Source organism: Vipera ursinii, assembly GCF_947247035.1.
Source record: "Vipera ursinii genome assembly, chromosome: 1".
NCBI lineage: Eukaryota > Metazoa > Chordata > Lepidosauria > Squamata > Viperidae > Vipera > Vipera ursinii.
The window spans coordinates 207243996-207316084 of record NC_139512.1 but is presented as its reverse complement, the minus strand read 5'-3'; the positions used below and the strand labels follow the sequence as shown (position 1 = coordinate 207316084).

At 39.8% G+C, this 72089-nt stretch overlaps 3 protein-coding genes across 3 annotated transcripts in view; 2 read left to right on the top strand and 1 right to left on the bottom strand.

The window, feature by feature from the left end:
* THSD1 (thrombospondin type 1 domain containing 1) overlaps positions 1-4030 on the top strand; it is a 13764-nt gene extending 9734 nt beyond the window's left edge. The window contains exon 5 of the mRNA XM_083358486.1: positions 802-4030. Within this exon, the coding sequence (XP_083214612.1) occupies positions 802-2165 (1364 nt within the window). The 3' untranslated portion in view covers positions 2166-4030. The remainder of the gene's footprint in view (positions 1-801) is intronic.
* Positions 4031-4051: 21 nt separating this feature from the next.
* Positions 4052-27213, bottom strand: LOC310637891 (fibrinogen-like protein 1). The gene is made up of 8 exons (XM_083358500.1): positions 27120-27213; positions 16597-16686; positions 15836-16046; positions 12695-12854; positions 10484-10581; positions 7543-7631; positions 6366-6556; positions 4052-4243 (listed from the first exon to the last, which is right to left on the bottom strand). Exons 1-8 carry the CDS (start codon positions 27141-27143, stop codon positions 4063-4065), a joined length of 1044 nt encoding a protein of 347 aa, XP_083214626.1. The 5' UTR covers positions 27144-27213; the 3' UTR covers positions 4052-4062.
* An 8831-nt stretch (positions 27214-36044) lies between these two features.
* On the top strand, positions 36045-71802 carry LOC310636909 (phosphatidylinositol 3,4,5-trisphosphate 3-phosphatase TPTE2-like; the record flags this gene model as incomplete). Its single annotated transcript, XM_083357062.1, has 18 exons — positions 36045-36082; positions 43663-43743; positions 45848-45895; positions 46796-46957; positions 48303-48422; positions 49373-49472; positions 50692-50755; positions 55058-55122; positions 57660-57720; positions 59293-59374; positions 61720-61808; positions 62573-62634; positions 63363-63443; positions 64404-64509; positions 65984-66081; positions 67773-67868; positions 70592-70662; positions 71700-71802. The coding sequence occupies 18 exons, from the start codon at positions 36045-36047 to the stop codon at positions 71800-71802; spliced, it is 1527 nt and encodes a 508-aa protein (XP_083213188.1).
* Positions 71803-72089: the final 287 nt, after the last annotated feature.

Below are 72089 nucleotides of genomic sequence, written 5' to 3'. Positions count from 1 at the left end.
ATTGATGTCATATGATTTTTTTTGACTGACAGCTATGCAAATACTGAGACTCACTGCATTTAACAGTTTTTAACCTTGCCTCCAGGATTACAAAGTTCCTAAGAAACTCAGGATAAGCCCTATTTGGAATTGCTGTCCACAACATGTCAAACTAAAAGATTTAGGTTGGTACAGAGCTTGCCGTGTTTTAACTAGGTTGACTGCGTGTCCTACTTTAGAGAGAATATTTCTGTGTTTGGTGTTGTCCGTTTCCTGGTCAACAGAGCATTCTGTGGGCCCAAATACCTGACTTGGTTGAGATGGCAAGCTTATTCCTTTTACACAGTCTTAATTTACATAAAAATATTTCACAAAATCATGAACACGAAGAGCACCTCCAAAATGTCCCAGTAAAGTAGATTTTTACAATAAGTGCCTTGTTTCCTGGCTAGCCAGAATAGCCATCAAGTTGTTCAAATGAGGCTGTCATTATTGCACTTTGTACTATGTTTTAATAGTGTAATACATTTTAGTTGTGACAGAGAGAAAAATGGCTCCAAAGTTATTTTGGAACAGCTGCAACACCACATCTGAATAAAAAAAACAGTGATTACAAAGCTACATACATCCAAGCATCGGAAATCAGTCTTAAAACGGTTGCATTTCAACCTGTGAAGTTCTGGCATACAGTGATATCAGAAAGCCAATGCTGAAATAGTTAAAAAGTGCTTTAAGGCCATAGAGTGAGAATCGGTAAGTAATTTGTTGGGTTGATTGGCAGTTATAAATTGTGTTTTCTGATGTCTTTTCTCTTTGTTTCAGTCACTACAACTGGCCTCCTCACACCATTATCTCCTGAAAGAGCTGTCAATAATTTGATAACTATCACTGGGATATCGTTATGCTTATCTATAATCTTTGCAACCATCCTTATCACCTTATGGAGGAAGCTTTGCAGAACCCAGAAGTGCAGCAGTCCAGTTAACTGTGACTCCACTCATTCACCTGGCTTTCGAAAAAATTCCGACGAAGAAGATATTTGCCCAGACAGACCTCAACAAGAAAGCTTTTCTGAGGGAGAAACCTCTTGTTTTTCCCCAGGAGAAGCTTCTGACATAACCTTGAATTTCAGGAGAAGCCTTCATTTGGTCCCCGAAGATGGAGGAGGATTAGCTCATGAGAATTCGCAGTCCAGTGCCCATAAAATCATCCCTCCCATTTATAGCTATCGCCTCGCCCAGCAGCAGTTGAAAGAAATGAAGAAAAAGGGACTTACAGAAACAACCAAAGTTTATCATGTGGCTCAGAACCCTCTCATGGACACGATGAAAACAGAAAACCAAGAGGTAGCTGCTGCAAGTAAGTTTAGAATAAAATCTCCATTTCCAGAACAGCCACCTGATTATCTAAGGTTATCAGGGGATAGACCCTGTTCTAGGATGGATTGCACATTTTCGCAGGCCAATTCTGTGTTGAGCCCCAATCATTCCTTAATGAGAAGAAGCCACCACAGGTATTACGATAACAAAGGAGAGTCAACAGAAAGAGGATACCAAAAAAGTTCACAGTTCAGAAGAACAGCAAGTTTCCATGAAACTAGAAAAGCAAAACCATTTCGGAAAAGAAGCATGTCTACCCTTACACAAAGTCAGACTTCATTCAACCACTGCAGGGCCAAACTCTGGAATCATGTTATGGAAAAACAACATTGTGTTAAATCTAAAAATACAGCACAGAACACTATGGAACTTGAATTGTATCACAGCATTCCTTTAGCCACAGAGTCATTGAGTTGGGGGGGACCTATTCCTCACAAACAGAAACTTCCAGAGAAGAAACCAGATCTGGTTCACCATCATCCTCTGGGTTCTTTTGTATCTTGTGCTGATAAATCAGAACATAAGAGAACCAGAAGTGGACCTTTTTTATATCCTGCAGGTGCTTGGAGGAAGGAGTCTACTTTCCTAACTCTTAAGGATGGTCACCAGAAATTGGAGACTCTGAGTCCCTCACAGTATAGAAAGAGCAAATGTCAAAGCTTTCCATCTGATACTGGGTGCCACTTCTATGACAACACTTCCTTTGGTTTGATTGACTCAGAACAACAAATGTTTGACCTGCCTGGATATCTTGAGTTAAATGAAGGTGAAACAAGTACTTTAACTGCTGAAAATTTGGTGATCTGAAATTCTTGTAGGCAAATGGGAAGCTGCGGCATTAGCAACTGCAAAAGCTCTTAAACTTTCAAAATGTACTTTAACAGTAAACTCCTTAAGAAGGGAAGGAGGCCTAATTATCATTCCATCGAAGCAGGCCAAATACTTGGAAAAAGTAAATGATACCCTAAGACAAAAATAATGACTAAATATGTACTTGTGCAGAATCTCTCTAAACTGTCCCAGAAATAAGATGCTTTTAAGGCCAAAGTTAGCCTGTATGCTTACATATTCAGTTTATAGTATTGGACGTTGGTATTGGAGCATATAATACATTTTAAATTGGTTAGCCTTACTATCCTCAGAATTCCTTGTCAGTGGCTGCTAAGTGACTGTGAAAATGTCTGTGACATTCTACACCGTGGCATTCACTGGCCTATAAAATCAGACTTGGAGGTCTGCATTTGGTAATAGTTAAAGAGGTTAGTGTGGTTGCAGGCACAGCTGGAATATAGCCGGTCTATTCATTTCTATTGGACAAGCACTGGATGCTTCTTTAACCACTGTTTGCATCACAGTAACTCCAATTACAAAGTTGCCTGTTAGACGTCCCCTCATGCTTCTCTTGTTTAGTTGCAAAGCAAAATTCTGCTTCAGAAGAATCCACCTTAACATTTTTTATTCTCCTTACAAGGAAACATATCCTTGTCAACATCCTTTGCAAACTTCAATAAATTTCAGTTGAAGAAACTTTAAAATTAAGCAGTTTGGTTTTGGTTTTTCCCCACTGGCACATAGTTATCGAAAGTGTTTCTTTCAGAAAATGCATGTAAAAAAAATAAAACGTGAAACAAATGTTATTAGTGTTTTGTAACAGACAAATTCTAGACATTGATAAACAACGAGCTAATGTTTATTTTTATGCTGTTTGAAAGATGACGATATAATTGTGATTACATATTTTTGCAATTGCTGCTACTTTAATTGCATTAAATATGGCTGATGTAAATGGACTTAATAATGTCTCACACATTAGGAATTAATATAATTGTTCACATTTTACCAGAAGACTGAGAGAACATCCATCCCAAAGCTAGGCTTAGCCCATCACGGAGTCGTAAGATTTGAAACATTATAAATTGAAAAGTTACAGCTTTAAACACATGGTGCTTATTCAGAATAATTTTTTTTAAAAAAAACACCTTTTGTGAAAAATGCACGTCTAGCTTTATACATGATTAGGCAGCTGTCAAGATTCACCTTTCTTTCCTTTTTTTTCAATTTAAGAAAGTCACCAGTTTTGAAAATACGAATTTAAAAAGGACAAGGGGATGCCAAGTAAACCTGCCTTTCCGATCTAACATTCTTTATGGCTCTGTGGCAGCAGCCAGAAATCCTTTCCTTAGAACGTCTCTGATGGGATTCACACAGATTGGTCTCATGCTCTCTTTATGGACCTTAAAACCCTTTCTTCCCAGTGACTCACAGACATTTTTCTGCATTTCCCCGAAAGGTGGTCAATTTTTGAAAGACAGGGAACAAAATGAATTCCCAAAACAAATTTAAAAATATGCAATGCTGTATTCAACAAGTGACTATTTTTTTGTAAAGGAAAGGTAAATAATAAGCAGAATTGTCCTTTGTGTGCCCTCAACAAAGTAGAGAGGTTCCCCCCCCCCCAAGTCTATTTTTGAGGGCATGTTCTGTTTGTACGAAAAGCCATTTTTAAAAAAATTGTTAGCTGGTGCAATGATACAGGAATAATGCAATGATCGGTAACCCAAAGCAAAATCTGATTTTCCTCCTTACCGTGGCATGCTCCTTACGGTAAGATTTTTTTTCAGTGTGCTAAGTCTCAAGCCAAGGACCACATATACAATAATTTTGGCATGCCTGCTTCTCTTTCTCAAATGTGCCTGAAAAGATCTCAGTTGATTTCACCATTTCCACTCTCTCCATCCAGAAAGGACTGGAACCTGATTTTCATAGCTGTATATTTCAGGGAATACCACAGGCCTCGCCACGTTGACCAAACCACTCCGTTATCCAATGGCCCAGAGTAGGTCCCCTTCTTGTAATATAGTCCATTAAGATTTGCTGCATGGCACCTTGTGGAAATGTCAGAGGGGAAAAAAAACATGTTAATGAAAGGTCAGGGAATGGTCCAAGTGCATAGTAATAGTTAAAATGACATAAATCTTAATTGGCGATATTACATTATGACCCATTGGTGTTAGAACTCTCCTTCAACCAGGTGACTTCCAGCTGCATTGGAATAGAATGGGGGATTCTGGGAGTTGTGTTCCAACCCAACAAGGGCACCAGATCAAGAAAGTAGCATACATTTTTTGTTTAATACAGAAAATTACAGTTTAACTAGTTGCTGTTAGATAAAATTGATCATTTTCTATAATAGAACCACGAGAGCTGCTTTTTACCGCCACTTAGCCTGTTGCCTGATACTGTATTTTCATGAATTTATGCTATTTCCATTTGAGGGCCCTTCAATAAATGGTAAGCCTTTAACTTAAATGGAAGATATATAGGAAGAAAAGATGGATGAAGAATTGCAGGATTGGAAAAGTAACCTATACAATGGTGCTTAAAAGTTGTAAACATTTTTGAATTTTCAGTATTTCTGCGTAGATATGACTAAAAATTTGATCTGTTCTCCTCACAATACTGAAAACTAGATAGAGAGAACCCAAATTACCTAAATGAGTCAAAAACATTGTATCGGACATCCTGCCGCATTTAAAAAATAGAATTCTGGGTATTCACTATCAAAGTCTGATCATCACAACATGTGGAGGTATGTGGAAGGGTGTCAAACAAAGGAGCTTTCTGAGGATGTTTGAAAGACAGCTGTTGATACCCAACTGGAAAAGTTTACAAAACTTATTTCCAAAAGGTTGGGACTCTTACCTGTCAATTGCCAGGCAGATTGTGTAGAAATAGAGGCAATTTAACACCACTGTTACCCTTCCCCAGAGTGGTTGACCAACCAAGATCATACCAAGAGAACACTACATAAAGTCTCAAAGATCCCAAGGGTAATGTCTAAGGAAATTAAGGTGCTCCATCACTGAAGGCTTTCATAAAGTTTGAAAGGGGATAGGGTCTCCTGCCTGAGTAGCGGGTTGGACTGGAAGACCTCCAAGGTCCCTTCCAACTCTGTTAGTCTGTGTTCTAACAATTTTCAGAAACATTTAGTTGCTGGCAAAAATACTTACTGTAATGTAGTGGGTCCAACGCAAGGAAGAGACGCCAGCTGGAGTACGTGTTCAGCTCTTTATTGGGGGGGTAGCATACTGGAGAATGAGGGTTACCTGGCCTCCTTAAATACCTAGCCAGGTAGGCGGACAGCCAATGGGGTTGGCCCTAGGTTTCCCACCGAAACTAGGTTTCCCGCCAAAACCGTTCAGGCCAACGCCCCCTGGTGGCTGTTGCTATGCAGGTGCCTGCATACATAACAGTTATTGCTGCCACATGAAGATACATCAGTTACTGAAAGCAAAAACTGACATACTGTACTTTTGCCATGCAGAAATACTTAGCCTTCGGTCATGTTTCTCAACAAATCAGTGAACAAGTATAATGCCTTTAATTGGGTTCTCTTTATCTAGTTTTAGGACATGTGGAGAACCGATCAAAGTTTAGGTCATATTTGGCAAAAGCACTACATAGTTTGGCCCATGAAGAGACACAATGTACTTTTGTTCTGTTCGTTGCAATTCTCCTTGTCCACCTTTTGTCATGTGTAATTGTGTTAATTATGGTAATCTTTTTTTTTCTAAATCTGCTTGCATTTGAGTATATCAGCAGTGGAAAGGAATGGAGGTCCTTGAGGTCCCTTCCTGAAAACATGGAGGTAATGCTGGTGCTTGCAAACTAATTTGTGTTCATCGCTTTTCATAGTCCACCTTCTCTTTAGGGAAAGTGAAGATGCCTCTCTTTTCATCCTGTCCCGAATCTTGAGGGATAAATTAGGCTAACTGAAGGTCTCAAATAACACTGTGAGCTTCCTAGCTGTGCAGAAGTAGGAAACCTGGACTTCCTTGCTTATCTCTGTACCACATTTGTCTTTTTCTAGAACTGGCAATAGGTACATCTGACTGTGACACACAAAATAACAAACAGCCTCCACAGATTCAGACATCCAGGAGGGAGATCTGTCTCAATTGCCCACTCTTCATGTGACTTCATTAGGGTTGTTGCCAATGAACTCACCTGTTAAACCACCAGCCGCATTTGTTCTCTTCTGCACAGTTGCCTGCTAGGAACCTGTCATGGTCCCGGTCAGGAGCAGAGAAAGGCATGCCGTTGAGTGATGCAGACCATTGGCTCTCAAAGTTGCTCCCCCCAGACAAAGCATTCCCAGCAGTCCCGGAATAAAGGCCAAACCATAGCATGTAATCGTTCTGAAGGAAAGCCACAGCACCTCAGGTTACTAAGATTCAAGATTAAGGAGCGAGTCATATGTCAGAGACTGCTACCACCACAGAATATTTACAAAACCTCAGAGCCCAATTACATGGAAGCCAGCTTTTCTTAGGCTTGATTGGCCCCCAGTTCAAGCTTTGCATGGATTAGGCAGAAATTGGAGCATTCCACAATCACCACCCAATGGCACTGATTAAATACTGAGCCCCTATACAAACAGGGTTTAATGGCCCACAGATGAAAAGAGCAAGCAGACATTCCCTGCCTAACCTTCGACCACCTCTCCCAAGCACCACCAATGTCCTTCTGACCTTCTTAGCCTTTGGAAACAGCTTTCTAAATGCCAACCCCTTATTTGACATTTCTGCATTTGAACGGAAGAAGCGATGGCAAGTGGTAATTATGGAGAGAAGAGGAGCCATTTCCGGTGATGAAGCAGAATGCAACACAAAGGTCATAACCTCCCTGCCTTCTTGACTGATTCCCTGGGATTGTGGGATATTAGATCATTAGGCAGTAGCACAACCACTTTAGTCCTAATATTAATTTAGATAAGACTACAGTCTTTCATATTACTGAAATGCCAATCCCAGAGAGATTAGAAAAATGTTCTGGTCCCATAAGAGTTTCCAAATGTATAGTTCATAGTAAACTGTATTTCACCTCTTCCGGTGATCCTAGTGGGTTCTTTAAAATAATAGTTACAATTTTCTAGACTTACATTCTAGATGAAGCTCTTTCATTTAGCAATAAGACATTTTCTTTCTGATTTTCAGCTCAAATGCACTGGAGATCGCTTCAGTTTTTTGTTCAGGAGGACCTAAATATAGGGTTTTGGTTATATATTTCATTTACTGTATTAGCTCATGAGGATACTGATGAGATAGTGTTATATTGTCTGCCAGCCTCTCATAGGACATATCATTAAGACCAATTATTCATTCTCATAGGTCAGGCTACTCACTGTCTCATTCCTGATCTGGAAATCATCATAAATTGCGTATCGTCTCTCTCCATGCCAGTCCATTAGATCAATTTTCAGTGAAATTCCTCCTAAAATATTTTTTAAAAAAAACACCTTTGGTTAATAAGGAGCATCGTGATCCCTTCACTGCAACTATTGCAGGAGTGAGCAATCTTTCACTTGAGCGACCACATTTTTAAAATATTATTTTTGGTGGGTTAGAACTACAGGGCAGGGATGACATTAAGGTGTCATGTAAACTGACAAGACTAATTTTTTTATTGAGCTGATGATGATAAATACTTAAGGTGTGCAAAGCATGATTAAAGGCTTTGTTCTATCTTTTTTCCTCTTGAACTTGATAGAAAACTGTACAAATAGTGATTTGTTGCCAATCTTTAGTGGGAAAAAATCCTGTTGGGATCACTGTCCTGGCCAGCAAGGCAACTGCTGTTGTTCCAATATTTTTGTAATGATGTTACATGCAGAAAGAAAAGCAAATACTACACCAAGAACTGAAAAGCAGCACAAGGACAATCCACTCTCTTCAATTGTTCTGCGTAAACATTTTAATTTTTATTCTGCCTTTCATTCTGGTGAATACTTGGGCACTGAACAAAATTTAGAAAAGAAACCTACTATGAAAGTTAAAAACAGAAATTACAATTTGTGTTAAAATTAATACTGCTATCATTTAGTAATGAAAAAACATTAGCAAAATGGTTGCATTTTAGAGATTTTTATAAATGCAGAAAGACTGAAGACTAGATGCAACTCCTAAAACAATAGCTGGAAAGTCACGCAGGAGAAGGGCCTCCCAGAAGGGCCTGCCTTTGAGAGTGGAGAAAATCCAAAAGGGCTGCTCCTGAGTATCTTCACAAAAGGGCTGATAATCCCTAAGAAGCTTAGGCTCTAAATTACAGGATCAAAAATTAGTTATGACCACCATAACATTGGGCCTAGGAAACTTTGGAAGCAGTATGTACCTTGATTAACCACACAAAAAAAGCAGAGTCCAACTTGATCATAACAGACTGCCAGGACATCCTAGAATTTTAGATTAGGACGAGAGCTTGAGAAAACACCATGGAAGAAGCAATGTCTAGCTGTTTGCATCTTGTTGCTAAGAAAACCACATGCACGTTCAATGATGACCCTAGGAATCAAGCTTGACATGAAAGAAACTTTCAGTCAAACCCAATGGAAATGGCTCCAGATAAACAGTATTATTCAGATGTGGATGGAACTGCAAATCTACATGTTGATAATCCTAGATTATATGAATCGGAAGGAATCTTAACGAGAATCTAGTCCAGACATGTCAAACACAAGGCCCGGGGGCCAGATCCAGCCCGCGAAGTGGTTTCATGTGGCCCGTGAAGCCATCCTGGAAACGGTGAGGGAACGGCCCCCACTGCCTTGGCCCTGGTCCAGAGACCCTCCTTCTGCCAGAGACCCTCAGATCTGTCCCACTCCTGCCCGGCCCCTATAGGCACCCTTGATGCGAACAATGTAGAGCTGGCCATGCCCACCCTGTAGGCCATACGCACTCTAGCCACCCCCACCCAGTAGGCCACGCCCACCCTGGCCATACCCACCTGGCCCCTTGAGGGCAACCGCAATGCTGATGCCTTGGTGGAGCCTTGGTGGAGCAGTGGGCTAATGCCTCCTTAAGTAACACCAGCTGCCTGCAATTAGTGCAGGTTCGCATCCCACCAGGCTCAAGGTTGACTCAGCCTTCCATCCTTCCGAGGTAGGTAAAATGAGGACCCAGATTGTTGGGGGCAATTAAGCTGACTTTGTAATAATGCCGCTTGGGGTGTGTGTGAAAGCCCTAATAAGCAGGCATATACATAGAATGAAGGCTACTGCTAAGCTTGTAAGCCGCTCTGAATCTTCGGAGAAGGGCGGGATATAAATGGATTTAAAATAAAAATAAATAAAATAAAAATGCGGCCCTCAATGAAATTGAGTTTGACACCCCTGATCTAGTCCAACCTGCTGCTTAATGCAGGAAGTGGCCATCTAGGTGCCAAAAGAAAAACGCCCAACAAAGGGCAAGTGGACAACCACAACAGGTCTAAATAAACTCTAGATGCTCAACAGTTTCTGCCATTGGGAAATTCTTTCTAATATTCCACCTGATTTCATTGGAATTTATTAGTCTTGGTCTGTCCTTGGTTTCAACACAGAACAGGTATATCCTACCTTGCATGTAACATTATTTTTAATGTTTGTAGTATACACTGCTCTTATATCCACCCATAATCTATTTTGCACATGCCCTTTTTTAAAAAAACTAAACATTTAACTATTCCTTGTAATGCTTGGTTTCTAGACCCACTGACATCCTGGTAACTTTCACATGTTAATGCAATCTGAGATCCCACTGGCATTTTTAACTGCTGCATCCCACTGTTTTTCTTAGGCAGGGAAGAATACATTGCACCCCTAAGGAGATATTAATAGTCTTCTAACGGAACTAAGTCCTGCTCTGGCAACTTTAATCATAAATAAGATTATCTTGAGTCACAAAGAACAAGCATGGGCAATCTGACCCATGGAAGTCTCCACTGGATGTTGAATAAGGCTCTGAGTTCAGGTAATAAACACCCCACCTCTGACCCCATGTACACCCCATACCAAGTCAAGTCTTGGTAATATACTATACTCCTCTTCCCAACACCTCAACACCTAAATATACCTAGATTCTTACATTGCCTGTCCTTGATGTTTACCAATACTATGCTCCTTGCCATTTTGTGGGGAGGTAAGAAGAAACTTGTCAGACATATTCCTACCACTACACATAGTTTATCCTTAATAGACTCTTCCAGAATTTATCATAAGAGAAATGAAGATCTAAAGGCCTGCATTCACTAAGGGGCTGATAGAAAGCATTACTTTATCTGTGTTTAAATTTATTAGTAGGTATCCTTACCATTGAAAAGAAGATCATAAATCTTATCATTACCAAGCCAATACTCATCATCCTTGCCCTGCAATTGTCCAAATCCTTCTTTGTAATCAAGCCATTCTCTGCAGCAAAGAGGTGTACACATATTAGTCTCAGTAGACAACTTAGTGCTAAGTAATATGAAATTATAACATTTCAATGATCATTACCTTTATATCACATCTTTCATCATAGAATTCAAGACACTGTAAATGAGATTTTTAAGGAATATTACCTATGACTTGCTGTAAAAAATGGCAGTTATCATATGTCTTCAGGCCATTCGCTCTGATTACCAACCAATTGCCTGTAAGCCTCCAATTGGATTGTGCTAATTTTTTGTTTGATTAATTAACCTATTAATTAATTAATATCTCGCTTTTATTATTTTTACAAATAACTCAAGATGGTGAACATAACCAATACACCTTCCTCTGCCTCTTTCGCCACAACAGCAACCCTGTGAGGTGTTGGGCTGAGAGTGAGTGACTGGCCAAAGGTCACCCAGCTGGCTTTCATGGCTAAAGCGGAACTAGAACTCACGGTCCCCCACTTTCTAGCCTGGTGCCTTAACCACTAGGCCAAACTGGCTCTCAAATACAACTCTCAAATACAAGTAGATGACTATATTTCCCCCTTTTTCTACAGCAAGAGATAGTCAGACGTAGAAGCTCGAGAAATATCCATGTTCTCAGTTAATAGGAGGTGGAACAAAGGTCATTCTCCTCTGCTTCATGTTTTCCTTTCTTTTTATATATACTGTGTGAAACTCTGTGTAAAAGAGCTTTGCATCAGCTGAGAATAGCTCTGGACCTGCTTGACTTTGCACTGTTGGCTGTACTCAGTAGCCAAGTCAAATTATTTTTGGTCCAGCTTGATTATACTTGAAACCATAGCAAAATTAGACATCGTTTGTGTTGTTACAGCCCTGTAGAAATTATGCACTGAGCTGCTTTTGCATCACTCTGTCTCTTTTTTTCACGGGAGCTTTTCAGTATAGTGAGTGCAGCTTATCAGCACTCCTCAAAGCAATGCTTCATGCTTGAAGACTGGCAGAAACTAAGATGACTTGAGGATACTTCCACATCACCGCCATTTCTATTTTCCAGTCCCCCAACAAAAAAGTTTGGATCTCGTTTTAATAATCATTCCCTTGATCACTGAATGCTGAGATAACAGAGAGAGAACGCTGTGAGTCAATCGGTGTTCACAGCTGAAAAATAAAGACCACCAAAAATGTTGCCGGTTGTGCTGCCTCCTGAATTACTGCAGATACAGGAACAACAACCTTATTCTTTCTGTGCTTCATATTCAGAGAAATAAAATCCATTTCTAGGGCCTCCCCTTCCACATTTCTACCCTACAATGTTTGTGCCTTGTTTGGGGGGGGGGGAACCTAAGTAGTTTCTCTGAGAAAAACAACCTTTCTGGTTGCATAGCTGCCTTCTCCATTTAAAGCCTTCTTGTATATTGTGAAAGTAAAGAATGCCATTTTTGTAACCAGATACATAGCTAAAAAGCCCTAACCACCGCTGCGTGCTCCTATGGAAGCTCAAAAAGAGGAAGGTGGGAGGGAGGTACAGTACATTGCAACCATTATGGTACATACAGACAGAGACAACATTGAAACTCAAAGCCAGGAGCTAAAACAAGAATTTCTTCGATAGGAAAACAGTCCTCAAATCCTGCAGAACTACTATATTTCAAAAGAAAATATTAAGCTTCAAATAAATCTACAACTGTAAACCAAAATAATTTGGCTTTTGAATCTTGTAATCTTGGAGAAAAACTGAGAACAAGATTTAGTTCTAACTGGGGGATATGTATTATTGCATTTCATTTTGAAATATACTTTTCTAAATGTGTGTCTCTGTGTGTGTGTGTGTGTGTGTGAGAGAGAGAGAGAGAGAGAGAGATATTCATAGCAAATAATGTCTGCAAATTTTATGAACATCTTTGTCTTTTGGGGGGCATTTCTTAATTTGGGATGATGCATAAAGAAACTGTAGACTCTTTTCAGGTGAGCTGTTAACTATAACCAGTACTTTTTTGTAAAAAAAAAAAAAGGTGCCAACTCACTCATGTCATACAACCCGCCTTGCCTACCCTACAAGGTTCCACCCAAAAAAGGTGCCGGAACTCCGTTCTGGGTGTTCTATGACAAAAAAAGCCCTGACTAATAACTCAGAAACTTACCGGTAGAAATTTTCTTTGCCGTTGCACCGCCGCTGAATTACCGTCCACCCTCCTCCATCTGACATATCACAGTACACAAGAAAAGGTTCTCTGTCCTGTCGGGGTTTAATTCTGTAGTACCCGCTTTCTCTTCTTCCTCTATTAAAGAGCATTGCACAATCTAAACAAAACAACAATAACTTCAAGTGATGGAACTACACCCAGCCATCCTGCACAGAACAGGAGAGTGTATCATTTTTTTCTTTGTACTCTTTTATTGCTCCAAATTCATAGGCCATCACGATAAATCTAAATCATGGATGTATTTATTTGATATCCCATTTCTGTTGAAGAGCTGAAGATGATATGTAATGACTCCCTCCTGCCGTATTACTGACTTACTTATACACACCACCCATTTCACTTTCTGAGTGGCTGATTTACAAATAAAAGCCATAATCAGAAACAGAATTGAAAGCAAAGCTTGAAAAGGCAGAGGGAGTGCCCTCCTGCCACCACCCATCCTAGGTTTGCCTACTGCAGTGTATGCCTCCCAGCATACACAAAGGACAGCACAGCAGGAGGCTGATGGTGCAGATCAGCAGAGGGGTTGGACAGCTCCGGGTGACAACTGCTCACGCAGGATAAGCCTAATGAGTTAAGCTGTTGACAGCCCCAGGCATGGTCAGCCTGGTGGGGAGCCAGGATCTACACCCATTGTCACCTGCACTGGCAGGAAGCCCAGGTTTGAACTGATTGGATGCCATCCACCTGGGCAGGTACAAATAGACGCCAGGTTCCCCTGTTTCCCCAGTTCGTTCTGTTCTGAATAAACTCATCGTTACCCCAGCTCTGTGTCCACCTCTCTGTGAAGCACGCGACTTTACACCTACCACTCGTAGATCCCCGTGCCAGCTGATAGGACCTAGGTCTCTAGGCTTTTCTAAGGGCAAGAAGAATGGGGGGGGCTGCCTTACCTCAGGGTACAGGATGTTCCATAGGACGGTGCAACAGCAGAGAAAGCTCTCTTCCTAGACCCCACCAGTTGAAATTCTTAACTCATGGGGTCCATAACAACAACCCTCTGAGGTAGGCTGGACAGAGTGACTAGCCTTAAATCGCCCACTGAGCTTCCACGGCTGAGGGTGGATTTGAAATTTGAGTCTCCCTGACTTGACCACTACATCCTCCTGGCTGAGCGACTCACCGCTTATGTGATTATGGAGACTCTCTCTATCTCGTCCCTAGTTTTCAGGGCATCTGAAACAAAACCACTAATTTTCAGTGATGTGACTTTTCCTTCATGGGGCCCAAAGAAAGGGTGGCACGGGTGAGCAAAGCTTGAGATGGAAGGAACCCAGTCAGTTCCTTTGAACCTTCCAGCCTGCGCTCAGATCACCAGTTGATCTCCCAAACAAATAAAAATGAAACACACCCCAAAAGGGTGTGTTTTCAAAAGGCAAAATGGACTTTTTTGGGTTTTTTTCCTTGAAACTGTTTGCTTCACATCCAAGAAGCAAAGGTTTTCAAGGAAAAAAGCCAAGAAGGTCCAGTTGTCTTTTGAAAAACACCTGCGGGACAACCATCATGTCCTGGATGATTGAGCATCTCCATAGACACTGAAAATTGAAAGAGTTTAAAAGTTGTACCTCATGGTCTTGGAAAGATTGACTATAGCTTATTAAAAGCTACAAAAGAATAATTAGGTTCTGTGGAAGATGAATGTGAATGTTTTGTATGTCCCATTTGCTCAAATACCAGTCCTAATTCTGGTGTAAAAAGGTAAAGGTAAAGGTTCCCCCGCACATGCGTGCTAGTCGTTTCCGACTCTAGCGGCCGGTGCTCATCTCCGTTTCAAAGCCGAAGAGCCAGTGCTTGTCCAAGGACGTCTCCGTGGTCATGTGGCTGGCATGACTAGACGCCAAAGGCACACGGAACGCTGTTACCTTCCCACCGTAGTGGTCCCTATTTTTCTACTTGCATTTTTTTACGTGCTTTCGAACTACTAGGTTGGCAGAAGCTGGGACGAGTAACAGGTGCTCACTCTGTTAAGCGGCACTCGGGATTCGACCTGTCAAACTGCCGACCTTCAGATCGACAAGCTCAGCGTCCTAACCCACTGAGCCACCGCGTCCCTAATTCTGGTGTATATACAAATAAATCATAATTATTTAAATGTATTAATAATGTTTATCTCAGAAATACAGAACTCTTTCAGCCCCATTTTGGGAAAGATTTCAAAAGCCCTACTTTCACTATGCTAGAGCCAAGCTTAAAGTGGATAGAGCCTCTCTCTGAAAAATGATCCTTCTAAAACAAATAACAGCTGCATATTCTTTCTCCCAAATTCTCAAGTTATCAAGACATAATTTGAAGAAGCTGCCTTTCTACATGCTTGCTCAGTAGCAACTTTCACTAGATTCAGAGTAACCACCAGTATAAACATCTCTCATGCTATTACATTTCCAGGTAAGCAAAGTTTTACAAAATAAAAACAAGTGAAAGCAAAGAATTACAGCTAAATATAGTTTACATTTACAGCACTCACCACATTTTTCTATCTTATAAACCATTCTTGCTTGTGCCATATTCACAATCAGTTTCATGCACTGCCTATTAAACTTTCCATCTCTCTCTCTCTCTCTCTCTCTCTTGAAAATTTCATCCATTTGACCTAACAACATTTTTCTGAGTTTTCATCTCAGTCTATTCAATCTATTTAATGTGATTGTTTCATTGAATAAAACTTTACCTGTTTAAAAATAAAAATAAATTATTGAAACCAACTAAGGTTAGTATCTAGCCATCCCCAATTAATTGCTCTCAAGGCATTTTGGATTACAAATCCCCACTTAACCAGGGGATGTGGCTTTTAGGATGTTTGGAACTGAATAACACAACAGTACAATTACAAAGTTGGAAGGAACATTGGAGGTCTTTTAGTCCAGCCCCCTGCTCAAGAAGGAAACCCTATAATATTTCAGACAAATGGTTGTCCAATTTCTTCTTAAAACCCCCATGTTGGAGCACCTACATCTGAAGGCATGTTGTTCCACTGATTAATTGTTCTGTCATAATATGACTGAAAACCAAGAGTCTACAGAATGCTATCATAATAAGGTAATTCTCAAGAAAGACAGATTTATCCCCTAGATAGTGTACCTTGATCATAGACTAAGAGACTTCCACTAGTTGTGGGCAAAAACATATCCCGAGGTACTGTCTTCCTGGCAGAGAAAACTTTGCTTTTTCTTCTGTGATAGTTGTTCCCCAGCAGGTCTTTCAACTGAAATTCATATAACTGGAATAAATCTTGAAGCATTTTCAACTTCTTCTGTAGTTTGCTGTTTTCTAAGAGGCATTCCTCCTTTTTCTGAAAGTAAGGGGGAAAATATCTGTCTGAAAAACACATATATCTTTAACTTTGTATTTAGAGTAATATCAGCAGCAAAATAAGGTTCCTAACATGATCCTCAGGCTTTATGGTTGTTTATTTGTTCAATTTATGGTAGTTATGATTATTCAGCAATGGAATAACAGTAGGATTAGGCCATAGTCTCTCTCACTCTTTCTGTTTGTGTGTGTGTGCGCGCGCTGTCCCATACCATGTACGACTTTTTCATATTGAAGATTGAAGGCAGCATCCTTGAAAAAGGGAGCATGCTGAAGTCTTATACATTGCAACAGAGATTGCTCATTATTCAATAAGTGAACGACAGGCATATTCATTACATTTTTAAACTTCAAATGTAAATGTTTAGGCTATTATAATCCTCAGCAATGGCTTGAGTATTGACCAAGCCAACAAGCTAACTCTCTTTGTATTGAGAACATTTCCAAATATTCAGCAATTTTACAGCCACTCAGGATTCTTTTCTTGGTGTTAGTAGAAAACTCATCACAAGTATCCAGCTTCTACATACCGAGAGTCGTGGCGCAGGTGAACAAAATGGTCCAAGGAACAGGAACAGCAGCAGAAGCAGCTGAATCACTGAGATATTCATTTGACAGAGCTGGGAGGTGAAAGGGGAGGACATGGATATCTTGCATTACATGCTGACAATCACTTATTTTCTAACCCTTTCCTGTTACTTTCCCCTTTTGACACTGAGATGGCTATCCCCGTGCCGTCTCTTCCCCTAATTAAAACATGTGTTTTGGACATAGCTCTATTTTTTTTATTTACTAGCTTTATTTTTTATTTTTACATTTTTTTAAATTTTCTATTTATTTGCAGTATTGGAGAAGAGGAAAACATTATTACTTTTGGGGTTTGCTGCTGTGCTTTGCTATATCATTTTGCATTTCCTACACACGTCCCACTGGGTGGCAGTAGAGATGCAGAAAGTTTTTTTTAATCTGTGCTTGCTTTGACACCAGCATTCTCCAGTATACCTATAATTGAAATTTCTTGGGTAGTTTGTTAAGACAGAAACCAAACTTGCTGTCATAAATTATCCCCTGCAAATTTGGATGCCGGATTCTGCTTGGAGATTCTCTTCCAGGACAGAGACTAATTTATAGTTCATTTGGTGTGTAAGACAGCCTCAGGTTCTCGGCTTCTTGCTGTTTATTCATCTGCTCAAATCACCTTCAGCCACAGCAATCCTTAGATTTATAGGCAGGCAGCATTGCTGTCTGATTCTATTCCAGAATAGATGAAATATAAAGCATCACAGCCAAAGAACACAGGGAGACAAGCAACTTCCTTTTTTATTTATTTGCTACAGCAGCAGCGGGACTTTCGCTAGGATATGTTGTCATACTGGTTGCTTAGCTGATCTCCAAATATTTGTGCTCACACATGGCACTCAGTGTAAACCTTAATATGATTTAGGGAAGATTTATGAACCTAAGCCTTTGAGATGCTGACACCTGATACGTATAATTTCTGGGCTGGCTGTACTCATCTCGGTGCCAGCTTGTCAGGCAAATGGCTCAACTTCCTATCAGAAATCAGTAACCTGTATTTGCGCAAAATGGTTGAACTAGTTATGCTTCAAATATCACTCAATATGCCCAATGCAACCTGAAAACCAAGACAAGTCATAATTTATTACTTTCCCTACAAACTTTGTTTTGGCTCGGGCTTCCTGTTTGCTTTATTTAGCTTTCTAGGGGCAACAACCACCATCCCATTAAGATGAAAAACCATCACTGTATGAAAAAGGGGGATGCTAATTACCTTGTTCGTTTTCAAAATAAATCTGATAACCCAACACCCAGAAGAGAACAGAAGAATTTTATAGGCATTCTTGCATCCTCTTCTTTTCATTTTTAACTACAGTATACAGACAGTCCTCGACTTACAACAATTCATTCAGTGACCAAAGTTACAACGGCACTGAAAAAAAAGTGACTTATGACCATTCTTCACATTTACAACTTTTGTAGCATCCCCATGATCACGTAATCAAAATTCAGATGCTTGGCAAGTGGTTCATATTTATGACCGTTGCGGTGTCCCAAAATCATGTGATCACTTTTTACAACCTTTTGACAAGCAAAATCAATGGAGAAGCCAGATTCGCTTAACAACCAGGTTACCAACTTATCGACCGCAGTGACTCACTTCACAACTGTGTCAAGAAAGGTTGTAAAATGGGGAATGTTCTTTCTCTGATCTTTTTTTCTCCTTCTCTTCTTCATTTCCAGAAGTTTTTCACGTAACCTAATTTCACATATCTGTATGTTGTTCAGGGCCCAGGCGTTACTGGGCAATGTCCTCTGCATTTTTAAAGGTATAGTGGGCCACAAAAAATAACTTGAAGAACTGAATAGACTTAAGAGTTTGAGACTTCTGATCTAAATCCTAAGCCTTAAGTGTACAATCTTTCCCCATGGTGGTTGAAGTGGACAGAGCTGTGCTGGAAAGCTAGTGATAAAAAAAAAGGGCTGGGACTGTATTATGTGTAGGGATAGGGAATTACTTCTCCCCTATTCTGGGTTTTATTTTTTTTAAAAAATGTGTTAAACTTATTAAAAATGACGGAGAGTTAATTGGGTCCTGCTGGCAATGACTGGCAATGGAACTATTAGAGGTCATGAAAATAGGATATAGGGAGACTTGTGAGGTTCTGCCATAGATTTAGATTTTCCCATAAATTTACCTCACAAATCAAAATGCAATAACTGATGTCCACGTATTATAGAAACCAAAAACTCCACAAACCACATAATGGTTTAGCACAATGCGCGAATAGCAATAGCACTTAGACTTATATACTGCTTCACAGTACTTTATGGTCCTCTCTAAGCGGTTTACAGAGTCAACTCTGGATCCTTGTTTTACTGACCTTGGAAGGATGGAAGGCTGAGTCAACCTTGAGCCTCGTCAGGATTGAACCGCTGGCAATATGGCATTCTAATCGCTGCACCAGCGTGGCTCTGTAGCCAAGGAGGAATTCTGTAGGTTCCACTGCACCTCCCTCATTATGCTCACTGCTTCCCTATTTCAAATATACTCATTATAACGGCACTCACATGATTGAATCCTTTCATGTGAGAGCTTATAGCACAAGCCTATGTCTGTAATTCCCAGTGATAAGTGGTTAGATAATTGCAGCCTTCTTGTCTATGGGGCAAATCTAGATTTCTGCCAATGCTTTATACATTTTGTCTGAGATCATAGACTACCTCTGATATTATGCAAACCCACATTTGTAGCTGTGTAAGAGCATATAACTGCAGCCATTTATGGTTTCCTTTGGTAAAGTTCTTGTATGACATATTTGAAAATACACACCTGGTCTCCGTAGAAAAAGGCAGAGACTGTATCTGAACAGTATGACCAGAGTAGACCTATGTACTCTGTGACGAGATAAAAAACACTGTGATTATAACACACTCGGAACATTTTGTTCTTTCCCAAGATAGCCATTTTGAAATTCTGAAAGCCCTTCAAATTGTGCCTGCCAAAGTTACTCCCTTTTCCAGGAATAGACAAAATTCAGAGTAAATCACTTCTCAGATAATTACAATAATGACCTATTAATATTATTTTACTCGTGAAACTCTGAATAGCATTTAAACCATTCTTCTGGCAACAGTGTAAATTATATAAATGTGCTCCTTTTTTTAAAAAAAAATGAAACTTTAACAAGTCATATTACCATCAGCCTATTTCATAAACAACACAGTTCTCAGAAGAGCTTCACTGCTCTCAGTGGTTTTGAGTGCCAAGTGAACCTACTGGCCAAGTTCACATATCACAATGTTTAACATATGTATAGTTTTAGCTTAGAATATTATGTGTGCAATCAGTAGGGACTTTACATGCTAACCTTTCCTCTCCTCCCCCCTCTATTTTCTACAGGAAAACAGGCCTAGAATGATATCAATATATTAAAGGCAACTTAACTTGATGTTGAATTTGATAACAGCTGCGAGATTATTGGTAGGGCAATATTGGAAGAAGGACTGTCTGCCTACTATAGAGGAGTGGACGCTTAAAGTGTCAAATTTAGCAGAAATGGCTAAGATTTCTGCTTACTTGAAGGATTATTCACAAGAAAGATACATTTCGGTTTGGAGAAGATGGATAGATTATATTCAGAAAAAATATGGGACTAAAAAGTTCCATTTAGCTTATGAGTAAATTTTAGATTGTTATAATTTAAATTATATATATATATATATATATATATATATATATATATATATATATATATATATATATATATATATATATATATATAATATTTTTAGAGAGTTTGTAATTATGTTATAGGCGGGTTAAAGTGTATTATGTATTTGGTTATTTATATAGTTGATTAATGTTAGTTAGATTATGATTACTATATATTTGTAACCCTGTAACCACCTTTGGGAAGTGGGGGAGGGGGGTTTGAAGGGGGGGCTGGGGATGGGATAATATTGTAACTTTTATAAAACTTTTCAATAAAAAAATATATTAAAGGCAACACATAGCATGAATTCATAAAATAAAAATGAGAAGAAGTAATTAACAGCTTTCAAATAATGCAATGAAGAAAACTAAGCAAATTAACTTCAAATATAAAAACCTAGCTTCTGAGCTTGGCTGCTTCCTTCTTAACCTTTCATTTCTCAGCTAGGTAATATCATCAGTACAAGTGACTGTGGGCTTTGCTCCTATTTATATACAGTAGCTTGCCAAGTCAGTATTGGTGAGATTAGGGTTTTCTCCTTGGTAGCTCCTCGATTAGGGTACTGTTTTGTCCTTGATTGTTTGGATGCTGCTTATCTGGATGATGGCTGTTAAAGAGAATGTGTTCATGTCTTTTTGTTTCCTTCTTAACTTTTTTGTTGTCTCTTTTGACGAGTGTCTAAATATGATTGGTTTCCGTGTGTCTATTGAGGGCTGAAAGGTAGATTTCAAGTGTCCTGTCTGGACCATATGTGTTCAAACACAACTTACATCAGTAGTGTCTGCAGGGTGTGGAACAGGGCAGCGATATCAAAAGTAGCAAGATGTCGGCTAGGGAGTCACAATTCAAGCCTACTCCTTTGTACATATTTTTGATGTTGCTGCACATACAAAAGCGGCAGGGCTTGGATCAGGATGTCGCATTCACCAATTTGTTAGTTTTGACACCCTCGCTTGGTTCCTTCCCCACTGCATAAGACTGTAGTGTATGCTGGGCTGGCTTACACGTGTAGCAGCCGCATCAGGAGGCGCGGAGCTGGACAGCTCCGTGCAGGAGCTGCGTTCGGCGGGAAAGCCAGATTTAAAGGGATTGGTTGCCTGACCGGCGGGAAACCAGGGTTCAAACCTATTGGTCAGGCATTCACTTGGGCAGGTATAAAGCATGCCCAGGTATCCGTTGTCTGGCTGTTCAGGCCACGCTACCAGCAATAAAGATCATGCACACACCAACGCCTGCGTCTCTTCAATCCGTGAACCCGACTTAACAAGACTATTCCCACTAGAAAGAAGCTGAGCATTGGGCTTTAATGGTGCTCTTCGTTAAAGTTAGGCAATGCTTCAGTTTCCCAAAAAAGTCCCTTTTCTCAAAATCAGCAGCAGGTGCTGTGTGATATTAGGAAATGGGGTGCTGTTTTAAAGTTGCGACAGATACATGCTCCTAAACGGAACATAATTTTGGAAACAAATCCAAGGCACTGAACATACCCAATATGTGTTTTCTAACCGTGTCAGTAAAATCCTAAAGGCCAACCACCCTCCACTGAGTTGTACTGCCTATAAAAGGATTAGGAAAAATGTGGTTGCCAGATATTGATGAACTCTAACACCTATCATCCCCAACCATTAGCAATGCTGATCTAACAGACTTAAGTTCTCATTCTGTGGAGAAGATACAGTGGTTTCTGATTTCTTAGTTCTTCAACTCTGTTTTGTTCATTTTACTTTTATTCCAGCAAGTAATCTCATACCTTACAGATGTGTTAAAGCTCGGCTCCCATAGAAGTCAGAGCAAGCATACAAAATAAGGTGAAAATTCTTATTCTAAGCTCCAGACCAGATCATTACATGGAAATACACATGAACTTTTCTTGACAGAAATACATAAGTGATTTGCCACTGTCTTCTTCCAAAATGTTTTTTTTTTTTAATTTTCCAAAGCTGACCTACAGTCCTAGAATTTCTTAGTGTTCTCCCATTCGGTACCAACCAGGCCTAAACCCACTTTTAGCCACTGTGTAAAATAAATGGGAGCCATTGTGTTAGTAACAGATTCCACTAAATCAAATGCAGCAACAAAAAAGGACGACAGAAACAGGAAGAAAGAAAACAAAACACAAGAGGAAAGCGATTAGGGAAATTCTATATTCTACCTCAGGGGTCTCCAGCCCCCAGTCCGTGGACAGGCACCAGTCTGCAGCATGCCAGAAACTGGGCCATGCAAATAAGCAAAGTCCCATTCACTGGATGCAGGCAACACACCAAACCACCCACCCCCCTTTGGTCCGTGGAAAAACCTCTCTCCACGGAACTGGTCCTTAGCACCCAAAAGGTTGGGGGCATCTGCTCTATCTTTTAAAATATGGTCTAGTTAGCCATTAATGCTGTAGAATAGAATGCAGCTGATTTGAGTGTTTTAAGTATTATGTGAAAATTAATTCCTTATTTCTTCCATCCTTGGAAGAACAACTTGGCCAGTGGTATTCCTGTGTCTTAGCAGCTGCATGGGAAGGAGAACTTCAGCAGCTCTCAGCTTAGACAGAAAGTGGATGCAACTGACTCAGTAAACATACCACACCCCACCCCAATTGAGTAACTTGGCTTGTTATTGAGGACAGAAATATTTAGAAAGATAGAAGCGTTATAGCATGGACATAGCATCTGTTTCAAATCAGTGAATAGTAAAAATAGAGACTGGACATTCCTGCAAATTTTCAAAATAAACCTGTAAAGCAACTCAACGGTGTTAATCTCCCAGATTGTAAATATGGAATTACCTAAAGAAATATTTACTTTAGGCAATCCTTATACTGTACACTTATCAGAGGAAACCCTCCTCAATGTAGTAAACATATATAGGCTCATGCTATGAATTTATAATTATAATTTAGAGAGCTTGTGGTATGAATTTTTGTGGCTTTCCTCTTCACACTTTCCAGCTTTTCCTAAATGTTGGCTCTACATTCAAAGCCAACACATGCAGGGGAGAGCAGGATTTCACAGCCTGGACACAGACAAATATCTGTACTTTCAGGATAACATGGATAACATGCGGACAGGCTGTTCGTAAGCCATTGGTACGGTATGTTTAGCCAGTCTCAAGTGCTTCAGAAATATCTTCTAGTGAACAGAACAGTAAAACAATTTAATTCTGTCCTAACCAATGCAAATTCCAGTCAAATGTATATCTTGAGGTAATAACATAAGGACTTTAATGAAACCAGAGTTAAGACCAAGTCCCTTAATACAAAATGCAGTCACATTTCTCCTGGCCTTTCCTTAAGCAAGCCACTCGGGGTTTCTTACAACAGGGGTGTCAAACTCGCAACGTCACGTGACGTCTGGCGACGTATCGTGACTTTTTTGCCATTTGCCAGCAATGGAGTGGGCACGGTTTCGTTATTATGCATCCGGCCCATGGGGGCGGCAGTTTGTCACCCGTGCTCTACAATAAGCATCTGCTACATCTGTTCTTTCTTTAGTTTTACACACAGGTAGATGTCCTAAAGGATGTATAGCCTTTCTGCAGTCCAAGTAAAAATAGGAGCGGTACCCAGTGACCAAGGGGCCCCTAACAGCAGATAGGAAGATCTCCTGACATCAAATACATCACTACCATGTTAGATGACATCAACTAGCATGTTAGATCACCCAAAACTTTGTTAGGAGAGGAAGGAAAATAACACTTTTGAGTTGGAAAAGCCAAAGATTACTTTGTTACATCAGTTGTTGGCTGGGGGTGAGAGAAAAGCTGCAGCATGAGTATGCGGCATTTTAAAATGCTTATCGGGTTCATGATGCAATTAATGAGATGTGAGGAACACTCAGTGGCATTTCTCTGTTCTATTAATTACCACAAACCTATCAGCCTGACCTCAATACCTGGGAAAAGTCTGGAAAAGATAATCAAACAATGAATCAGCGAACATCTAGAGGCAAACAAAGTCATTTCTAAAAGCCAACATGGGTTTGTCAGAAGCAGATCATGCCGACAAATCTTATTGCATTCTTTGACCAAGTGACAAAACTAGTGGACCAGAGGAATGCTGTAGATATAATTTACTTGGACTTCAGTAAGGCATTTGATAAAGTAGATCACAACCTACTACTTGATAAGATAGAAAAATGTGGGTTAGCCAGCATCACCACCAGATGGATTCGTAGCTGGCTGACCAGCCGTACTCAGCGTGTGGTCCTCAAGGGAACTGCATCTACATGGAAGGAAGTGTGTAGTGGGGTGCCCCAGGGCTCTGTTCTGGGCCCAGTGCTCTTCAACATCTTCATCAACGATTTGGACGAGGGGATAGATGTGGAACTCATCAAATTTGCAGACGACACCAAGCTGGCAGGAATAGCCAACACTCCAGAAGATAGGCTTAAGATACAGGAAGATCTGGACAGACTTGAACACTGGGCTCTATCTAACAAAATGAAATTCAATGGTGAAAAAGTAAGGTTTTACGTTTAGGCAAGAAAAACCAAATGTACAGGTAGAGTATAGGTGGTACCTTGCTCAATAGTAGTAACTGTGAGAGGGATCTCAGAGTCCTAGTGGACAATCACTTCAATATGAGCCAGCAGTGTGCTGCAGCTGCCAAAAAACCCAACACAGTGCTAGGCTGCATTAACAGAGGGATAGAATCAAGATCACGTGAAGTATTAATACCACTTTACAATGCCTTGGTAAGGCCACACTTGGAATACTACATCCAGTTTTGGTAACCACGATGTAAAAAAGATGTTGAGACTCTAGAAAGAGTACAGAGAAGAGCAACAAAGATGATTAGGGGACTGGAAGCTAAAACATATAAAGAACAGTTGCTGGAATTGAATATGTCTAGTTTAAGGAAGAGAAGAACTAGGGGTGACATGACAGCAGTGTTCCAATATCTCAGGGGCTGCCCCAAAGAAGAGGGAGTCAAGCTATTCTCCAAAGCACCTGAAAGCAGGACAAGAAGCAATGGATGGAAACTAACCAAGGAGAGAAGCAACCTAGAACTAAGAAGAACTTTCCTGACAGAACAATTAACCAGTGGAACAACCTGCCTCCAGAAGTGGTGAATGCTCCAACACTGGAAATTTTTAAGAAGAGACTGGACAGCCATTTGTCTGAAATGGTATAGGGTTTCCTGCCTGAGCAGGGGGTTGCACTAGATGACCTCCAAGGTCCCTTCCAACTTTATTGTTGTTGTTGTTGTTATTATTATTATTACTAATGTGGGTGAAAACAGACACAACTTTTTATGCATGATAACACCATATCATATTAAATTGGCACATGGTGCACAATGTGTAGTTCAAGGAGAATAAGAGAAATCTTGAATATAAATTTCAAATAATTAGGATTTGCAATATTACTTGCTCTATCCCTTTCCTATTCTCTCTTCCAGAGCAATTGGAAGTTAATTATGGGCAACTGAAAACAAGAGACCTCATGTAGAGTTTTCAATGCTGGAATTTGCAAAGTGCAATTTTTATTAGGCTTCTTTCTAAGAATCATATCCCATATGGCTGGTGCCTCCACTGAGCCCTGACAGCCCCGAAGAAGCGCTGATCCTGGCGCTTTTGCTGAGCCCTGACAGCCCTGCAGCTCCAATCGTCTCTCTCTCAGGCTTGTGCGGTGCTGCCACCGGTTCAGCTCATTCCCCTTCCCCGCTACCACTTTTCTAGGATGGTCGCGTACCACCTGACAGGTGCAAATGTACCACAGGTGGTACCTGTACCACTGGTTGAAAAGCCCTGATCTAATGGGGAGAACAATAGTAACCTCACATTTATGTATCTTTTTAGTCCTAACAACACTCAAATACATTAAAAAAAATCTAAGAACTAACATTGTTTACTGATAGTTTTCTTCAGCTTCTTGGAAATACAAGGATTTCCTGGTTTGGGCAACAAATTGAAATATAATTTCTTGCAAATACACCCTATCGTATTATGGAATAAAAAGGAACAGTAACATTCCTTGTGTGGCTATCTTTGTACAGCATTGGCTAACTAACAGCCAGTGCTGTACAAAGACAGCCACACAAGGAATGTTACTGTTCCTTTTTCTTCCATAATATTGTAGGTACAAACCATGTTGATTTATCCAGAACAATACTGACTTGAGGAACTTCAGTTATCTTAGGTAAGTTTTGCAAAGCTAACCCTGAAGAAGTTATGGCTGGAAAAAAATGGAGAGTAAAAAAGACAGTAAGCACAGAAATCCCAGAAGTGAGAAGAATAAAGTCACCACCCACTATAAACTGCACTTCCCCCCTTGCTTTTACATAGGAGAGTATAGAAAAGTCGAAAGTCCTATATCTCAGCCCATTGAAGAATATACAGCAGAGCCTAAGAATTACTACAGTCGAGGGAAAATGCTACTTAGTGTGATAGGAAGAATACATTTATTTTTAAAAGGTGATTAAACATCAGATTTTATTTATTTATATCTGCCTTTATTGTTTTTTTTACAAATAATTCAAGGCAGTGAACCTAACCAACACATATCCCTCCTTTTATCTTCTCCATAACAACAACTCTATGAGGTGGATTGGGCTGAAAGCCAGGGATTGGCTGAAGGCCACTCAGTTGGCTTTCATGGCTAAGGTGGGGCTAGAACTCACCGTCTCCCACTTTCTAGCTTGCTGTCTTAGCCATTAAGCCAAAGTAGCTCATCCCTTCAAATTGTATAAACTAATTAAGAAATACTCACAGGCTGTAAAAACTAGTATTATCAATTTATCCGAGAGCTTTTTTAAAAATTATTAAATATAAAACAAATTGAAAACGAACATATGAAAATATGGTAGAAGGATGTAAACGAAAAAAGCTTACCCTATTTGTCACGCTTCGATGCATTCAAGTGCTTGAGCAACTGAACATGCAGGAGTTTTGCTTCTTCTGTAGAGATAGTGTGCATGCTTCCCTATCTTCTTCCCTCCCTACCCTGTCAACAAATATAAATTTATACGTAGGAAAATAAAAAGTATGTCAAAGGATTTATTAGAAATACTTTCAGCACCCTCTACTGACAATAAAGGGCACAAACTCTTTCTGAAAATTTTGGAAAAGATTCTTTAATGACTTAAATGCTTCAATATGCAGAAAGGAGAGAATCTGAACTTTTGTCCTTTCACTGGAAAAAGAGAAGAGATAGGAAGAGAGAAAAAGACAGAGAAAATGAAAAATAAAGGCCAAAATTCTCCACCTTTATGTTGCTGTAACACTTCTGAAAGCCAATGTGGTGTAGAGGTTAAAATATTAGACTAGAAGTGAAAGATCCAGGTTTAAAATTCTCTTACGTCATTTATGTTGGTGTAATACAGCAGGAGGGACGCGGTGGCTCAGTGGGTTAGGACACTGAGCTTGTCGATCAGAAGGTCGGCAGTTTGGCGGGTCAAATCCCGAGTGCCGCGTAACAGAGTGAGCGCCTGTTATTTTGTCCCAGCTTCTGCCAACCTAGCAGTTCGAAAGCACGTAAAAATGCAAGTAGAAAAATAGGTACCACTATGGTGGGAAGGTAACAGCGTTCCGTGCGCCTTTGGCGTCTAGTCATGCCGGCCACATGACCACGGAGACGTCCTCGGACAAGCGCTGGCTCTTCGGCTTTGAAACGGAGATGAGCACCAGCCCCTAGAGTCGGAAAACGACTAGCACGCATGTGCGGGGGAACCTTTACCTTTTAATACAGCAGGGCTTTTCAACCAGTGGTATGGGTACCACCTGTGGTACATTGGCACCTGGCAGGTGGTACACGACCATCCTAGAAAAGTAGCGGGGGAGGGGAATGAGCTGAACCAGTGGCAGCACCGCACAAGCCTGAGCGAGAGACGGATGGAGCTGCAGGGCTGTCAGGGCTCAGTGGAAGCGCCAGGATCAGCGCCAGGCTCCAGCTAGAGCTCAGCGCTGATCCTGGCACTTCTGCTGAGCCCAGAAGAAGCGCTGATCAGCTGGAATGTTGCAGCATCTCCAGGTTCTTGTGATTTACATTCAGATGCTTGGCAACTGATTCATATTTAGGATGGTCACAGTGTCCCAGAGTCACATGAAGTGACCAAAACCTGCTGCAACCACCCAGCAGACGGGGGGAATAAAAACCAACCCCCACCCCACCCCACCCCTGCTGCCAATCCTCAACAGAAATGCTCACAACAATGAAAACCTTGGACAGGAGGAAGAGTGCTGCCGGGCAGGCAGGCAGGTGTCTTGCTCGGCTGTGGCTTGGGGGGCACTTTTTTCAGTGCCATTGTAACTTCGAACAGTCACTAAGTGAACTGTTGTAAGTCAAGGACTACTTGTACTTCACTTTTTTTCCTTTTTTTTTTTTTTGGTCATCAAGCTTTTGACACCTTGCTAGGTGACTGGTGGTACTCAGATGCTGCCATATCCTAAAAGTGGTACAGTGGGTGAAAAAGGTTGAAAAGCCCTGTAATACAATTTCTGATAGCCGGTGGAGTGTAGAGGTTAAGATACTGGATCAGATTGCAGAGTCTAGAATGGTTGGGTAACATTGGGTGAATCATTCTCTCTTATCCTAGACTGGGAAGTCCAAAAACATCTATCAACCAACCTGTTCTTGACCAGCGTAGTGGACTATTGTCTTTAACTTTATCAAATTTATAATGCCACCCATGTATTCACAAAGCTCTGGGCAGAGAACATATAGTATAAAACAGATGTAAACATCGTTCAGTATACCAAAAAAAAAATTGAGAGAGAGGCCCCTTGTTAAAAATCTCAAGGGGAGCCCACATCATACATACATGCACCAAAGTTCCAGAACGAACAGCCTGGCCCCAATGCCTGGGGGAAGAGCCAGGTCTTCATAGCCTTCTGAAAAGCCAGCAAGGTTAGAATCTCTGCGTCTCCGGGAGGGGGGGCTCTTCCATAGGGCAAGCACCACGATAGAGGGGGCACATTTCCTAGGAAATGTCAGGTGACATTGCCCTACTGAAGGGACTTGGACCATGCCTACCCTGCCAAATCTGGTGGGATAGGAAGAAGCCATCAGGGAAAAATGCTTCCATAAATAACCTGGCCCCATATCATTTTTAAAGATAACCAATAGCAACTTAAATTGAACCTGGAACCCTACCGGGTCACAATGCAGTAATGTACAGGTGGTCATTGTCTTACAACCACAATCAAGTCCAAAATTTCTGTTGCTAAGTGAGACAGTTGTTAAGTGAGCTTTGCTCAGTTTTGTGACCTTTCCTGCTGGAGTTGTTAAGTGAATCAATTAAGTCAGGGGTGTCAAACTGCCGGCCCGCGGGCCAGATGCGTCATCTGGAAGCTGCGCCCAACCCATTGCCAGCAATGGTGAAAAGTCTCCAATATGTTGCGCAATGTCATGTGACGTCGCGAGTTTGACATGTCTGAGTTAAGTTAATAACGGTTGTTAAGTGAATCTGGCTTGCCCATTGACTTTGCTCATCAGAAAGTTGCAAAAAGTGATTGAATGACCTTGGGACACTTCAACCATCCTAAATAAGAATCAGTTGCCAAGGTCCGAATTTTGATCATCTGACTATGGGGTGCTGCAATGGTGTCAAGTGTGAAAAGCGGTCATAAGTCACTTTTTTCAGTGCCGTGGTAACTTTGAGTGGTCATTAAATGAACTGTTGTAAGTCAAGGACTACCTATACACTATGCTGCAAGTGCAGTTGCATTTTGTTCAGCTAAGGCCTCTGAATACCTTTCAAAAGTGACCCTAAGTAGAGTGTGTTGTAGTCGCGTGACTAGCAGTGCTTCTCCATTGAGAATGGGCACCACTGACATAATAAGATGCATTTGGGTGAAGGCCCTCTGAGCTACAGCTGTCACCTGCTCTTGAAACTGATGCCATGAGTCCAAAAGGAACCCCAGACCGTGCACCCACTCTGCCTGGAGTATAATCCCGTTCAGAATTAACAAAGAAAAATTATCAGACAGAAGGAGCCTTAAAACTCATAGCTTCTCAATCTTTATCACGTTGGTCAGCTGTATAGCCTACCCAAGACTAAGAAACCCAAGACATATAGAGCAGGATTACTTTCATTATAAAGCTATCGCAACAGAATCTTGCAAATCTGAATGTGCTTCCCTCTTTCTTCATCTTCATGTGAACCAGGGAGGGATTTACCTTAGAGATTTTCTCAAGTCAGTTTCTTGGCCCAGATTCGTCCTACTTATCTTAGTAAATCTTCCTCCTGTCCTTCAGTCCCTACTCCCTACAACCCTATTCAGAAATGCAAAACTTCCAGGCACTGAGAAAATACTTTGACAGCATTACCTGGATGGCCTGGGGCAGGGATGTACAATTTTAGCAGAGGGCTAAGGCTGAATTCCCCCCCTCCCCCACCAAACACCAACTTGAGGCAGCAAAGGAAGAAGTTTAACAGCTGAAGAACAGTGTTTCCTGCTCCCAGCCCCCTCAGCTGGCCCAGAATCAATTATAAAGCCATTGACAGATCAAGAATGGCCAGGACAGGTATCCTCCCCAGAACTGAGCTCTCAAGAGGCCATCCAAAAGTGTGATTAGTGTCCTCTCTGTGCTATATCGCAGCCTGAACTCTGACTGCTACAGTATGTGTCCAGATAACATGCTTCCTATAGAGCAGGGGTGTCAAACTGCCGGCCCACAGGCCGGATGCGTCATGCCAAAACCGTACCCACCCAATTGCCGGCAATGGGGAAAAAGTCGCAATATGTCACGACATGTCATGTGACGTCGTGAGTTTGACACCCGTGCTATAGAGTCACTTGAAGTTGCAGGCCTATCATCTTCTCACCTAGTTTCCCTAAAGACAGGTGGAACCACACCATCCTAGCAGGGGACATTTACTACCACTTGACATATCTAAATATCACCTCCTGAGGGACCCTAACGTGCCAGGAGGGAGATGAATGTAAATTTCAAGTAGCAGGATTCAATGTCCCAGACTCTGTAACCAAATCAGACTAAGCTCAGATAATCAGACAAAACTGTACACTTCAATGAAGAGAGCCTGTTATCCTGCCATAGCATGGTCTAATTTAGGCTTATAATAATGTAGCTTCTGTATGATGCTGTTACTATAGATTAGAACCATTCTGATTTTCAAACTGGCATATGCAGGAAATCCAAATATTTCTGTTTTTAATTTACCGTATATCCTACAAAGTTTTTCCATCAATGAAAAAGACAGAAAAGCCATAAATAATTTTGAACACTAATAAAATGAAACATGTTTCAAAACTCTTCCAATCCTATTTATATTGCTGTAATTAATGGGTATGGCTCTATATTGTTGAAAGGGGGTGGGTTTTTACCATTTATTACACTGAAATAAATGATTGACATAAACCCCATGCATATTGGCTCAGAAGTGAGTTCCTGTGAATTTAATGGCACTGATTCTAGGAATTTTTGAATGGTAACACTAATTTTTGAATAGTCTGGATCTTGAAGCTGACCTCAGTAACCACATATGCATAGTTTCAAATAGTTGAGTTCATGCAGTATACGAAGAAATAAACCAAGGGGCAGTAAACTTTTTGGGGACTAAGGCATACACTTAAAATAAATAAACCTGGCCTCCAAAGTCATGACAATGATTTAATCAAAATTATTAATTATTTTTTGTTTATTGCTGTGGGGAGAGTGTGCTTTAGCTACCAAATTAAAATGCTTTAAGCCTCCAGCATATTTTAGGCATATGTTATATGAAAGAGAAGAAAAATCATGTTGCCAAAATCTAGTTTTGAGCAGTGCAATTTGGGAAATCTGGAAGTATAAAAATAGAACTGGAGTCCATGGTTGCCTATTATGGTCATAAGCCATAGTTTTACAAACCACAATGGCCACGTCTATACATAGCGACCTTGGTCTTGAGCAGCTGCTGGTAATAAGGCTCATCCAAGCCTCATCTGGTGAATGCTAACAAATTCTCTTAATGGAACCCCAATGTTTTCCTATAGAAAGCCATGTTATGAAATGACTTCCTTCTTGAGGTCAAATAACCGTCCACCCTAATGGCCTTCTAGAAAAATTTTAGAATTGGAAGATGAGTATTATCTGCACCACTGTAATTCCTTCTTTCTGTTTATTACCTTACTTTTAATATTATTTTATTCAGGGCTTTTTTTCTCATAGAACGCTCAGAACGGAGTTCAGGCACCTTTTTTGGATGGTGGGTTGTATGACGTGTGTGAGTTCCGGCACCTTTTTCTTTTACAAAAAAAGCACTGATTTTATTGTTGTAAATAAGGCTAATATGGGTTAGAGTTTTAAGTACTCTAACAGCCAGCATATGTGGATATATACCAGTACCTGATCAAAATAAATATGCTAAATCGGAATAAAGCACCCAGTCTTCTATATTCCTTTGCATTGTGATTAAAACAAATCGCGGCATGCCGCAATGCACAAACCAAGGACCTGAAAGGAATCTAAAGTGGTGGATTTGTGCAAAGCCTAGATTTATTAACCTTTATAGCTTGGCATATTATTATACGGTGTGAATCCCTTAGGTATACCGTCACCCCTTCCTTCTTATGTGGTGCAGAAATACAGCCAATTTCGTGTAATAGTCAAAGCAAGGTTTAGAATCAATCACACACCACCAATCGATTGTGGGTTGTTGGTGTTTTTTTTCAAAACAGACCAGGGTTAAATAAAATCTAAACTTGATGAAGATCAGAGGACAGTCCAGCGTTACTGAGGCAGGCGAACGCCTCGACGAGGGAGGGAAAAAAAAGCAAATCCACCCGCTTTGCGCCCTTCCGAACCGCCGAGCGCGCGCGCCCATCTCGTGCGCCTCGCCAGGGAAGGAGAGTCGCCGCTCGCCGCGATAATGGTCGCCTCTGACCTGAGCCGCGCGGCCTTGGCAACGGCGTTCCGCCAGAGAACTTTGCGGGAAGCCGCCGCCGCTGCCCAGCGCTTCTCCCGCCAGTGATGGCGATAAGCAGGCCCGAGTCCCCGTCAGGTGGAGTCGCGGCCGAGCCAGCATGAGGAGGCGCCCCAAAAGGGGCGGCTTTTCTCAGCCATTCTGGTCGCCGCTGCTCGTAGCCCGAAACTCCCAGGCAGGGGCTCCGTGGTATTGACCCGGAGAGCCTTGGACGGGTCACCGTAGGTGAGCGAGAGGCCGGGCGGCTGGGCGGGAACTCGGTTGTGCCGCCCAGATTCCCTCATACGGTTAAGTACAGTAGAACGTGAGGTAGCCGGGCAGCCAGTTCGCTTGGAAACCGGGCATCTTTGCCGTCAGTGGAAAATGAAAGAAGCGCTTCCTTTGTGCCCCTTCCTCCCTGTAAGCCCCGATCCGGCGAGTGAGCCTCTGCGCTCCCTCCTCCCCGCAACATCTTAGTTTCCCTTAGCAAGGAGAACGAAAAACGTGAGGGTGGAAAACCCGGAGTCTTCCTCCTTCCTCTTTCAGCTGCGATTGGATTGCATCCGTTAAGCTAATTTCCACTTATTTAATTAATTTATATGGCTGCCCACCTCAGCCCAATGACGGGACAACTTAACAATTCCAAAACAATAAAACGTTTAAAACTGAGGAAAACAGCACAGAAATAAGATACACGTAGTCCTTGACTTAACAGTGCTTCATTTAATGACTCTTCAAAGTTACGACGACACTGAGAAAAGCGACTTATGGCCGTTTTTCACACTTATGACCGTTGCAGTATTCCCACTGTCAGACGATCAAAATTCAGACACTTGGTGATTGACTCATATTTATGATGGTCACAGTGTCCCGAGGTCACGTGTTCATCTTTTGCGACCTTCTGACAAACACAGTCAATGGGGTACACAGATTCACTTAGCAACTGTGTTACTAACTTAATGACTGCAGTGATTAACTTAGCAACTGTGGCAAGAAAGGTCATAAATTGAGGCAAAACTCACTTAACAAGTGTCTCAATTAACAACAGAAATTTTGGGGTCAATTGTGGTCGTAAGTGGAGGACTACCTGTATATAGAGAAAGTGGCTGAGGAAATTATCCAATTTAACACTAAAGTGAAGACACCAGGCCCTTAACACATTCAGAGCCTAGATGCAGGCACATAACCAAATTTTAAAGTCCTGATGGAAGGCCAATAGGGTTTTGCTTATCCAAAATAGCTCCACATAGAATACATCTCAGTGTTCGCTTTGGGTGGTAACAGAGACCCACTTCGCAAGGTTGTTGTATGGACATAGGAGAAAGAAAGAGCATTATATATGTTTGCCTCGAGTTGTTTATAAAAATAATAAAAGACGGGAAATAAATAAATAATTCTAATACATAGCTCACCAAGTCTGACTGGCTCATGAATGACTGCAGCTGGCACATATTTTTTTTTATCCCATTTATATCCCGCCGTTCTCCGAAGACTCAGGGCGGCTTACAATCTAAGAAGCACAAATCAATGTGCTTAGCAACAGCCTTCATTCTATGTATATGCCTGCTTATTAGGGCTTTCGCCCCCCCCCCAGGCGGCATTATTACAAAGTCAGCTTATTGCCCCCAACAGTCTGGGTCCTCATTTTACCTACCTGGGAAGGATGGAAGGCTGAGTCAACCTTGAGCCTGGTGGGATGCGAACCTGCACTAATTGCAGGCAGCTGGTGTTACTTAAGGAGGCATTAGCCCACTGCTCCACATTAACTATAGAGGTGCAATCCTTGCCACAGCTACTTTGCTGTTCTCAATATTTGACAGAAAAGCTGATAAATTGAGAATGGTAAGAAAGTGCTCTCTTTCACTTTACAGGAAATATTTTTAAAACTTGATCAGGTGACTTTCTCATTCCTGTCTGAGGTAATGGTGTAACCAACTTCACCGTTGGAAAATAGGCTGAAGCTGTTCTTTAGACGTCCACCTGCCATGATTCCCATTTATCAGTGATCCTGGAGCTTGGGACTTGATTTAAGGAATTAGTTATTTGATGTACAGTAACTAAAGTCTGACCAAAGTGAATGAGACTTCCAGATAATGTTTTATTGTGCAGCCATCCACTTCCATTTGATACTTTTATTTATAATCCTCTTGTATTTTTTCTTATTTTTTTTCTTTCTGAAAAACAAAACAAAGAGAAATGGGATATGTGTTTACAGGTCATCTTTGACTTACAACCAGTTGCTTAGCAACTATTTGAACTTACGAAGAACCTTCCTGTGGGTACTTACAACCTGATTCTAAACTTCTAAAAACTGCCCCCCCTCACATGACCCCATGGCATTTACTTCTGATTTTCACTAAAACCAGTTCATAGCAGACAATTGTTTTGCTTAATGACTGCAATGTTTGCTTAACAACTGCCACAAAAGTAATAAAATCGGGTTGGTTAAGTGGGTAACCCGATATATGACCATCACAACTAATGACCCTGATGGGCAGACTCCATTATAATTGTAAACTGAGGACTACCTGTAATTTATTTTCTTTAGTAAACAGAGCTTTTAATCTGGAACTACAGTAATGAAGCCTTTCAGATCTGTGTGTGGCTTTGATGTGCCAACCAATTTATAGACAATGTATAGTTGATTTTGGTAGATTAACTTAAATAGCCTGTATGTATACATTAATAGAAAGAAGCTGTGCTTGACAGGGTAGCATGGAGAGCACTTGCCTATAACCAAGAATCGGATACCGCTAAATGGTAAACAACATACATTAATAATTTATTTTACATTTATTAAGCAAGTAACTTGTATGTATAAAATACCACTTTTGTTACTCTCAACAGTTCCTGTGTTTTTTCTTTTCATAGGCAGTATCCCTGCCGTGTTCCACTACATAAGAAATAAAATATAATGTCAACTGTAAAAATTGAATTAGAAGGCTCCGTTCGGTGAGTTATTCTGGTTGGAATATAAATGTAATCATAGTTCCATGGCAGCATCCATACTCTAAATGCAAAGAACTTCAGATTCGGTTGCTAGGGCCTCAAGTTAATACTAGATCTGTAATAACATATCTACCCAAACATATGAGAATACAATTTGAGTCCAAGTTATATTTTTTGAAAGTATGAATTAATTTAATTGATGTGTGTTTGGTTTGTGGGATTTATAAATCCTTGAAATGTTTTGTCTTTCCTATCATCTTCATAATTGTTCCATTATACGGTATATTAAAACTTTACAGTTGCTCTAAAAATAAAAACTTACATCTATTGCAGTAAGTTCTACTTTCTTCCATCAGATTTACCTTAAGTGCAGGTGACACTCCTCTTTTATTTCAGAAATATTAATAGATTTGCTAGCTTCTTGTCCTGGTTGTGTTTCAGGGGAGGGGCAAAGATGGACAAATTATAAATAGCATCTTAAGAAGACAGTTATTAAAATGGACTACATGTTATATTCTAAAGCATGCTTGTACCTGTTCTTTCTTTTTCTGGAGACAAGAAGCAGAACTGTTGCTTTTTGCTGTGGTCTCTACCAAATAAAAGTACAAACATTAGAAATATAAGACAGATAATTTGGATTTTCAAATAATAATACTAATGGTGAGAATGTTAAACCATGTTAACGTAAGTATGGCTACAAAAGTTATTCCAAATAAACTTAAAAAGTACACCGAAAATTCTTATTTTCTAATATAATTGATATTATCCTTTTTTAGATTAAACTCATTTTTACTGTTTGTTAACTACCAGACAACTTTGGTTATTGGGCAAATTATAAATACTCTATTATCAATTAGATAAAATGAAATAAAAGAGAAATGGATTTTGGATGCCTGCATTGCAGCTGTCATACTCTTCAAGCTGCTGCTGCTGAATATATTTGTGTAGATATAAAAACGGTGGTCCTGGTGACTGGGGAAGGTGTGAATGCCATAGGATGGCCTAAATTATTTAAAACTACATAGTTAGTTCAAAGCTCTTTTCTGTGTGGCAGCACCTACCTGCCCTTGAGGGAGGATCTCTAGGAATACCAGCAGTGCAGTCTGGGGGAGTGGGGGCAAGGGGGATTCAAGTAATGCCAGCAGTGTTGGCACATAAGCCTATAAGGAGGAGAGTGATCTTCCTCCATTTGTCAAAACATCACAGACATACCTCAAAGGAGTTAAGTTGCAGCCTGATATTGCTTTTGTCGGAAGGCCTGTAGGTCTGCAAGCAGCACTGAATGCCCAGGCTGTAGGCTAGACTGAAAAATAAAAGACAAAAGTTCGAAACAAGTCTATGGCAAAGCACTCCTGTTTTATTGGTAAGAAAACTACACAGAAGTGTCTATGAAAGCATTCGGAGTCAAGCTCACCTGGAAGATTTTACATTTTAGTTTCAGAAACTGGGAATGGAAATATTTTTTTAAGATGCGCTCTTATGTTTGGTTTCACACATGATAGTAAGTTATGATTTATTTTATTATGCTTTATGGAAAAAGCCATAATGTCCCCTTCTGTATATAATACTATTTTTTAAACTACAGTGGCTACATTTGTATATCATGCTAAGTCATAATCAAATCAAATGACAGTATATCCTATCATGTGTGAACCTAAATAAAAAAAACTCAGTTGTGCGAATTAATACTTTATTATTTAAATCATTTAAATTTCCCCTCATTTCAATGGTTTGAACTGGGCGGTAATATTAACAGGCAAACTTCCATATTTTACAGTAGATGAGACATTTCATTTGAATTCCAATTTGAATCACGTATTGTGGTGTGCAGGGCATTTTGTGTTTTGTCTGAATGTGGGAAAAACTTGTACGAACAAGTGTGGTGTAGTATATCCCATAATGTTGTGTATGTAAATAGTTATTAATAAGGGAATTAGCTGATTGCAGAATAGCAGGGTTTTGAGCGGGAGATCCAGGTGCAATCATTGGTTGCAATAACCTAGGAGCGGGAAAATAAGCTCCATTGATTGGTTACAGTTCAAACACTACTCCTATAAAAGGTTGCAACATTTGACAGTTGACAGTTGACTTTGTGTATTCAATAAACTCGTTCATTGTTAAACCACTCTGAGTCCTCGTCTATCAGAACCAAACAATTGGCGACGAAGGTGGGATAGACAGAAGACCAGAGAATTGGCGGAATCGTCGCGCAAAGGCGGCAGAGTCAGAACGAGTCACAGTCAACCGAGCGGCCGCGGCAGAAAAGAAAATTCTCCGAATGGCGCAAATTGGGTCATTGAAGGAATTCGACCCAAACTTTCCCGAGGATTGGGAAGAATACATAGGACAAGTCGAAGGGTTCCTGTTAGTGAATGGAATCACAGACGACCGTAAAAAAGCGGCAGCGCTATTGACGATTTGCGGCACACCGGTCTACAGAATCGCTGTCGGACTGTGTCAACCGCAACCAGTCTCAAGCGTGCCTTACGCCGACCTCCTAGCCAAACTAAAGGTCCACTTTACACCAAGGAGGTCCGAACTCTTCTGGCGGCGCATCTTTGAGAAGAGAAACCAGAGACTGGGAGAATCCATACAAAAATTTGTCGCTGCCGTCAGGGAAGCCGCAGTACGATGTAAATACGATAATTTAGAAATAAGAATTCGGGACCGAGTAGTACTGGGCTTGCGTGATGAGCAGCTTCAAAACAGAATAATCGCCAAACCCACTGGCGATCTGCAGGAAGTGATCGACGAACTTCTAACGTACGAGTCCACCGGGTATCGCGACCCCCCCCGCAGCAGCATGGCAGCGGCGTCCAAGATCAATCAAGAGGGCTATGTGGACTGCGGGGAGGCGGACCAGCAGTGGGAAGAAGATATAGCTGAAATCTCCAGGCGGTTCGGAAAATTGGCGCCAAGACAACCCAGAAGTGAAGGGCCTAAACCTGCCCGTCGTCAACAACCCGCAACTCCGCAAAGACAAGCGACGGCGACACAACGACCTTGGCGGGACACCACAACCAGACCGCGCGACATGGACAACCAGAACCGGTGTGGCAGCTGCGGAGGCAACCATCCCCGCGCCTCTTGCCGATTCCGTACCGCGAAGTGCAGGGCATGCGGCAAGACCGGCCACATCCAGGCCATCTGTAGGAGCCGTGTTCGTGACAACCGCCTTCACGAAGTCGATGTGTGGGCCGAGGGTAAGGTAACCCCTTGTTTCAGTGGCAAGGAGACCCCTAAACCCTGGGTTAAAATTCCAAATCTAGGGGAGGTGGCGCGTGTCAGCCGGAGGAGACAGGGAAAAGGTTACAATTTTCCTGGAGGAAAATTAAAAATCACAGTCCACCTGCAAGGGGTCCCTTGCAGAATGGAAATAGACTCAGGGGCTTCAGTGTCAATAATTTCCACTGAAACCCTTGAGAGGATCGAACAAATAAGTGGAAGGAAAATTCCACTTAATTCAACAAATATTCAATTAACTGATTTCCAAAAAAGCCCCATAAAAATAAAAGGAAAGATCAGCCTTAGCGTTAAATTTAAGGGATTTAAGGGGGTCTTAGAATTAATAGTTACGGAGGGACATAGGACTAGCTTAATAGGGGTTAACTGGTTCCCTGCCCTGGGCATTTGGATTGGGGGGATAAATTCAGTAATTAAAAATAAGACCCTCGAATCAGTCTGCAATGAATTTGCAGACGTATTCGATGGGTCTTTGGGTAGGTACAAAGGGCCCCCAATTAAATTTAACCTAGACCCCTCTGTAAAACCAATCAGGCTTAAGGCCCGAAGGGTACCTTTCGCCCTAAAGGAAAAAATCGAGGCCGAGCTCGACAGGCTTGTAGGCCAAGGGGTATTAGAACCTGTTGAGGGTGGTTTGTGGGAAACGCCAATTGTCACACCCCTCAAACCCAATGGGGATGTGAGAATCTGCGCTGACTACAAGGCCACCCTGAACATTGGAATGAAAAAGCATGCTTACCCGGTCCCGACGGTGAAGCAGGTCCTCGCCACGATCCAGGACGGCGCCATGTTTGCCAAGCTAGACTTGGCGCATGCGTACTTACAGTTGACTGTTTCTAAAGAGGCTGCAGAGGCACAGACAATTGTTACCCACAAGGGGGCGTTCCGAGTCCACAGACTGCAATTTGGTATTGCAGCAGCTCCAGGCATCTTCCAAGAAGTGATGGAGAGGACCTTAAAGGGCATACCTGGAGTATGCCCTTACTTTGATGATGTCCTGATAGCTGGAAAAGATGAGGAAATGTTAGTAGAGCGGCTGGAACAGGTACTGGGTAGATTTAGGAGGGCTGGATTGAAACTAAAAAGGGAAAAATGTAGCATAGGGGTTAAATCCACTGATTTTTTGGGCTTTAGGATTGACAAAAATGGAATCCACCCTACCCCTGACAAAATTAAAGCAATTAAATGGGCCCCAGAACCAAGGAATAAGGCGGAACTACAGGCCTTCCTCGGCCTGGTAAACTTTTACCACACGTTTGTGCCCCACAAGGCTGCCATTGCAGAACCCCTCCACAGACTCTTAGATAAGAAGACTCCTTGGCAATGGCTGAACAAACACAGAGTAAGTTTCCAAACTTTAAAGGACATTCTGTCCAGTAAATCAACTGTAACCCACTTTATAGAAAACAAACCGATTTACCTGGCGTGCGATGCTTCGCCTTATGGTGTAGGGGCTGTAATCAGCCACTTAGACAAACAAGGAATACAAAGACCAATTGCATATTATTCACGCACACTAACCAAAGCAGAGCGGAATTACGCTCAGATAGACAGGGAGGCATTAGCAATAGTGGCAGGAGTAAAAAAGTTCCACGACTACCTTTATGGTAGGAACTTTACTATACTGACAGACCACAAGCCACTGTTGGGACTGTTTACCACGGATAAACAGACTCCCCAAATAATGTCGCCTAGAATGCTGAGGTGGTCCATTTTCCTCTCAGCATACTCATTCTCCCTCCAATACAGACCGGGCAAGGACATGGGACATGCTGACGCCCTTAGCAGATTGCCCCTAAACTTAACAGAGGAAGACCCTGCACCTGTGGGACAAATAATGTCCCTACAGGATATTCCCGATTGGCCCCTAACTGCTAAAGACATAGCTGAGGCAACAAATAAGGACCACACTTTAAAGAGAGTAATGGCCTGGGTCCTGAGTGGGTGGCCAAACGCCAACCCGGATGAAAAATACATTCCCTATTTTAGAAGGAAAGATGAACTGTCAGTTCATTTGGGATGTTTACTCTGGGGAAATCGTGTGGTTATTCCAGGAATCCACAAATCAGCCATTTTACTAGAATTACATGAAGGACACCCTGGAATAGTACGGATGAAGGCGTTGGCTAGGAGTCACTTGTGGTGGCCAGGACTGGACAAGGACATTGAGGAATGTGTTGCCAATTGCCATCTGTGCCAACGCTCTAGGCCTGAACAACAACACATCCGTACGCATAAGTGGGAGTTAGCTAGAAATCCTTGGTCCAGGATTCATATTGACTTTGCTGGGCCTTTCCAAGGGTTAACATTTCTGGTAGTGGTTGACAGCTTCTCTAGATGGCTAGAGGTAGTACCAGTCAGTTCAGTAACCTCAGGTAGAACCATACAGGCATTAAGGGGCCTCTTTGCCACTCATGGGTTGCCGGATTTAATCGTGTCTGATAATGGGCCACAATTCACATCTATTGAATTTCAGGATTTCCTCAAGGCCAACTCGATTAAGCACAGGACATCAGCACCCTTCCACCCATCCACCAACGGCTTGGCTGAACGGAATGTGAGGACCACGAAGGACGCCTTAAAAAGAATCATTCGAGGCGACTGGCATCAGAGACTGGCCGAGTTCTTGTTGGCCCAACATACGACCCCATGTTCTGCTACAGGGAAAAGTCCAGCTGAAATGAGGTGGGGAAGGAGACTAACCACCAAATTGGACAGATTACACCCTGACAGACTTCTACCAAGCGCTGAATTGGACATTCCTAACAGAACATTTAAAGTGGGGGATTTGATCTGGGCCAGGAACTACGCCCAAGGGGACAAATGGATTCCAGGGGTGGTGACTGAAATTTTAGGCCCCCTGTCGTACACTATTGAGGGGGAAGGGAATAGGATCTGTAAAAGACACACAGATCAGCTGAGGAAGAGATCCAGTGGGTGCTTGCCAGTAGAGGGGGGCCAAAGCACATTTGGGGAAAAAAGTACATCCAGGTTCAGTAATAACAACATGTCAGAGAGTGTGGTAGAGGAATGGCAAAACATCTCTTCCCCTGCTACCCCACAACAACAACAACAATCTAGTCAAATAGACTGGGAGGTACCCCTGCGAGGTAGGCCAGTGACTACTGAGTATCAAACACAAACCAATGCACAAAACAGCAACAGGGAAACATCAGAGTCTAGTAACCCAGAGCCTAGGTCCAACACAGACAAGCAGCCAAGCAGTCAATCAGGAAAAGGGGTCCCTAGCAGCCAGAGTAATAGATACCCTTCTAGAATACATAGGCCACCAAAATATTTAAAGGACTTTGTAAAGAAATAACAACAACTGGGGGGTAAAGGGTGTTGTGTATGTAAATAGTTATTAATAAGGGAATTAGCTGATTGCAGAATAGCAGGGTTTTGAGCGGGAGATCCAGGTGCAATCATTGGTTGCAATAACCTAGGAGCGGGAAAATAAGCTCCATTGATTGGTTACAGTTCAAACACTACCCCTATAAAAGGTTGCAACATTTGACAGTTGACAGTTGACTTTGTGTATTCAATAAACTCGTTCATTGTTAAACCACTCTGAGTCCTCGTCTATCAGAACCAAACACATAACATTATTAGTCTGCACATTTTCCCACTTGAAACTATCTCAGTTTTATCCACAAGTGGATGACTTTCATTGGAGCAAACAGAAAAATCAATACTCCTGGTGATTAGATATATGAAGAAGATACATTCATAACACACTTTTTCAGGATATGCCCTTGGTTGTTCCTTTCCATCCTTGTCTAATTTTGATTCCTGCAGTTTTTGAAGAAAGAGAAGGTGCATGTTTAGAAAGTGAACTATAGTGTAAAAATGTGTTAGAGAATGTCTTTTCATTCAGAGTTAAAACAGCATCTTACAATTTAGCATCTTCCAGATGTAATAAGGGTAAAATCATTCTTGAGTCAAACTCAGTTCCTGGTGATTACATGGACATATTCATATGGAACACCAATAATTTGCCTCTGCCTTCTGGGATATTTTTCCACTTCCCAATTTACTCTACAACCCTAGAATGTGACATCTGGAGGGCAGTGATTAGAATGGGGGAGATGATGTTGTATGTTGCCTTTGAAGAAGAAATATTAACTATAGCAGCTTGATTAATTCTGTGGCAGAAATCAAGTGACCAAGGAGATTACTGAAGAGGATGCAGGCACATGTACTAAGTAAGTTGAATTTCCTGATCAGTTTGAAAATTTAAATTACACAAGTCCTTTATCTTTGGGATAAATGGAGTTGATTATGTTACCATTGAAGAAGAAATGTTATAATAGTAGCTTGACTGATTAATTCTATGGCAGAACTGAGCTAACCAAGGAATCTGTTGTTACTCTTGATGATGGTGTTGAGGAAGAAGATTCTGATTCAGACTCATGGACAAGGTAAGCTGATAAATTTAAATAATACACAATATTACATTATAAATAACATTTCTCTGTTATTGAGCTAGCTTAGTTGAGAAAAAGACAGGAATTTTTTATGCTTACATTTAGCAAGCATTTGCACGGCAGCAATGCGTTCTACATGGGGCTATGCTTGAAGAGGATTTGTAAACTTCAACTGGTGCAAAGTGCAACAGTGTGGACAGTTCTTGAGGCCCTTAGGATAGGCCATGTTAACTACTGCTCTGTGAACTGCATTGGCTGCCAGTTTGCTTCCAGGTGCACTTCCAGGTGTTAGTAATTCCATTTACAGATCTGCATGGCATGGGTCCAGGTTACTTGAAAAACTGTCCCATCCCTTTGGGACTGGCCCACCCCACCCATGCTGACAGAAAAAGCATGCTACGGGCCCCACAGTCAAGCAAGGAGGCCTTCTCTACCATGGCTCCTGTCCTTTGGAACATCTTGGCCTCTGACATGAGATCAGCTTCTGACCTTCTATAAGGGCCTGAAGAGCTGGCTCTGTCAGATGGCTTGGGGTGCCAATGGTGGAGCATCACACTGGAGGTGATTGATGAATTAAGAGCTCTCCCTCCTACACATCCTACTCTCTCCCTTCCCATCTTTTAACTATAATTTTACCTCTGTAATTTCCATTTTTATTGTTTAGAAATACTTATATTTTATGAATTTTAATGCTTTTAATGCTATAAGCCACCCACAGTCACTTCAAAATGAAATGGCAAATAATTCTAATCAATCAATCAACCAACGAACCTAATAGTGGACTCCACAAAACTTCACAGAATTATTTATGCATTTATTCCTGAAATGTATAGGCAACCCATATTATATAAAGTAAATTCCTTGTCCATATATACCAGAATGGCAATAAAGTCACACAAGGTTGTAAAAGTATGTATAAAGGGAAAATGTGGCGGTGGTGAGGGTGAGGGTGAGGGTGAGGGTGGAAGATCCAGTACAAATCAGAAGAGATTAAAAATTTCATCGAGCATGTAATGTTGGTTTCATTGATTGAGTAAGACTACTGTTTGAAAATATACCATATTTGTTCCTGGTCCTTTTTGATTTATCATTTTATTTAAATTTAAAGTGTGCATTTAGTTTTTAAAATGTGACATTCTGTTAGTTCCTGTCAAGTGGTTGTTCTGGAAAATGAAAAGCACTTCCTAAATTGTCAATGTAGTTATGAGAATCTATAGTAAATAATTATAAATAGTAAAATAACATTGAAAAATTAATCACTCAATTAACAAGCATTAGAAACATAGAAAAAAGCAAAAAAAATTCTTAAGGATATAATCTGAATATAACAAACTTCAGTCTCTAGTTCTAAGTTGCTTGTTAATACAAGGGTATGCAAGGAAAAATAATGTATTTTTGGAGAAGAAAAGCAGTCTTCTGTTTTGCAGGCATAGTTGATCTATGAATCCAGGGTATGCACACAATTGGTTTTCTTATTTTATTTAATAGATTTTTTATCCCATTTTTATTACTTTATAAACAACTCAAGGTGGTGAACATACATAATACTCCTTTCCCCTATTTTCCCCACAACAGTAATCCTGCGAAGTGAGCTGGGCTGAGAGTGATTGGGGCAGAATAACCCAGCCAGGTTTCATGGCTAAGGCAGGATTAGAATTTTCGATCTCCTGGTGACCTGACTACTAAACCAAACTGGCTCTCTTTCTTGATAGAATTCTGTTTGTTCTTCTTTTTGATAGGATTCCATTAATCACTAAAATTTATAGTTATCTTTTAAAGCCTGGATTCAAAAATTCTTGAGAAAAATAGAAACAATTGCTGCTTTGATGAGTTATAAGGAAAACAAAAAGGATTGCTAGGAAGATTTAACTAGTACCTAGCAGGCCTAAAAATGTGAGTTGTTACTGAAGGTATAATTCTAGAATCTACACTGTCTTATAAGTATAATAAAAGTTTCTGTATTATTGATACCACTATATTAAACTTGATCAAGGAGTACAGATATAATTCTATTTTGATAGGCTTGATTTGTTCCTTGAAATCTTAGTCAAAATTTTAACAGTTTTTCTTTTGCTCCCTTTCTCCACCAACTATTCAGCAAGATGAAAAAAAAGATATCTCCATACGTGATGTCTTTTGGATTCAGGTAAGTATTAAGATTGCATGAAATGTAATTAAGTACAGGGAAAGAATTGTACAGGAATTTTTTCCCTTTCAATTCTACAGAATTACTGTATCAGAAAATATTGCTCAGTTTAAACATTTTTATAAACCATGGTTTGTTCAGTAAGACAGTTTGCTGGATTCATTCAACTATTAAGTCATAATTTATAATTTACAATCCATAGAGTCTGACTACACATGACACATAATATCAAACTATAATATGGTGTAGCACAATGTAAGAACCCAGTCTATAGTGCACATGCCTCCAGCGTATGACTGTACTACAAATTTCTTGATTATTAATTTATTTTATTTATTTTATTTTATTGGATTTGTATACCGCCCTATTCCCGTAGGACTCAGGGCGGTTTACAGGGCAGTTAAAACCATGAATACAAAAAATTAAAAACAAATAAAACAATTAAATTAAATTCAAGCCCCAAGAGTAAATCTAAAACCCAGTTAAATTAACAACCCCACATATTTTTAAAATAAATGTGGGGACACTATCTGTATTAATAAAATAACTGACTGTTTTTTCATGTCTTTTCAACTATTTTAGTTCAACTGATTTAGTATTAGTGGGCAGGTTGCACATCACACTTGTGGCTCTCCAGCACCTTGTCGTTCCACTACTGAATTGGTAGGGTTTGATAAGATCGTTTTCTTTCCAAAAGAAGCATCCCCAGAATTTATTTCTCTACAGCTCTCATTATCAAAAACTATAGTTAATGGTAACTAGAGATTACAGAAAATGTGGTCCAAAACCAACTGGATCTTAATACCTTATGTAATAGAAAAACAAAAAGTACAGAATTATGACTTGCATTCTTTTTGTTTTGAAATATACCTACATTTCTCATCTCCCTTGCACTTGCAGATTTTTTGGTGTGGTGCTTATTTTTGTGGATGTTTCACTTGTGATTCTTTCTCTGGTGATTGATGAAGCACATGATTCTGTTGAACACATGATTGGAAACCTCTCTTTCAGTATAGCATTATTTTTCTTCATAGATGTAATCCTACGAGTGTTTATTGAAGGGTAAGAGCATATGTGGATATAGAAATCTGCTGATTTTTACAGGCATCTTGATGGAATGAAATATGGGAATTTAGAACTAGCCCTAGGGATTGAAGGGAGATCTATGTATTCCTACAGTAGAATTGTACTGGAAATAAATTGTTTTAAAGGTTTTCTTTTTAAAGGTTTAAAGTTTTGGGGGATCTGTAAAAAATAGTTTGGAATACTCTTGTACATATTTCTAGAGACTGTATTAATTTTTTGAGACACTGAAATGCTTTCAGGTACATTGCAGCCAAAACAAGATATTTTCTGAGCTTTTGTTTCTCTTTTTAAAAAAAAATTATATGTTTCTGGTAGAAAGAAAAGATGAAGAACTTGATTAGGAAAAGGCAGGAGGCTTCTAAGTGGAATTTTATATCATCTTGACTGTCTGTAAAATGTCATGAATTAGATAGCACGGTTGCATCTCAGAGGAATAATCTAGAAGCAAACTTAGTTCCACTTCTCCTTCCAGTTTTTGCCCCAAGAGTCTGTATTTTATGATCACTGAACATGATCAGTGCTAAGCTATTTCTCATAAATGGATTGCATATCTAGCTTTCTAAAATGACTTTTTTTTTGTATTTTTTAAAAAAACATTGTGCTTCCCTCAGAGGTGCTGGTAATAATAAAAGAATGGATTACATACAGATTCTGAGATGATAATGTATATACAATCTGAGTTTTACAGCAGACTGTTGCAATATGGAGAGCTATGGCAGGATATTTTTGAACCAGGGATAATCAGATTGTCTCAGATTTGATAAAGACTCAAAGCTTTAGAAACTGGACAGTTCCTGTTTGTTTTTGAATCTCCCTTCAACAGCTTGGGGAGACTTTTAGTTTAGTTTACAAAACAAGGAAAGCTTACCAAAAAAAAGAATTGTAAATTATAAGGGTCTTTAACTATTTCACAATTTTGTATCATATTAATAAACTATCTTTTAACTATTTTCCACGTGCTTTTTATCTACACTATATTCTGTATCTTCCTGTCTTTCTACTATATATCTCTCTAATATGTTTATTGCTAATACCTATGCTTCTTTTGTCATAAAACCTACATGGACTGTATTGTCACCCTGTAGAACTATACTATTTTCTACAGAGTTCATTTACAGTCGGAGGGAAGAAAAATATAGGTTCTGTTCAGAACTCCAAGGTAGACATCTTGTGTTTCCTCCTCCTCTCTTGTCTCTTTAGCAGTGAGGTCTTATTGGCAGTAGCTATTTGATGGGCAACTGTCATTCTGACACTGGGAGAGGGAAACCATTAAGCTAATGTTACTTAGTGTTTGAATATTCTTATCTGTTTTGCATTTCAGATTCAAAAACTACTTCAAATCCAAATTAAACATTCTAGATAGCATCATTGTTGTGGGTACATTGTTGGTTGATATTGTATATATTTCCTCTGACTTGGCTGGAATAACTCTGCTTCCAAGGTAAGAAATATGCACTTCTTCAGCTCAAAGGTGCTTTTTCAAAAGACAACTGGACTGTTTTTCCCCTGAGGAAGAGGAAGACGTTTTGCTTCTCTTCCCTCTCTCCCAACAGAGAGGAAGGGATAAGACACTACCTATCTCCTATCGTACAACACAGCCCTTGCAGCAGCTCCAAGAAGATTCCACCCCCATTTGCACACGTGACCCTGAGGGCACAGATAGCCCCCCAAGAGGCTTCAATAGCTCTCAGGGAGAGTGCTGACAACCAGATGACTGCAAAGAAATGATCCTTCCAGACCCCCACCCCCACCCCCCATCCTTGCCAGAACTAATCCTTCCATTCCCCCACCATCCTGCTAGAACTGATGAAGCTTCTTGGATGAGAAGTGAAACGTCATCTTCTTCCTCAGGAAGAAAACTGTCCAGCTGCCTTTTGAAAAAGCACCTTTCAGACAACTATGACATTGCATGACTGAGAATTTCCACAGGCACCTGATCAGTCTAACTCGAAAATGCGGAAATGCTATGTTTTATTTCTTTCCTATTTGTTAAAGACCTCAATTTTTATTCTTTAAAAGGGAGAGATGAGCAGATTATAAATTATCAGGTCTTGCATGCATTGATTTTTACCTAGCTTACTGTGGGGGGTTTTTTTGTTTGAAGAGTGATATCTTTTTGATATATAACAATAGTGCTTTCATTTGTTCCCAAAACAAAGTAGATATTAAATGGCATTCTTACTCCTTCTACCACAATAACTCTGATATCTATAGAAATTCTTTATCTGTGGGAAGATATGGCAGGAGATGAGGTTGTATAATAATTTGGTGCGGTTGAAACTTACAGATTCCCAAAGTTGAATACCATTGTAGAAGGGGCTACATTGTGATCTGGGTATAGCCAGAGTTTGCACTAATAGTTGATATAATCCCATTCTTTCTTTTTCCCAGAACAGTTGTCATTCTTCGAATGTTGAGGGTTATAATTCTGGTAAGGATTTTTCGATTGGCTGCTGAGGCAGAACGACTTGAAAAAGTGACTCGGAGGTTGGTAAGTGAAATAGAATGTTGTCAACTCTGGTGCCTACATTTGCTGAATTCACTTTCTGAGAAGGCTGATATAGTGCCTTGTGGGCTTGTTTTAAACAGGTAAACTGAACCGGGTTTTTTATGTATTATATTTTGAAATCTCTGATTGAATGTTTTTTCTTTTAATAAACATGAATACATTAATTAATTTTTAATTGACTTTTTTCCTTAAATTCTGTGATAGAAAGACTTGAGGACTTTTTTACAGGAGATGGAAGGCCCACATTAGCTTAGAATAGATGGTTGCATTTCCAGTCTCTCTGAAGAGCACCAGACAGGAAACACTGAGGTCTTTTGTTGGAAGGTAGACCTTTTCAGATCTTGTGATTCCATGTAATATTCAGATTTTCATTCAGAGTTTCGAATAGGTCATCTGCTTCACATTGATTAAAAATTTTGCACTTTAAACACTTATTCTTGATTTTCTGAAGAACCCATGATAGTAAGGTGAAGCTATCAAATCAGCATCTTTGTGAATTTTATGCACTGAAAGCCTGAACTCAAAGTAGTGTGTGTATGTATGTGTGTGTGTGCATGCTACTTCATTTTAACAGTGAAACAGCAGTATTATATCTTTGCAGATGGGTGATAGTACATCTCTTTGATTTTGAATAGAATTTTGCTTAGTTGTACCACTTGATTTTTTTTAAAGATAACATCATGGATGTGTAACTTGTCTGAGGATATATTTAAAAATCCATCTATAGTAGATTAGGACAAAAACTTGGTTACAGATAGTGCTTTCTTGCAAATTACCTTTGTCTGACTTCCAGCACCTACATTTCCATCTTAAAATGTGACCAAAGAATAGCCTGATTTTTTGAAAAAACTGCAAATTTTACAAAATGTATAATGTTTAAGACAGATTACTGTTTACTGAACCAGCCTTTGCAGTATTTTTTTTAAAAAAGTGTTTTTGTACCTGCTGAATTAAACTAACTTATGATTTTGAAGACAGAGTGCTTCAAAGTTAGGCAGAAAAAATATTGGAAAAAGTTTCAAGAAATAGTCAGTGGCAAATCATTTCTCCACCATTGTGTTAGGCAGTTACCAGGAGATGAGTGATTTAAAGGTCTCTTCATTTTTAATGGGATAATTTGTGGAATTTATGCTTCCATGACTGACTACTTATTTCCTAACATCACTATTTACTATTGCTTTTTTCCCCTTTTGACTGACAGGTCTCAGAAAATAAAAGGCGTTACACAAGAGGTGGCTTTGACTTGGATCTCACCTATGTCACTGGTTGGTATTTCTTGACTAGTAGAGAGATTAGTCATAACTGGAGATCTAGGCCAGGGCTTTTCAACCTTTTCACCCATTGTACCACTTTTAGGATATGGCAACATCCGAGTACCACCAGTCGCCTAGCAAGGTGTCAAAAACTTGACCAAAAAAAAAAGGAAAAAAGTGATGAAGTACAGGTAGTCTTCGATTTACAACAGTTCACTTAGTGACTGTTCGAAGTTACAATGGCACTGAAAAATGTGCCCCCCAAGCCACAGCCGAGCAAGACAGCTGCCTGCCCGCCTGGTGGTGCTCTTCCTCCTCTCTGGGGTTTTCATTGTGAGCATTTCTGTTGAGGATTGGTAGTGGGGATGGGGTGGGGGGTGTTTGGTTTTTATTCCCCCCCATCTGCTGGGTGGTTGCAGCAGGTTTTGGTCACTTCACATGGCCCTGGGACACTGTGACCATCCTAAATATGAATCAGTTGCCAAGCATCTGAATGTAAATCACAAGACCCTGGAGATGCTGCAACATTCCAGCTGATCAGCGCTTCTTCTGGGCTCAGCGGAAGTGCCAGGATCAGTGCTGAGCTCCAGCTAGAGCCTGGCACTGATCCTGGCACTTCCGCTGAGCCCTGACAGCCCCAAAGAAGTGCTGATCCTGGCGCTTCCGCTGAGCCCTGACAGCCCTGCAGCTCCAGCCATCTCTCGCTCAGGCTTGTGCAGTGCTGCCACCAGTTCAGCTCATTCCCCTCTCCCGTTACCACTTCTCTAGGATGGCCGCCTACCACCTGCCAGGTGCCAGTGTACCACAGGTGGTACCCGTACCACTGGTTGAAAAGCCCTGATCTAGGCATACAAGGATAATGGAAGAATGTGTGTAAGATGAACACAAGAAGAACCCTTTGTTCCATTTTCCATCTATAAAGACTGCTTTTAGGGAAACGTAGTCATCCCTGGGCTTCTCTTCACTATTGCTTCTTTGTGTTAAGAATCAGTGCTTGCTGAGGTAGACCTTGGCAATTATACTGAGCAGTTAAAATCTAACCATTTGCAACAGAATATTTGTACAGTGAGAGTCATGTAAAAAATCTTAACGTGGCCAAGAGCCAATGCCACCTCTCAACCTTTTCATTCACACAGTCATGCCTCTCTTTGTATGAAAAGGAAATTAGATCTTTAATTCTGTCATTATGCTTGGTTATAAAGTCTTATATAATAGAGAATGTTTATGCATACAATTTAGATATCATGGGACAGTTATGTTCCTCACAAAGGACAGAATGCTGGTCCTAGGGAATGAGGAAGAATGGCGGGGGGCTGGGGGGGAGGAACACTAGTGTGAATTAATTACATTAGCAGCTTTTGCCAATGACTGTGGTGTTACCTTTTCTTGTTAGTAATTCATGAGTGACTAGATCTTGAGCAGGTTCTTCGGATGTAGCTTGAAAGAAACTATAATTCATTTTTCCTTAGTCTGATGCCCTTCAAGTGGAATTACAATGCCCAAAGTAACAATAGGTAACATAGCCATTGGCATGCTGACTGGCAATTCTGGAATCTGTGTTAGTGTATCTGGAAAGTATTAGATTGTGGAAAGTTGCAATATCTAATATATCTAAAATTGGATAAATTAGATTAGTAACATGTTTGTCTTTCTCCATTTGTAATCCATTTGTACTGCAAAATATATACAGTTACTGATTGATATTGGGATTTATTGATATGTGCCAATAAAATACTTCTTTATTTAGGATTATTTCCTTAAAAAATTCAAACTCTCATAGCTATAGCATCTTTTAAGAGACCTGATGGTATGACACTAGTATACTTTGTTTGATCCTTCACCAAGTCAACTGGTGATCATGTTTTACTTTTTAATTGTTGGATGTCTTTTACATCTTTATTGTAATACAACATGTTTTTTTATTTAAAGTACCAAATTTATATAGTATGTATAAGTCCTCAACTTACAACTGTTCATTTAGTGGCAGTTCAAAGTTACCACGGCACTGAAAAAAGTGACATGATGATTTTTCACACTTATGACCATTGTAGTATCCCCATGGTCAAGTGATCAAAATGCAGACGCTTGACAACTGTCAAGTATTTATGACAGTTGCAGTGTTACAAGGTCATAAGTCGAAGACTATCTCTAATTCCAAATTTTATTCCTTCACATTTGCAAAATATGATCATTTTTTAAAAAGCTGAGATTATTATTCGTTCATCAGTCCATTATGGGGAGGACAGATTATCAGCTTTCTACTGTATATCTGCAGTGGTCTGAGACTCTGAAGAAAACCTTTTAAATTGGAGAAGCCAGTTTGATATATTGGGGGAAAGAGTCTGAATTACATATTAAACTTAGAAAAAAAGGCTGAATCTACTTTAATATAATCTGTTTGGAGCAAAGCACTCCATCATGGGCAAAGCCTGGTAGTCTCCTGATTCTATAGTACAGCATCTTCAGTCCATTTTTCATTATATTTGTTCTGCATTATTAATATGCTAAACTGTGGGGTATTTGTTAAGTTATTGACAAACGTCCTTCCCTGATTATATTATATAGATTCCTAATCAAGGAACTATTAAGAAAAAAACATACCCCTACCAACACTGGAAGGGGCAAGCTACTGTACTTTGCTATTGTGGAGCAAACCTCACACACTGATGATGTTACTTAGTTGGTAACGAAACATCTGCAAGCTTAGAGACCACCATGGACTCCACATTTACTTTTTTCCTGCATAAAATTTAGTGTTTGCTTGGTGGTGTTAACTTTAAAATTGTCCTCTTCAATTTTTAAAAAAAATCTTTTGTACTTCTGAACTGATTAAGTCACTAATTAATCCAATTCTCTCCCTTTAAAAAATGTTTTACCAGAGTTACATCTGCAACTATGACCACAGGATCTCAAGCTGTCACGTTTTTGCTTAAGAGAATGTACAAATTCCAAACCCCAGAGTTGTATTTGACAGGAAGAGCCTTGTCATAATCTCTAAAATCATGAAATGGTGGTTCTTGCTTTTAATCTACAATAATCTGAACAATACACTCCATATAAAGTTTTTTCTTTTTTTAATATATGTGGATATATCATTTTATCTTCATTCAAACAGTATATAAATACAGAGGTGATTAATTGAAGAAAAAACTCTATAAAATTAACTTTACAATAATTAATTCAATAATAAGATAACAAAAAAAGAGCAAATGTGTCATTTCCTTTTGTGGAAAAATAAATATGCCTTTGGCTCTAATACCTGGTATTACCTTTTTGATAGAAACATGCTTTTCAGTTGGTATCAAGTTCTTCTGGTGAAATGCTGACTTTGGTTTTCACCAAACATGTCTTCTGGTACTGTGACCAAATAACTCTATCTTTGCTTGTTTGTCCATAGCACATTGTTCTAAAAGCCCTGGTCTTTGTGTAGATGTTTATGACCAAACTTTAGTCTTGCCCTGATGTTCTTTCTGGACAGCAAATATTTTCTCCTATATTCCACATGGATGTAATTTGTGCAGCTTCTTTACAATAGTAGACTCCTGCACTTGGACATCAGTAGTGGTGAGAACTATCTGTAGGTCCTATGATGAAATTCTGGGGTTTGTAGATGTCCATTTGTAGATGATCTTCTGTATAGTGGAATCATTGATGTTTGACAACCTTTTGAAATCTTTCCCAGACTCATAGGCATTATAATCTCCTTTCTGAAGGCTTCTGAGAGTTTTTTGGATCTAGGCAGGTATTCAACAAGAAAGAACAAAATCAATTAAATGTTTGAAGTTTTAGTAATATTTTTTTTAATGACCTAATCTGGCACACCTGAGTCTAAGATATTTGAGATACAGTAGTGATAAATGTTGGGGGTCTACTTAGTTTTTCTGTATGCAAAATTTGCATTTATGTTTGTTTAAATTACACAATGCACTACTAAATGTAAATGGCACATATTTCCAGTGGTAGGATTCAGCTGGTTCGCACCACTTCGGCAGAACCGGTAGCTTAATTTTTTTGTTGCTCAGGCCCAGAATGGACTTCCGAAAGCGGCTTCCACACAGAGAACTGGTGGTTCACACATTTGAATCCCACCACTGCTTATTTCTAATATTTTATCTACGGTATTAATATTGTTGAAATAAAGATCAAATATTTGTATGTTGAAATAGGTTGAAAACATTAAAAAAATGAGGTATACTTACTTTTTCACATGACTCTACTCAAAAATAGTGAACCTATGGAAAAATCTCCCATTGGTCTCACAGTGCAGATCTTAACGTTTTCTTTCTTTTTTGCTTATTTGTATCTGTTCGTTAGCTCGTGTTATAGCAATGTCGTTTCCATCTTCTGGACAGCAAGCTTTCTACAGGAATCCTATATCGGTAATCTAAAGATTAAAAGCTGATGGAAATAATTTCTGTTATTCTGTGAATCCTCCTTTTTGTTTTCCTCTACTCCCAATTGTTATTGGTGGTGTTTAATTTTAGTATGACTGTAAGAGATATCACATTAATTGCAGAAGAAAAGACCTCTTGGAAGTTAAAGCTATATTGCAAGTAAAATATAGTCTGCCCTTGGGATTTTTTCCCCTCATAGCTTTAGGCACGAATCCATATATAATTTTAACATCTACTTAACATATGAAAAAATGGGTTTCAATGATAAGCAGTGAGAAATAACTACTCAAGACCTGTTCACTATTGCTATTTTTTTGAATGTTGCTACTGGTATTATTATTTGTCAATGAAACGGTTTTCAACTGTTGATGCATTCAAGGATGAGCATCTCATATGGTGAATGGATCCTTGGCAGTTGATTATGCATTCTGAGGCCTGTAGAACTTACCAATTTGGAAGAGGGATTTAATAACATTATTAACAGAATAACAGGATAACAGATTTGGAAGGGACCTTTGAGGTCTTCTAGTTCAACCGCCTGCTCAAGCAGCAAACCCTATGTTGATGATACTCGACTATATATCACAACCCTAAATTGTGCCGATAAAAGTGTCAATGTACTAACCAGGGGACTGGAGGCTAAAGGTATGAAGAGTGATTGCAGGAATTGGGTATGTCTAATCTGATAAAAAGAAGGACTGTGGGGACATGATAGCAGTTTTCTAATATCTAAGGGGTTGCCACAAAGAAGAGATGGGTCAAAGCACCTGAAGGCAGGACAAGAGGCGATGGATAGAAACTAATCAAGGAGAGAACCAACCTAGAACTAAGGAGAAATTTCCTGACAATCAGTCAAACGACTTGCCTCCAGAAATTGCGGTTGCTCCAACAGTGGAAGCTTTTAAGATGAGATTGAACAGCCAAGTTGTCTAAAATAGTATAGGGTTTCCTGCTTGAGCAAAGGGCTGGACTAGAACAGATCCCCAACCTGTGGTCCGCGCCCCCCCCCCATAGTTGTGCTAGCACTGTGGCTGCGGGGCACAAAAACAGGATGCCGCTGCGCCTTGGGGTGCGAAAACAGGATGCTGCCATGCCATGGGGCGCAAAAACACCGCTGTGCCATGGGATGTGAAAATGGGACACCGCAGCGTGCAAGAACGGGGCACGCCACCACGTTTGCAGCGCACACATGCTCTTGGACTCATTTGTGCGCACATGCACATGTAAAATGCTTCCCCCTCCCTTTCCCTCTGGTCCGCCAACTGGGAAAGGTTGGTGACCTCTGGACCAGAAGACCTCTAAGGTTCCTTCCAACTTGTTTTTCTGTTAATATAATAATGGTATTCAGTGGTATTCAATCCCTCTTCTAAATTGTTCTGCAGAATTCTGACTATCTGGCTCCTTCAGCAACTATCAAATTTAGCAGTGCAAAGTATAATCCTTTGAGTTTGCAGATAAAGCAAAAATGCATTCTGCGTTTTGAATAAAAAATCAGTATGAATATTTACTATAGGTCCTCCACACTATGGATTACGGTATGATAAGCACGTATCCACATATACTCATGGATCAGCAGGGAATTTTAGCTGCCAAAATATACCCCCAAAACTAAGTTCAGGTTGTCCATGGATGGGCTTATATGGTAGTACTTTTTAAAAATACATATACAGGTTGTCCTCGACTTACAATAGTTCATTTAGTGATTGTTCAAAGTTACAATGGCACTGAAAAAAGTGACTTATGACCTTTTTTCACACGACTGTTGCAGCATCTCCATGGTTGCATGATCAAAATACAGATGCTTGACAACTGACTCTTATTTATGATGGTTGCAGTGTCCCGGGATCATGTAATCACCTTTTGTGACCTGACAAGCAAGGTAAATGAAGAAGCCAGAGCCACTTAACAACTGTGTTAATAATAACTGCAGTGATTCATTTAACAACTGTAGCAAGAAAGGTCATGAAATGGGGCAAAACTCACTTAACAACTGTCTTGCTTAGCAAAAGAAAGTTTGGGCTCATGGTTCGTAAGTCAAGGACTACCTGTATATAAGCAGAGAATCTGACCCTCGAATTTTTAATCAAAATACCATGGATAATGTGCCACCTGAAGATAAGCAAATTGTGGAAATTAAAACAAATTTTTAGGGTTGGCTAACCTGGGTGATACATTTTTCATGGTACAGCATTTTGATTAAAAATTCAAGAGTCAGCTTATCAATGGATGGACTGATCTGTAAGAATATGTACTGTGGTTTGTCTTTTTCCCTGAGTACTGCTTTAGTTTATTGATGGACTTTAGCAATACCAGTATTTATAATTTAGCCAGCATAATGGTTGGAAATTATGAAAGTAGAAGTCAGAATGCAGGAGGTTGCTGTATGTCTCTATATCAGCGTCAAAACCCTCTGAGATTTGAATCTTCCTCGAATACTTTCTATCTGAAACCAGTTAGATAAATAAAGTCATTAATAATTCAAGCCACCTTGACAATTAAAATAAATTATTATTTTTTATAAGGAAGTTGCAAAGTTCTTGGATACAAAACATGAAGACCACTACAAAGTCTACAATCTTTGTAGTAAGTATTACTTTGTTTCTTAGTCACCAAGACTGGAGCAGTCAGGAAAACTTCAACTGCATCTGTTCTCATCACAAGCCAGGCCATCCACCACCTTCAGTCTTAGCTTTGCCTTCTAGATATGCAGTGAATGTCCATAGTTGAGGGAGGACATGAATCTTGGTATCACATATCTTAACCATACCACACTAAATCAGTAACTGCTTCCTTTTAAAATAAAGGTCTGAATGATACAGAACTCAGTCTTTATGATAGCCTTAAGCTATATACATATTCCCACTTTTTTTAACCTCTTCAGCATAATGACTGTTATTTAGTCTACCTCAGTTCATGTTTTCCCAACTTAGTGGTCTCCATCTGATGGGTTCAATACCTCACTGACTGAAACTTCTTGAGTTGTAACGTCAAAACACCTGGAAGGTATAAAACATCTAGAAGAGAAAAAACTACTTCAGTTATAGACTATTTTCTTCAGTTCACTTCTTAATGTCAAGCCTCGTGGCAAGTGTTAAATCAAACTTTTCTAGGTTTACAACATCTGTGTCATTCACTGATAAAAGATTCTGGTCCTAATTGTGGTCGTAAGTTGAGGACTACCTGTAGCTCAGCAACTACCTAAAAACCATAGATGTTAACTGTTTCTGTCAGCAACAAAATTCAGTATAATTGCAAGGAGGAGGGTTGAACATATTGCTGTTTGCTACCCTGTCAACTCCAGTAGAAATTTGGAATTAATATAGCTTTGCTTTTTTTTTTTACACAGTTTAATGGGATGCATCTTTGTGTATGTATTTAATAAACCATATAGATATTGACACTTCAGAGGGCCATGCCCTGCTGGGCTTTGATTACTGAGATGAAATACATATTATAATTTGATACATCTGATTCTATAAAGCAGAAGAATCATAGATGTTTTTGTTGCTAATTTTAAAAAACTCCAATCTGTTGTCAAAACTGGAACTTCCACTGACTAATTAGAGGGAGGGCAAATTTACATCAAACATATAAAATTTGGTATAGATCAGAGGTTGCCAGCCTTTTTGGAATAGGTACATTTAAAGTTTGAGAACAAGTGGTACTGTTGCAAAACAGTTACTGGTAAAGATTGCCTGATGGCTGGCAGGGATGTAACCAATTTCAAAGTAAAGTTTTGCCAGAATGTTACCTGCCATGTTGTTAGTATTCCTTTTATTGAATATGCTATATTGCCCTGGCTTAGTGTTGTCCTTTTTCTGAGCAGATGGGCACACTTCAAAACTAAAGATATTGATTAAAGTTGCTTAACATTTTTATTTTCTTAAGGAACCCAGATATTCAGGAAAGAACAGAGAAGGATGAAAATACGCAGTTTCCCATTTTAAAAGCTGTGGGTGTGCATTTTAATGTAAAAATAAATAAATAAAAATCAGGTGGAGCAAGGAGTCTGGTCAATGCCCAAGGGGAATTGTGGGGTAAATAGTGCCCAAGTACCATTTAAGATCTAGATATTTGTCCAAAGTATTGCTTTGGAATCTTCCTAATGGATCTTTGTTTATATACATAATATTTGTATAATATTTTTTCCTGCAGGTGAGCAGGGCTATGACCCAGAGATTTTCCATTATAGAGTGGAACGGATGTTTATTGATGACCACAATGTTCCCACTTTGGCGTAAGTATGATTCTGCAATGGTGCTTTGTAGATTTGACAGTAAATTAAGGCTGAATAAACCAAATCCAGTTGTTTAAAGTTTGCAGATAGCTATAGTCTATGAAAATATATAATCTATAAAAATCTATAGTCTATTGAATTTATATACTGCTATCTCACAACTGTTGGCAGTTCACAATAATAAAGTACAAATAAAATATAAATTAATTAAAAACTCTGTATAACCGAACCCTGCAACATTAGTTAATACTCAAAGGCCCTCTGGAATAATTTACTTTTAACCTGTTTCCTGAAAGTTATAATCAGTGAACTCAATCTCATCTCCAGAGAGAGACGATTCCAGAGGGCAGGAGTCATCAGAGAGAAATAGTGCCTCTGGACTTCAGCCCCATCACTTTCTAGAAATAAAGCAATACCAGCAGCTTCTCCCAAGAGAAAAGCCTTGGACAGGTCAAATCCACTTGAAGGAGGCTAACCTGAAGGTACTAAGAGTGAAGCCATAAAGGGTGGTGTAGGTTATAACTAGCACTTTGATTTCCATCCACAAGCCACCAGGACATTACTGCAGGATTTGCAGAAATGGTATAACATGGTCAAGCACCTGGCTGCGCACAGACTGCCACATTCTGTATGAGCTGTGGTTTTTGAATGGTTTTCAAATGTAGCCCCATGTAATGTGCTTTGCAATTATCCCAGCAAGGGGTGATGAGGGCAGGAGTCATTGTAAGAAGCTATTCCCAGTCAAGGCACGGCTGCAGCTGGTGTACCAGCTGAAACTAAGGGCCTCATTATTACAGCTTGGCCTACTCTTCTATTAGGAGTTGTGAGTCCAAACAAAAAACAACTCTATTTTGCTGGGTTTAAGTTTAACATGTTTTCTTCCATCCAAATGCTAAGAGTCTCCCAGCATTGGACAAGACTTGTATAGTATCTTCAGCCAGACTGAACTGGCATATACAATTAAGTATCATCAGCATATTGCTAGCACCTCATCCTAAACCATCAGATGCCTTCTCTGAGTGGTTTCATGTACGGTAGATGTTTAAAAGTAGAGGATGCAGCCACTAGGTCAACTCCTCCTTCCCCATTAAGACTGGAACCACCTATTCAGGAAGGAGCAGAACCACTGAAGAACAGTTTTTCCAATAGCTAGCCCTCTGAGGGGGTCCAGAATGATGCCACAGTGGATGGTATTTAAGAGCTGCTCATGAGGGGTACACTTCATCCATGTCCTAGCAAAAGTTATTAACCAGAACGACTAATGCCCTTTTATTCCCATGCCTGAACCCTGATTCAAAAGATTTCAAAGACTTCTGTGTCTTAGGACATTTTCTATCTGTTCCATAATCTTTCCTACACAGAAGAGTGTCAGAGATGAGATGTTAATCATTAAAACAGCTGCATCCCAGTAAAACCTGTTAAGGGAGGATAACATAACCTCACAATGCCTCCCTTGAAACAAAGCACTGATAGCCTTGTTTCAAGAGGGTCCATCCTGGCTCCTAGAAGAAGCCAGAAGGGCTGTTGAACAGGTGATGGAATCATGCTGGAGAGTGGGCTGTTTCCTTCACAAAAGTCAGCGGGTCAAAAAATCCCAGGGAACAAAGTGCTGTACAAAATGGTTGTTTTATAACCAGCTGTCAATCCTAAACCCAGAGATGAGACAGTGAGATGCATGATTTCAGTTTCCTAGTCTGGTCTACCTTGAAGGGGTGACAGTATAAATCCAGAATCAAACTCACCGAATAGAAGCAGGGATGGTCATCAAATTGTTGATTGCTCTTCCTCACAATTGCTTTTCTGGGCCTCATCATGTACCTCTCCATCCATCATAATGGATTGTCCTGCTGCTATCCTTAATGGTGTGCTCATCATACATATCCCTCCCTTACAAGCTCATAATACATATGCCTCCCTTACAAGCCAACATACACCCACACACTGGACTCAGTAGTCCTGCTTTTACCAAGAAAGACTACTATCCTATAAAGACCCTTCCTCTGTTCCCATAATCTATCTTAATATCTGTCAAAATGCCCTTCCTCACAAAAGCCCTCCAGCCTAATCTGCCTGTCTCCTCTCCCCAAAAGAAGAAAACTCTTAATAAATTCAGCTTGTTTCCAATTGTGAGCAGCAGTGCAAGTCTTTTTAGTGGAAAGTCCTTAAAAATCTCTCCTATGAACTATGTTCTGGCTTATCTCCAGAGGTAATCTAAAGATGCTTAAACGGAAATGGTGTGTGGTTATAAGAAATTCCACTGTTCTGATAAAGGAGAGAACATTTTAATTTTTCCACAGTAATATATACATAAGCTCTTAAATAAGGCATTCTTCCTTTTCTTTAAGGGAGATGCTCATATTCACTGCCAGTGTGAGGCAATGGATGGAACAGGACAACCACAATGTTATAGCAATACACTGTAAAGGTGGGAAAGGTACGCGAACTCTCTGGCTTGGAAATCCCAAAGATCCCTCTTTTGACAATTGTTCTGGGGCAGGAGAGTGTGTAAAATGGCTCCCTGAATTGGACTCAAGAGGCTAGCATCTGTCAGTATTAATGCTGAAGGGCTGATAAAATGTTTTCAGATAATGTATTAGTTAAGGGATGTGCTGACTGTAGCCTCACGTGGTCTTGAAAAACAGCCCCATGCAGAATGCACTGTAGTGATCCAGTATCTTTCAGACATACTCAAGGGGAATGTTATTTTTAGCCCTTCTGAAAACCTTAGATTATCAGTCATTATCTGGGATGCGTGGAAATTCAGCAATAGCAGTAGCACTTAGACTTATATACCGCTTCACAGTGCTTTACAGCCCTCTCTAAGCAGTTTATATATTGCCCTCAACAATCTGGGTCCTCATTTTACTGACCTTCCAAGAATGGTAGTTTAACACCTGAACTGCTGAACTGCTGGCAGCCGGCAGTCAGCAGAAGTAGCCTGCAGTACTGCATACTGACCACTGCGCCACCATGGCTCAATAGATTTAGCATTCACTGAAAGTAGCTATCTGCGAAGACTGTTTGCATTACTTGGTGTTAGATGTGCAGGGTGAATTTTTCGTAAGTTCAGGTTTCAGATTTGTTTGGAGGTACAGGGGTGGGATTGCTTAATACTGATGCTTTCATAGCCTCATTCTTCGGGACAAGTAAACACAATATCATTATTTCTAAGTCACCAATTTCCCCTTTTTGATGCAGGTAGGACTGGAACTATGATTTGCATCTGGCTTATTGACACCGGCCTGTTTAAGACTGCGCAGGTAACAAAGTAATGTTGATATTTTCCCTCTTGTTTCTGAATGAGTTAAAGTATCTGAAGTGCTACCTCCCATAGTTTCTTCTGTGTGGGTTCCAGAGGTAAAATGGAATTAAAAACTGATACTTTCAGTGTGGCTTGACCAAACCACCTAGCATACAATTTCTTGTTTGTTCAGTATCATCTTTGATAAGGAGTTTGAATCTGCCATATCCAAGACTTCATGTAATAGAGCCGAAAAAGCTGTTCTGTCACCGTGTGAAATTCCTTCAACAAAGCTTCTTCCTATATGTGTCGAGTTGTTCTTTTTCTCAGACTACTATTTTACCTGCCTGCCTGCAGCAAATATTAAGTTGACCAACTTGTAATTATTTGGATGTCTCCTGGAACTCTATTTAAAGTTGGTGTTAGCTTAGTGGCTGCCCGTAGTTCTTCCCAAAATTGCTTATGAATTGTAATTTACAATATGACTGAAAAGGAAAATAATTAAATATGTGTTAAAGTAATTGTTTCTTTAATTAAATCCAAATTAAGTTTTGCTCCACTCTGCCCACTTGGTTTTCTTGAGCACATCTATTTTCTGAAGTGTAAGCTCTGGCATGCCACTTACAAATGTGTAGCCCTGAGGCACTCTGCTGACCCCCAGTTGTGCACTTTTCTGATATAAGATCTCTAAACCGAATACTGTAAGATGCTGCAGTAGTTATAGTAACACAATTCTCATTTTTAAAGGAAAGTTTGGAGTACTTTGGTAAAAGAAGAACTGATGAAACTGCCAGCACCAAGTTTCAGGGTGTTGAAACTCCATCACAGGTAATTTTTTTTTACTATGAAGCTATGTGTAAGGTTGAATAAAAAATAATAATAATACAATTGATTGGCACAAAAATAGCTGTGTAATTTAAATACGTATTTTCTGTTTTTACCTTGCATTTTTTAAAAGTTCTGCTTCACTGCCTTTCCTCCAGTCCTGATAGCTGGGGTTTGGTCATTTTTGGTTAAGCAAAGCTTGGGACATGAATATTAAATTCTCCCCCTTACGAAGTCAAACATCAGAGAATGATATGAGAAATACCTTGGGAGACGGGGCAAAGAGATGCTGCCTAGGGCAGGGGTGGGCAACCTCGGCTCTTTTGTGACTCGTGGACTTCAACTCCCAGCATTCTTGAGTCAGCATGGCTGGTTCAGGAATTCTCGGTATTGAAGTCCAGAAGTCATAAAAGAGCCAAGGTCGCCCACCCCTGGCCTAGGGAATGATCAGATAAGAGACAGCGTAGCAGCCCACAGCTGGATAGTCAGTGGGGCAAGAGGTTCAGAAGGGATGCTCCTTAGTTTTTCAGGCTGTGCCTTCAGACTTTCAAGTTTCTATTCATGTAGCTTCACAATCAAGTAGAATTAGCTTATGTGATCTTGTTTCATGTCTGGTCTACTTGGTAAGGCTGACATCAGTTTTGCAAGTCTGAAAGTACAATTGTCCTACTGTCTCCTTTACAACCTGAGAAGCTCAGGGAGGTCCTTTCTGTTGCCCCGCCTACCATCCAACTGCAGGGTACGCTGTTCCTCACTTGACCATTTCCTGGGCGATATCTCTTTGCCCCGTCTCCCAAGGACTTCCCCACATAACATTATAAATGGACTTTCCATTTTTTGGATTAATAGGACATTTGCTTTCCTTAAGGTTTTGGTTTTATAGAGGTATGACTATTTATATTTACTCTAGATTTCTATATAAAATTATTTTTGTCTCAAGGCACTCCTAAATTTTATTTGCAGAGTCGATATGTAGAATATTATGAAATCTTGAAATCAGAATACAACCTGATCCTCCCACCAGAGAAGCTTTTCAGAATCAAATGCATAAAACTCTATGCTATCCAAGGTAAGTGCCACTAAAATGCAGTAGGAAGGGGATTGTCCAGTTGTTTATGCAGTCTCAGCACTTAGATCACAGTTGGGCTCCTTTCATCACACAGTAGTACCATCAGAGTAGGGCTGTGAATGGGCAGGCTGAATATGCTTGACAGTTACAGCCAGCCGGACTCATCCTAGTTGGTCAGTTCATATCCACTAATAAAGCATGGCTCTTGGTTCTGTTGAATCAGACTGTCTCATCTCCCTCTGTTGGAGATTGAATTTGAAAAACAAACAAAGGCTTGGGGAAGAGCTTGGAAAGAAGTTACAGAACTAAGGTGGAAGAAAGAGTGGAGTTGTAACATCTCTTTGAACCACCTCTATTAAATGGCTAGAATGTTTATGAATCAAAGGGAAAGTCTAAGTAGTTTAATCAGAAGGAACATCTGATTTAAGAGTCACTCATTTTTTATAGAAATAGGTAAAACATGATTTTGCATTAGATTTTTAGTTTGTTTTCTCTGGCTGTTAAGTCTATTTTTTCTGTACTTCTTTATGCAGGATAAGACATTGTCTATATTATGCCCAGTCTTTTATACCTTATTCAAACTGGACATGAAGACACTAGATTTATTTAGGATACTTTTATGAGTTGGGATCCCTGTAGCGTCTCTTCTGAGTTCCAAGCAAGTCGCTAGAACAGACCAGTACCATCTTAAAACAGGATGTTCAAAGCCTCCAGTCTACTTCCACACATGTTCAGCCAACCATTTCAGCAGGGTAGCAGCTATAACATATCCTTGTGTTGGTGCCGTTTTAGCCTACTGATGTTATTTCAGGAAGTGAATTGACCAGCTGCCTTGTGTTTGATGGAGATTCTTTACTCAACCTGTCTCTCAGCATTTTAGGTTTCCCATTGTAGAAATGTGCTTGCACATTTGGAGAAAGTACACAAATACAAAATGGCTGGTTTAGCAGCATTGCAAGTTTCAGAAGGCAAGTTTGCTGTCATGAAATTGAAAGCTGTTGAGATTTTTCAGTGTACCTGCAATTTTTAATCTACCTCCCTATTGAATAGTTTTCCTTTAAACTATAACTGCATTTTCCCCAAAATCAATGGATACATAAATGCATAGACATACATGAAACATAGAAAAACACAATGTCAGTTTAGTCTTTTTGTGAAGAGTGAAAAAGGAATGCTTGCTTAGATATGGATCAAGTAAAAGGAGGCATTTATTGGGCAGCTTGAAAGTAGAACAAGCTAGGAATAATGGATTGATAGACTAGCAACCCTGTAAACATTATTGTATTCCTAGCATTTACATAGTCAAATTGTCAGAACATATTAAACTGGATTGGAAAGGACTAGGAGATGAAAAAGCTGGTCATTTTGCAACATCACAGGATATTTTTGTTTTAAAATATTCATTCTGTTGTTTGATTCCAGTAATCATCTAATGCGTGTCTTTGTCTCCATTTCTCCTTTTTCCCCTCTTTAGGAGTTGGTAAGGGCAATGGGACTGATTTCAGAATAAAGATAATCATGAAGAAGGAAGTAGCATTTCAGTGCATTTGTGCAACATTAATGAACTGCAAGGTCAGAGCTTCATGTTAAGGATCCTGCAGTCATGAAGGCCAGGATTTGTTTAAGTTTTTAAGTTTAAGTTTTATTAAATTTTTATACCGCCCTTCTCCCGAAGGACTCAGGGCGGTGAACAGGGCATATAATAAAAATACAAAAGTACAAAAGTTAAAAGAGAATTAAATTATTGCCCAAAATAAAACAGTAAGAATATACAAATAATTAAAACCCTAAGTTGACTCCCCATCAGGCCAGGCCAGCTTGTTCGAATAAATGGGTCTTTAACTCGCGCCGGAAGGAGCGGAGATCCGGTGCCATCCGGAGCTCAACCGGCAGTTGATTCCACAGAGCCGGGGCGCCCACAGAGAAGGCCCTGCCCCTGGGGGCCACCAGCTGACATTCTCTGACCGGAGGCACCCTGAGGAGGCCCTCTCTGTGGGAACGCACTGGGCGGAGGGGAGTTGACGCCGGCAGCAGGTGGTCCCCGAGGTATTCCGGACCCATGCCATGTAAGGACTTAAAAACCATCACTAAAGACCTTGAACCTCACCCGGAAGACAACTGGTAACCAATGCAGCTCGCGGAGCAAAGGTGTAACATGGGAGTACCGGGAAACTCCCAAGACAATTGGGAGTTGATAGAATTCCCATTCATTCCATGTTCAATTGCAGCACAGATCCGCGTACTGCAATGAAAACTGATGCACCCTTGCTTTGAATTCACTGATTGAACAATTTCAAATAGGCAGTGATGAATAAAGTAGTGAGAAGGGCCGTGCTTAACAGATGCATGCCAGGTATTTGTTTCAGTTCTGTCTCTAGAACAGGGGTATCAAACTCACAACATCATGTGATGTGTCGTGACATATCATGATTTTTTTCTCCGTTGCCGGCAATGGGGTGGGCGTGGTTTTGGCATGACGCATCCGGCCCGTGGGCCGGCAGTTTGACACCTCTGCTCTAGAATCTATAAATGGGAAGGAGAAATTTCTTATTTGAGATCCTGGAGAACCAGCATAACAAAGAAAGCGCTAGGCACACCAGTAATCTGACTTGCAATATGGCAGCTTCTGCTATTCTTATTGGCTGTGTTGTGAGAATAACAGATCCTTTTGCAGTTTTTTACGAAAATAGCTAGCGTGCTATTTGACTAACATCCAGAAAGGCTGATAGATTATTATATGTCAGTTAAGTTCCCACAAATAGTGATAAATTAACTAGAGGTGGCATTAATCCATCTGAGGGTCAGAGAAGAATGTGTTTTTAATGTTCGTGCCTTGAAATAAGTAATTTTTGAGAAGCAAGCTAGTCTTATGAAAAGCTGCATTCAAAATAGAGTTAATTTATACCTAAAGCACTAGTGGAGAGCTCTTTAATATTGCATGAGGTTATATACTTATAGAACTGTATAATCTGTTCAAGAGCTAAATGGCAGTTTTATGGCATGACTTCTTACCTTTAAAATTTCCTTTTGAGCCAGAATGGGTAATGCCATATGCATAGGACTTTCAGTCTCTCACATACATAATCTTGTCCTCTCGAGTGGAGAGACTTACTGAAATATTAACAGATAATGAGCTGCACCTCCCTCCATGCTCCTCCGTGGTGATTTCAGTGCATGAGAAAAAGAACTAATAAATTACAGTCTTGCGTTGAGTGAGAAACTTTTAGTGAGTGAGAATAAGATGTGTTTATATTTTGTTTCAGTTGTTCCTTGATCATGAAAATGACCTGGTAGTAATTGGTTTGAAGAACTGTCCTGTCATCAGAAACGATGTGAAAGTCAGATTTGAAGCTACTTCTGTAAGTTGAGAAATGGTGAATTTTTGTATACCTGTCACATTTGTAACTGTGTTGAAATAGTCATTCCATTCCATCTCAGGCACAAAACCTTTAAATGGTTTAAGTATCCTGCTGACCTTATACCCACCTACCAAACTTGGCTGACTTTGAAAAACTAAGCTTGGTAGGCCTGTTTTGGAGTCCAGCAGGAAATGCCAGACTAAAAAAGCCTAAAAAGCAGCGGCAAACTACTTCCATATTGTTATTAAGGAAATTACATAGCCATGTCTCAAACTGACCAATTGTTGATTTGGATTGAAAGAAACTTCAGGCTTCTCTGTTTTGCAGCCTTAAGTGGCCAGATTTCTCTACATAAATTGATCAGATGTGACCAGCTGAAGACATGTTATGGATTTCAGTTCTTTCTTTTTTTATAATATTTTATTGATTTTCTAATTTTACAATTAAACATTTAAAAAGCAACGTGGTGACTGGGTAATCAATGATTCCATAACATACACAGATCTTTAGCAAAAATCTCAAGTTACACCTTCAGATATTTCCTCACTTTATCCTTTAATATCTACTATCTCATATTGAATTGAATATAATTCTTATTGTTATGAACTAAGTAAAACCATCTTTGTTACATTTATCAATAATTTTAACCTTATACATATCTTAATTGTGTTTACATTCAATCCTATATACATCAGTGTCCTGTTGTATCCTTTTCCCCCCAGGCTTTCATTTCTCCTCAATATTCAACTTAACATTTTTTATGTTATAGTTTCTAAGCTTTAGGTAACTAGTGTTTCCCTTATCTCAACTTCTACATTTCCCCCTTTTTATAACAAAATCTAATATTCTAAATATACGTCTTATCTATTTGCATATAATCTTATTCTATTTTCTAAAAATTCTTTTTTTACCATATTAAACCAAAAATCTATTAATCTTATAACAGATCTTACCTATTCAGTTATAATATTACTTTATTTTCTAAAAAGAATTATCTATATTCAACTATCTTCAACCTTCTAATCAATAGTATAAAATCCCCCCCTAATAAATCAAAACCCTAGTTTCTTTCAGCCTTACTCTGGCTTTTTTCCTTTGCCAACTAACCATCCATGTCAGTACTTTTAATTCATCAAACAGTTCTCCCTCTATTATTGTGTGTATTATTTGAGTTAAGAAAACCATTTAATTACATTTTTTTGGAAGAACTAGCCTCATTATATTTCTTTGATCACCTCCCCATTATTCCAGTTTCCCACAGTTTATCTTCCATTCAGTCTGTTCTTCCTTTTCCTAAAGTTTCTTCTGATTTATGAAAAAAATCTTTTCCATTTTCAATGTTGTCACTCTCTTTTCCAATTTCCCCATTGGCTGGATCTGATGGTCTGTTGGGTCTTCTGTTTTAATATTTAGTTGTTCCATTTCTCCTGTTGCTTTCTGCATTGTTGGATCTTTGGTTGTAGTCAAAATCTGGGTCTGTATATTTAAGCTGGCATCTTGTTCCTTTATGTTGCCTCTTATTTTGTGACATGCTGAAAGAATGGTTTCATGTATTGATTTCAACGTAGAAAGGATTTTTTTTCCTGATCTTCATCCATATTCTCTTGATAATGTATTAAATTAAGGATTTTAAAATCAAATGTTAAAAATAGTTTTTGTAGCTAGATGTGTGACATCTGTTTCACGTGTTGTGGATAGTCTTATAGTGAAAATTGCTTGGCAGGTAAGAATTTATAGTCCAAAGTATTCCATCATCTCATGTAGTAACAAAGACTTCTCATGTGAAGAAATAGGAAAACGATTTCTCACATATAATTCTGAAAGTCAGTAAAGGTTTATCTTCATAGTTCAAACAGGCCAGATAAACTGTCTTGCAGTTCCTTCTTTACAGCTGTGTTTCTCACAGGTGGCATGTCAAGGTTCAGAGGGTTTTTTCTAATTTCTGCGTTTCCAGCCAAGTCTTTTTAGTCAATAACAAATTGTAATAGCATATTTTACTGCAAGATGTCACCAATGACGTTTAAAAAATTTTAGATCCTGAGTTTAATAATAGTTTTTCAAGATTTATTTCTTTTCTTTTTAAATAAAAGCCAATATCTCCAGTAAGGGTAGGAAAACTTTTAGTTTCCAAATTTCAAAGGTATATGCATCCAATTAAGTTAGAATTGTTCTTACAATTGCTCTTTTTCCTTAGGTAGTCAATCGCCGCTGTTCTTAAGAGGGTGGGGTAAGAATTCCCTTCCCTCTCTCCTCACAGGGGGAAGAAATACTTTGGGCAGCTTTTCCAGGAAAAATATTTAAAGTCTTAAAGAGAAGATCAAATCTCACCCAGTTTCATCCGCGTTGCTTTAAAGGTGCTTGGTTGTAGTTTTGACTTCGGCTGTCAGCAGCTTAATGACGAGCCATATTGCTATGGCCGATCTTTTCCCCGCCAGTTTGGAGAGCTGCCCCAGATCAAGCGGAAGGGCTACTGTCCTTCCGCAATCAAACAGGGGTCCTCTCCTTGCTCATCGCCCCTACAGGGCAACTTTCGACCCTTTCCAGGGTCCCCCGGCGGGATAAAACTGGACACTGAAGACGGAGCTCACCTCTATACGTCTGCCAACACTGCGATGGCAAACCGGAAGTCAATTTCAGTTATTTCTATGATTTGGCTGTGATGATGGCTTGATGTTTTATCCAAGTAGCATTAACTGTATTTCTTGTCTTTTAAAAAAATTTAGGATATTCCAAACGGCTATGATGGCTGTGCTTTCTTTTTTTGGTTCCATACAGCTTTTATACGGGACTACCAGTAAGTTTTATGTTTAAGTACACATGGAAAAGAAAGCCAAAATGCACCCAGACCTGTGAGCCAGGGTATAAAAGACTTTAGGTTACAGAAACCTAGCTCAAGCCTCCACAGAAACAGACCGGCATTTCTTTATTTCTATGGGATTGTGTATATTTTATGGATAATCTATAGAGAAAAGGAGGCCTGCCTTTTCATATTGCTTAGTATAAGTCAACTCCTCAGAGAACACCAACTTAAAAAAAATGCCTCTGCCATGTAGAGGGATGTTCGTATTACAGTTTTTACTTTAATGGATTTATAAAGCTTACTAAGTCTCTAAGAAAAGTTATGTAATTATTTAGTAAAAGTTCACAACTTTTTTTGAAAATAAGTCCTCAATGGTACCATTCAGTTTGTCACTGCAGGTAATTTTATTTGCCATGTAGGAGATACAAAATACTAGGGTGGCACCTAAGTGCTTTTAAGCAAGGGAATAATTTCCGTTGCAAGTGTTAATTCTTTCTTTAGACTATTAAGCTACATTTGATATTACTTGTTTACTAATGTTGGAAATACATTTAATGTTGACTAGAATTTATTTTGCATTCAAGCTATTATATTCTTTTCCCAAACTATGCTCTTCTCAAACTATTTATATTTACCTATTTGAGGGCATTTATACGCTGTTCCCTTCCAAGTGCATCAATTTGTGTCATCATCATAAATGAGTATTGCCAAATGCCAATACTCATGAAAGTGTGAGTTTTATGTGTTTGAAAATTCAGCTTTCTTAGATATGACACACCTGTCATTTTTTTCTATGAATAATGTTTGGAGGTGAATGATAGCATTTGCAGAGTCACAATGGCACTAGCCATGCACAGGAGGCAGGCATGTGCATTCTTAAGGGGAACCGAAGGGTTGCTGAAGAGCTGAATATTTTTCTGGGAAAAGTTATTTGAAAATGCAGTGTTATTAGAAAAACTATTTTGTTCTCTTCTGTGCAAAAGTTTAAATAATTTACATTAGAGAACTGGGGTTTTTTCTCTTTTCCCTAGACTTTTCCTCACAAGAAATGAAATCGATAACTTAAACAAGCCAAAGATGTGGAAGATGTTCAGAGATAATTTTGCTGTGGAGTTATATTTCACTGACCCATGACTGAAGCAAGCAGAAACAGACTTAACTGGGAATTGCATAATAATTTAGTAACCTGGTTTTGCACCTGATATGCAACTGTATTTTGAGACTACTCCTTCTCAGTGTTCAGAATCACCTTGAATGTAAAAATAAAACTAAGGCCTAGTGCACTATCATGATGACAATTAATTTTGCCATCTGGATTCTGTGTAAGAAAATTAAAGGGTCTTCAGTGAGTTTTACTGCTCTCTTCTGTTCCTATCCCTCTGTGTAAACTCAGTAACAAGTTCACAAGTTCTTCGTTATCT

What these genes read in the sequence shown, in the direction of transcription:
- LOC310637891 (XM_083358500.1), bottom strand. Translation starts at nt 27,143, where the DNA reads ATGCATCGAAGCGTGACAAATAGG. An exon ending in ATCGAAGCGTGACAAATAGG is followed by an intron (nt 16,687 to 27,119) that starts GTAAGCTTTTTT and finishes TTCACCTCCCAG; the next exon opens with CTCTGTCAAATGAATATCTC. An exon ending in CACCTGCGCCACGACTCTCG is followed by an intron (nt 16,047 to 16,596) that starts GTATGTAGAAGC and finishes CCTTACTTTCAG; the next exon opens with AAAAAGGAGGAATGCCTCTT.